We start from the raw sequence: 72,089 nt of genomic DNA on the forward strand, positions 1-72,089 counted from the left end.
ATTTTTCTCTGCGGCTTCTCAGCTTCTCAGGAGAAAATCTTGGGCAAAGAGATTTTTCAGAAAGTATGACAGTGACACTCTTCCTTGAACAAAATAAAGCTACTGAAATCACTGCATCCTGACCTCCTGGTTTGATACAGACCTTCAAAGTTGGAAAAGTCACATGCAAGATATGCAATATTCTTTTGAACTGCACTGCAGACACAAAGAAAAAAAAATATTGAACAGCCTGTAAGAACTTGCTTTGCTGCATTGCCTTTCTGGGAAGCAGAATGTCATCCTGTGGTTGACATTGTACTGACTGGAGAGGGGTAAAATCTGACAAAAGATAGCTGGTCAACGACTCCCAGGGAAGAAATTTCATTTTTCATAAAGATCCAAGAGAGTGGGGAAAATCAGGCACTGTGCAGCAGCACAGGAACAACAAAGAGCAGCAGAGCAGAAGGTCCTGGGGGGCATCTGTGTGTACAACACTACTATCCCAGAACTGAAATATTTGTGTGATGGTTTAGCCTGTTTCTTCTTAATTGTGCCTGACAATAATGCAGTAGTTCCCCTGGTTTCCAAGACAGGACTCTGAGCAACCAGAATGAGGTGAAGATGTCCCAGTTCATTGCAGGGGGTTGGACTAGGTGGTCTTTAAAGCTCCTTTCCAACACAAACTATTCAATTTTTATTTTTTTTCAGGATTCATTCAAGTATCTTAAATGGGGTCTTCCATATTTTCCATCACTATCCCACAAAAGGCAGTACCTTCCAATCTTGAAAGCTATCACTGACTTAGCTTAACTTAGGTTGCCTCTGGCACAGAACAGGTGATTTCTGTGAACTGAAGCCTCTCTGACAGATGAATGCCCAAAGTGATCCTTTCATTTTTTCTCTGTAGGAGATTTTTGAACTCTTAATGATTATCACATCTCAGATGCATCTCATAGAGGCTAAATTAAAAGCTAAAATCTCTCCTGATGGCCATAGTTAAAGTTCACACCTTTCAATATATCATTTTGTTAGACATGCAAGAAGTGTCTTTATTTCAGCCATGACTTATCACTGCTATTTCAACGTAAAATTTACAAAAACAAAAAACAAAGATTACTTTGTTGCTCAAAATAAGTCTTTCCACCTTCAGTGGCCTATAGGTTGCACAAAGCAGTCATCATTTTATAGCCATCATACTTTATCCTTGTTTCTCCTAAAGTGTTGTACTTGTGCAAATATCCCTTTCTAGAGCTGTGAGGTCCTGGATGGGTTATAATATCCTTGAGTGGAATTGTCTTTTTTAACTTCCAGGTCATTTCAAAAGGCTACTATATTCTATCTATTTTTCAGGCCTCAACCCATAGTGTATCAACAGGGAAACTTGCAATTCCTTATGGACATCATGTCAGTTTGGTCCCAACAGAGAGAATATCCCACAATGTGGGAAAATATCCCACAAATCTTCACTTCTGTAGATTATAATATGATGGGTATGAAACATGCAGGCTCATTAGTACTTTATGAATCCCTATTTTGGTTTTTAGTGTGATCAATTCAACCCACCCTTCCTTCTCTCTTGCATAAAATAACTTCCTTAAAACTTTTACTGGCCTGTGTGACCAAACAGAAATTGTCATTTTTCTTTATTATTTGTCTCAGTAAAAAGTTTAGAAGTATAAATTTTAAAATAAATCATCCAAATTTTTAATGAGACATTTTATGATATCCTAACATATTCTACTTTCAGAAGTTTGTTTTACATTTTCAGATTTATTTTTATTACAATAATTTAGCATATTTATAGTCTCATTACTGTGCTTATTGTAACATGCAACTTGCCTATATTTCCAATCTTTTATTATTTTCCATTAAAAAGACACTAACAATACAGAGACACAATTCAAAGTTCGTTAAAGTTTGCAGTAGATTGATTCAACCCCAAGTCCAAATACTTTCTTGCTATTATTACTCAATTCATGAAGGCTCTATTCTCAGTGTGAATAAATCTAACATCATTTCCCATCTCTTTTTATTATTCTTTCTTCATCATTTCTTACTTATTTCCTCTTGATGTAAAAAGAAAATGTGGCTCTTTCTCCATCTCTGTGCTGGAAGCAGATTTTACCTTGCTCAAGGTAAGCCACAGTCTTTAGCTCCCCATCTTTCCTCCTGCCTGCAACATTTCCTGCAAAGTGTGCACATAGAGAAACCAAAGAGTTCAGTGAGTCTCACAGAACTTAATTGCAATGTTTTCATGTGACTTTGAAGTCAAGTATTATATATGCACATTTTCCCATAACTCCTTCAAAATTGTCATTAGCTATATTCCAAGTAACCTTTTACTAAGTTTGAAAAAGGAAAATAACACTTTGAGCAATTGCAACTTTAATTGCGATTTAATTCAAAGATTAAATCTCTGTGCTTTTTAATTTCTTTCTCAGTATGCTACAAGAGTACATAAATTCTGAAAAGGAACAACTCTGTGTAGGAAAAGTGGCTGACAAGTGCAGTCACACTCTTCTTCTATGTACAGTAACCAAGAAATAATGTCAGTAATTAAAAATCAGCTTTTGGAGAACACAGAGAAGATCATATGTTTGACAAATGTAGTTAAGTTTCAGCAAAACAGCCCAGTTTGATATACAGAATCTTTATTTTTCTTAATCACTTTTATTCACACTGAAGCCCATAATATATAGTTATCCTTTATAAGATGGAATACAAATATAAAATTTGTCTTTTTGAGTACTTTTCCTTCTGGAAGAGATAAAAGCAGGGATAGAAGGCTCTTAACTACCTGAACAGCATTATTGCCATTTGATGATTAATACAAGAGATATGGCTCAAAGAACCATTAAATTCACACTTAGAACAAAGAAATTGCCAGCAAAAGGGTCAAAGTCCGGACTGGATCTCAGGATTCAAGACCTGTATGACTTTAGGCAAAGTGAGATCTCCTGTGGTTTTCTATTGTCTCCATTTTCCAACTGGCAAGCTTGGATTTGTCATGCAGCTTTTTGCTGTCCCGTCTGTTAGCCTGATTTACTGAGGTTATTTTTTAAAAGATAGATTCAGAGTGTTCTTGAAGTGGACACAGGCTGTGACATGGACAAATCTCACCTCATACAAGGATGCAAGTCTCACTTTTTTTCTTTTTTTTTCACCTTTTTTCACTCCCCCTTTGTCACACCTTGGCTTTCAGAGGAAAGAAGTGTGGCTACATGAAGCCAAACATTATATAGTGCAGCCATGTTATTTTATTTATATGGCCAAATCTCATTTTTCTTTTATTTTATATAGCCAAATTCCCATGAATATGATGGGAATTTGTGGGGCATTTTGGTCCCCCACTTCTATTGCAAACAGCCTGAAAAGATACAATGACCTCTGTACTGATACAGCTTGGGAAATCTGTTGATGAAAAAGTGTCAAACTTCTACTCTGGTTTGGATGAAACATGCATTCCTTGGTCCCACATACAACCACTGAATGCACAGATCTATGCTCTTCATGTTGTAAGTTATTTGTTCTTGGATTTTTTTGTCCAGCTGAAATTGCAACTGATTAAAACCTCGACATCCCTAGAAAACAATTTGCAGTCCTATTTCATAGCCATGAGTAGACAAGAAATCCAGAGTTTCTTCCTCTCCAGTGAGCTCCCCTGGACAGAGGAATGAGAGCATTAGTCTGTGCTTGTCTGTGCATTCCTCTGTGCGCTCATACACAAAAAATGAAGAGCCACATCACCCGTTACTAATAGACTGCCAAAGCTCAAAACAGAGCACAGCCCAGCACTGAACAGGGGCTCAAAAAGCCCAGAGCAGCTTTCATAAGGGGGAAGGAGAGGAAACTGAGGGAAAAAAAACCAATCCTAGGAAGCTGATACAACATAAAGAGATCTATATTAACAGTATTCAATTTTCTTGATTTGGGCTATTGCTAAGATGTTGTTTCAGAGCTATGGAATACAGCATAGAAGACAGAGCCTTTCTTCAGCCATGTCCCTATGATGGAGAAAAGAGGAGCTAAATTACTCAGTCCAGGAGGGAATAAACAAACTGTTACTGATGGATCCCAGTAGTGAGAGGAAAGCTGATGGAAAGTAGCTCATGCATGTTTTCCAACTGACTGTAATTTCTACAGACACAAATTTTCATCTTCTTTTCCATTTAAAATGCATAAAATTGGATGTATGCATTTTACATGTATGTTTGCCTATATATATTTGATGAAACAACCTAAATTCCTTTCCATACTGTGGATTTTTTTTATTTTTAGCATCTTGCAAGAGAGCGCGGTCTGTCTCATCTGGGCCACTGAAGTCTGAGTTGTACTGAACACTTTAGAGAGGGAGAAAGGAGAAAAAGGCATAAAGCAGTGACAGGAGAGACCCCCAAAAGAAGTGAGGGGCAGCCTGCAAGAGAGAACAAACCTGTTCAACTTGAGTCACCTGCCAGCCACTGCCAGAAGATTTGGTGCTGCTCCTTCACCTGCCAATCTCACAGAAAACCAACCCAATAAAAGAGAAATTTCTCATTTTCCAGCAGCTGCAGCAAGGCAAGCCTGGACTCTCACCCTGTGACCAAGCTGCTGCTACACCCCCCACAAAGGAAAGAACAAAAGCATTTATTGAAAGTGCAAAAAAAAAAAAAGAAGTGGAACCTATCATTTTGGCAACAAACTATGTGAGAGTTGGCATTGCACAGCACCCTGAGACAGGCACTTCCTAGCAAAGCAGAGGAGGCTGCAGGAGTTTCTGCAGTGTCCTCTTGATGGGCAAGGGGAAACAAACAGACCCGCAAGGATCAGAGTGGTCAAGAAGGAGATTTATTGTAGTTCATCCTCTTCAGCTGTAAAAATGTCCTAAAACAACTGTGATGCCCTAATTGATTAATTTACATTCTAAATAAAACAGTGATTTAGCAACTGAAGGCCTTTGGTGCTCTTTCCTTGTTAAAAAAAACAGAGTTTGGGGACGAAATTCCCACCTTTCTCTGCACATGATTCCAGATCTAGTGGGGAAAACTTTCAGCAGGGCTTTCAGAGAGGAAACGAATCTGTCAGTAACAGAAGATGTCCACAGTTTTCCAGTTAAGATTTTCCAGTTAAATTACTGGCCACTGTGTATTGTGCAGTCCCTTCTTCCAAATAAGATCTAAACAAAAAAGAAATGTCCTTGCTGCTTAGACTGCTTTTGGGTTGAATATTCCAGTTTAAATTGCCTGTTGAGATAAGGGCTTTTTGCAGCTGCAGGAAATAAATTAGTATCAACAGCATGTCTAGGGATCAATTAATTTTCATCAATGTCAAAAAAAAAAAGTAAAACTTGAACAAGATCAGCCAGACTGGATTCAGATTGTGGAGAGACTTACAGATTCATTTTAAAAAATCTCAAGTGTGTTGCCAAAACCAAATGAAACAGATTCAGTGGAGGCCAAGACAGTATCCATCCATGCTGTATCTGCATTACTGACAGTGGCTTCACATCAGGGATGTATTTGGAAGCATTACTTCAGATTTTCAGGAAGCACTTTATCCCATTCTGTCATTTGGAATGATGGCCTGGAGTTGCCAAAGGGGAGTGAAATAGAGTGTCTGCTGGCACAGAGAAGGAAATTCCTAGTTACAGTCTTCATGAATCTAAAAATGAATCAGGATACTACAGGGAGCACAATGGGTCTGCACATATTCCTATAATTTATCTAAAAGATTCCACAAACTGGCAAAAAAAGCAGCAGCATCCAAATCTCCTGCTAACATGACAATGATAGCTGACTTCAGGAGAAGCAACACATAGCAAGGAACAATTGACTGGCACAGAGAACTTCCACTGTCCACATTTAACACCTGGATCAACAGATGGCAGGTGCTGTGATCCAGATAAGTATACATGAATTTATTATGCAACAGGGGAGCAAAGGGGAGGCAGGAGAGTGTTTGAGTATATTGATCAAGCCACAGCTAGAGAATGTTTGTAAGAACCCCCCCTCAAGGTTTCATCTCATTTTGCAGATGGCTGGAAGGCCCTAAGTGCCAAACTCTCTGTGTGGGTGATGCTGTCAAGTTTGGTTCATGAACACAAGTGAAACACTTTGCAGTCTTTGGAACAAAGCAAGCAATTTCATCCATTGCTTCCTCTCTACAGGTTAGAAATCTGTTTCTAACAAATATTTTGGTTTACTCCTCTAGACCATCACAATTTTAAACTGTGTTTACACACTTGACCTTCATCATCAAAGCTGATGTGTATTCTAAAGCCCCATGGACATTGTGCAAGACCACCAAAACTACAGCAGTGGTTTGATGGCCAACTGCAAATCTCAAATCTCCTACAGCTGTGTCAGGCAAAATATTTAAAAGCAATCTCAAGCAAAGTCTACACATTAGCACTAATCCAGGTCAAGATCAGGACAGTTAACCACAGGGACAAACTAAGAAAAAATCCCTTTCAGAGAGTCTGCCAGGACTGGAAATACCATCATAATAGTAGAATTTAATTACTCCTATGTACATTTAAATGTCACTCTGGTATTTTTAGACACTCTGCAGGAATGTTTCATGGATAAGCTAGTCAGGCAACTTAAGGGGGAGCATCTGATTTTGTCTCCCTTCCCAGTGGCATTTTTGGCTCATGTCACAATGTTACTATCAAGGACTATCTCTGTAATAACCACTAAAATGTGTTTATATTCAACATTCTTCAAGGAATGTGAAGGTCAAAAAAAAAAAAATCCTCTGCATTAGTGTTTGACTTCAAAATGTCTGTTTAGAAGCAGCCAGAAATGCTAACTGAACATAAAGGAATTATTAGGTACAGAATAGAAAGAAAACAAGGAAAGAAAGGAAATAATGACTATATCACTGTGTAAGTCCAAGGTGTCTCAGCACCTTAAATGCTGTGTGCAGTTCTGGCATCCCATCTTAAAAATTGTAGAGTTGAGCAAGAAAAATGAAGGTTGATAAAGGTGACCTACAATCTGAAACAATTTGCAGAGAAAGGGAGATGAAAAGGTTAGAGGACTTTTCAGCCTGGAAAACCAATTTCAGAGGAACATAACAGTGAACTGTATAATCAGTAGAATAGACAGGATGAATAAGAAACTCTAATTCCTTTCTTTTTTTTTTTTTTTTTTGTCATAATACCAAAAATAGATTACATCAAATGAAATTATCATCCAGCATTTTGGAGCAACACAAAAGGGAATGTATCTCCCCATACTCTCTAATTAAGCTGTATAACCTATCACAGAGGGGCAATAGTCATGCAAAAAGGCATCATTCAAACGAATGGGGGAAAATCATTAAAGACAACTAAACACAAAGGTACTGCCTCTGGCTGGAGACACCCCTGAGCTGCACATTTCTGTAAGCTGCAGAAGGATGCTCAGGGAGTACTGTTCCACCTTTGCGCTGGTTTTATACCAGACATCCACTGCTGGCCACCATGACAGCATGGTAGGCTAGTAGGGTAGCCATGGCTCTTGTGCACTCCCTAAACCCTGCTGGAAATGCCTAGGGTATTAACTTTTTCCTTGTATTATACCCACCACTCATTGTGCTAACAGCAAAACCTAGAAAGAGTTATAAACCTTAAAAAGTTTAGGAAACCAGGCAAGTTTTTACTGCAAACCTGTTTGCATTTATTTTGAGCCAGGATCAGATTGGACTGTGCTTTTCCTGACCTCACTAACAAAAAATGTGCCCATAAAATGAGGATCAACCTGATTGATCCAAAAAAAAACCCCACCCCCAAAAAAAACTCCCTAAACTGCTGGGAAGTCATTGTGTCATGGAGCAGCTCCTGACAGCAGTCCTTGCTGGCCTTACACACAGATTGCTTATAAGCTCTTCTGATTGCTTATAAAGTCTTCTGGCAAGCTGGAGCCCAACTGAGGTTTTCCTTCCCCAGGAACAGAGGCCAGGCAGCTTTGTGCCTGCTTTGTGCAGTTAGGAATTCCACAATGAACAGGCAAGTACACTTCAGTGCCCTTCCAGCTTCACCTCCTGTAAGTTTTAGTGCATTCTGTCATTCTCTCGTGGTGACTGGGGAGGATGGATGCATTACCTGGTATTATGCAGATGAGTGTCTTTTATAACAAATCTTTCATGTGTGCATCCTCAGGTCGTGGATCAACAAAATGATACAGAAATAGTCTCCCATCACGCATTAAATATATTAAAAGCAGATTAGGAAGATATCTGTTATTTTTAGATACAGTTAATCCTGTTTTACAGCAGAAAATGAGCAGATATTCTCAAGCCCCCTTAGCACTTATTTCTATAACTTTGCTAAATATAAAAGGAAAATAAATTAGGATATTTTAACGAAAATACAAATTTTCATTTTGCCTGAAGGACAGCTGTTGACAGTTCTTATTTTTTAAAAAATGTAGTTTTATCTCAAAGTTTTATGATCTTTTTGATGGAGGAAATATGGCCAAGGGAAACTCTTTTACTAACACTAGGGAAATAAAAGTGTTTTAAAATGTTACTCTAATACTTTCCTCAATAACCCCATCTCATACATTTCAAAATTATGAGCCAAAAAATAAGAGATGGTTTTCAGTCTCTGAGATACCACATTTCTTCAGGAAAAACATTTAATTCCTCCATCCCTGCCTTGTATATAAAGATGAGACACCAGCCATTTGGATGGTATTGTTTCCTTGTAGCACAAGGGGAAGCCAAAACACTCTCACACATGCAGCACCCAATGAAAGAGGGCCTTGATAAAATTCAGAGCCTCTAGGTGCTACTGCATTCAATAACAGCTCAAATAAACACAAATAAACCCCAGTGTCCTCGCTTTCAGAATATTTATACCTCCACCTACATATGCAGCACATTCTTTTACCAAAATGCTAATGCCTGGCAAAGTATCCCCACCTGAGACAACAGAATAAGAGTGTTACCCAAAGCAGTGATTGCAGCTTCCTGGAATTAGCCCCACTCCATCCCTTTCATTCCAAGCCCTGCAGACAGTCAGGATTGCTGCTCTTTATAGCACAGGATCTGATAGCACCATTTGAATGTGTCTTCCCACATCTTTCCTGGCTGTCTTCCCAGCTCCCAGATGACTCAAGGACTGACAGATGCAGGGCATAAGCTTTGTTCCAAAAACTGCTTATGTGCATCTCTGAGGCAGAAAAAGGAGAATGAAAAAGAAAACACATTCTTTTAAATATTACACTTGATTGTTAAAGTGAGAGTCTTAAAATGATGGGATGAAACAGAGCACAGGGATTTGGAAAGGAAAGAAATGAGGGCAAGAGAACAAGTCTTAGGCACAGGCAATTGCCTGAGTCAGCAGGACAACAGTCCAACACACGGACAGGGCCATGCTGTTACTTTATTGATGCTTAAATGCACCATTACCAGCTTTGCCCGTATTTTCCTGCTGCTCAGTTTTGTCTGCTTTGCCAGCAAGCCTTGAGCCTGCTGTGATAAACTGGGCAAGAAGAGCACAGCCAGGGGAAAGTTACCCACAAGATATTGACTGGCTGGGACAGAAGGGGCTTTGCCACCTTCCCCCAGAACTTGTGCTGAGCACCCCACTGTGACGGTGTTCCCAGGGGTCTCAGGTTGAGGGAAGAGTTGAGGATCTGACTCCATGTTTCAGAAGGCTTGATTTATTATTTTATGATATATATTACATTAAAACTATGCTAAAAGAAGAGAAGAAAGCATTTCCTCAGAAGGCTAGCTAAGAATAGAATAGAAGGAATGATAACAAAGGCTTGTGTCTTGGACTCTCTGTCTGAGCCAGCTGGGCTGTGATTGGCCATTAACCAGAAACAACCACATGATGCCATTCACAGATCCACCTGCTACATTCCACAGCAGCAGATAACCATTGGTTACATTTTGTTCCTGAGGCCTCTCAGCTTCTCAGGAGGAAAAATCCTAAGGAAAGGATTTTTCATAAAAGATGTCTGTGACACCCCGCCTCCAGACCACAGCATGCAGGTGGTCCTGCCACACAAAAAGGATCAGCTGGGAGACAAAATTTAGATTAATGCTGTCTCCTCCAGTTTTAATCTCTGGAAAATATCTTCCCAATGGGGCTGTGCAGCCAGACTGTCCCCTACCCACAGTGCAGAGGAGCCTGCTATCAACTAAAACATTCCCCATCTATCTGGGGAAGCTCCACAGGGATTATTCACAGTTAGGCATGTTAAAAACTTCGTCTCAGCTCCCTCTGTTCCTGCTGCCTCCTTCACTGTGACAAAACCCTTTTACAGCATCACAGAGGACAGATGTCACTGTACATGAGGGCAGTCACCCTTTCTCTTGGAGACTGCAATCTAACCCCACGACTTGTGCTGGGCACAGCCTTCAAAAACATCCAGCCCTTGCTGGGCTGAAAGCAGCCTTCAAAAACATTCAGCCCTTGCTGGGCTGAAAGCAGCCCAGCAAAGCTCTCCAGCAGATCTCTGGCAGCGCCACCCCATTGCCATCAGATCTGTCACTCTGTGGCAGTGACACCACACAAAGCTGCTCCTCAGACTGTGGCTCAGGCAGAGGTTTTACCTGGGAGCTACACCTGCCTCCCTGCTCCAGGTGGGATAGACACCAACACCCCCAGCTGCAGGGAGAAACAAATCGAGGCCTGAGTGATGAAATGAACTTTGTTAAAGAGGGCAGGATGCAGGCAAGTCCTGTCCTACTGCACAATAAAAAAGAGAAGCCTGAGGAGCCACTGTTATCTGCAGTCCTTGGCTCTCTTGAGACATAAAGCAAAGCTCATGGCCATGCAGCAGTTTTGGTATTGCTCAAGTCACTTAGTCAGCTCTGGGCTATGGCCTGGGATTTCAAAACCAGCAGTTCCACACCCACCTCATGGAACTGAGCGAAGGTGTGTGACGTCTCAATGAGAATAATTTTCATAATGTGTGTGTGACTGTGCTTTCCCTTTCCTCAGGCAATTTGCTGCTCCTTTGAACTCTGTCTAGGTCAGGGAGAGAGCCTTGTGAGAGACAACTGCTCACTTTGAAAATTTAAAGAGGTTTATTAAACCTTAACAAAAATACAACAAAGGGAAAAAGTTGCAGTGCTGAGAACTGCCCCTCACACACACCACATGGCCAGTTCCACTTCAAGATGGATGCTCAGTCTTTTATACCCCTGGGGGTTGCATCAGCCAGCCCTGGCCCCTCCCAAAGTCTGTCTGTCAGCTCCTCTTTGCCATTGATCAGTGGAGATGCTTGCTTGTAACTGGGTTGGAGCTCAGGTGTTGCCGTGCTGCCCCCCTAAGCACCCCCAAGCTTTTCCATTCCCCACTGCCCCATGCCAGGGACACCTGTGCAGCCTCTTTGTACCTGTCCTGGACAGCCCAGGCTGTCTGATGGCAACAGTACAGGGGGGAAAGGAACTGTGGGGAGAACAGAGGACATCTAAACTGCAATAACATAACTGTACATCACTAAAGCTTTTCTTAATATTCACACAATAGTGATCTTTTAATTGTGAGAGCCAATCATCTCATTTTCCATCTATATCAGCCTCAGTCACAGCCCATTTATTGCAAAATCTCATTGCAATAAATGGGCTGTGATTTCTTGCAATATCTCTTTCAATTATTGCAATATCTCTTACAAGCAGAGAACTTCTATCACACTCATTTTATCAATGTAAAAATAGCACTTTTCCTCTAGGTGTCTCAGAAAAAAAATATATATATATATATATTTACTTTAAATTATCCTCCAGGACCAAATAGATCATATTCTTCTTTTCTGTTTCCAAAAACGATGCTAGAGTGAAAAAGAAAAAGAATGTTACTGGAAGAAGATCCAAACAAAACTGCAACAAAATGCGGTTTTAAAGCGCGCAGTTAACTCTTTCCAAGCGCTCTCTGCCGGGGGCTGGCGCCGGGCGGCTCGGCCGTGCCGTTCCAGAGAGGGGACACGCGGTGGCACTGTGGCCTCTCGCTCCTCCGAGCGCTTCTCCCGGCCGGGAGGAGCGGGTCCCTTCCCTTTCCCTCGGCGGGATCACCAAATCCAACCAGAGGGAGGAGGACACGGGTAGGGAAAAAATCCTGCTCTTCCTGACTAGCCGGTACTTATGTTAAAAATGGGTTAGAAACCGTTGTAAAATATTTGATAATTGTTAAACAAGTTAGTTTGGTGGTTACATTGTAAAAGGGGTTTAAAGGGTAGTTATAAGAAATACAATGTACCATAACACACCTCAGTAAAGTGCAGCAGTCCCCGAGCCAGCCTGGACAGAGCTGTAATGGGCCAATCCAGCGCCTTAAACCTTCGTGCAAATGAAGGATCCAAAAAGAAACCAATCCAAAGGGACAAAAACCAGGATAAAAAGGGGCTTCTGGCCCACTGAATGTGTGCTGCTCCATCGGGGCCATCGCTGCTGAGCAGCCCCAGCGCCGGCGCTGCAGCATCCTCAGCAGGAGCGCTCCTGCTCAGCCCAGGCCCCTTGCTTTAGGCCTTTCTTTTCTTACAATAAATACTGAAATCACTTTAGTACCGGGAGCCTGCTCTCGTTTTTAACACTTTGATACAACACCTTCAGCCACGGGATCCAAAATAAAAACCGGGGTAAAACCAAACCTTGAGTGAATGGCAATCTCTTTTCTCTGCGGTCCTACACATTATTCCTGGGTGTATTTAAGATGCTGTTTCACATTTAAATGAACACATCAGTGTTCATACACACACCCGTTTTTCCTGCAGCTGAAAATCAGCTGTTTCCAGGGCACAAACCTGGCTGCTTCCATAAGTCCTAACAGAGAGAGGGGGGGGGACTGGGAAGGAAAAAAGAGTGAAAGCACAAATCACCACAACTTTCATATAAATATCACTTGTGGGAAACTTCTGATGGAGAAATGTTTTTGGTTTAGGCCAAGAACATCTGGTAAGAATAAGAAATATGTCCTATAAAAAAAATTAGGTTTCCTAATCTGCTTGACTGCATCAGACACTGGGCTGAAAGCAAATGTTTTATATGGTGTTTCACATCCCTCAATCAGCACTTGCATTGTAATTAATTCTCTTTTTCAAAAATCTAATGAGCAAACATGTATCACAAGTTGCAATCTTTTAGGGATAGTCCCAGCTATGTTGTTTTCTGCCTGCAGATGACACTGCTAAAGTATTTCACTCTCAAAAGACTTGGGGTTTTTATTTTTAATTCAGTTGAGATGGGATATTAATCCAAAATGAATCCACTTCAAGGAATTGATGGGGCAATCAGTTACATGATATTTGTTTATTTCCTTCAGCTAAGAAAAAACCTTAATTCATTTCTATTTCAGATCTTGGCTAAGCATTTTCTGAATTGCTGTGCAGGCAAAATTCTTTCTTTCTCCTCTCTCTCCCTGCCCCCAACTTTCCAGTCAGCACTCCTAGTTACAAGGAGAGAAATCTATCTCAGAAATATAATTAAAGATTTTAAAGCCTAGAGCAAACTGCTATTTCTTTTGCCACAGATCTCACAAGCACAAATAAATGCACATACTTGCTAAATAAAGTTAATAACAATTCAACAGAGGTGATGCCACCGTGCCAAGAGCTTGTAAACCTCTCTGTGGTGTCAGCAGCATCTGAGGGCACCCTCTGCAAGTTTTTTTCTAAATATTAAATCCATTTCAGGTGCATTAGTTTGTGTTAAAGCAAATTTGTTTTGACTATAAAAACTATCTAGAATTCATGTTTGTGCTGGAGTTCAGGAATGGAGAAGAGGGCAGGGAAAAGGAGGAGGGGAGGAAATGTTTCACATTTTTTAGACTATTTCTAATCTCCTCACTCATACTGCCTGAGAATGAAGTATCTATTGTTTACTGGAAATGCTTTTGTGACTGTCTGCATGTCAGCAAAAGGGTCTAACATAGCTTCTGACATAGTTTACATTCCTTTCTAGCTGTGATGTGTCTTCCCCATTGTTTTTCCTACCCTATCCTCTCCATTCTTTCTTTTTTCCACCCTTGCACTTTTCTGTTACAATTATTTCCTGTCCATCCCAATTCTGCCCATATTCATCAGGAGTGTATGATTGACTGATGACATGAACACAGCTTTATTAACAGGTCAGGGTGCAAGTTAGTCCTGTCCTACTGCACAACAAAAAGAGCTGTATGCCTGAGAAACCACTGTTATCTGTCATTCTGCCACATACCTCCAATTTCCCCCTCTCCACAAATTCCTGCTCCTCTTTCCCAGCTGGTTCCCCCCTCCACCCCACCATCTCCAACCTTTCTGCTCCAATATATAATTTTCCCCCGTTTATAAGGAAAGGAGCGTGTCACTCATTTATTTTCCCTCAACCAGTGAAACTATTCTCATGTATCACTAGCAGGACCTCTCCTGTGGGTGCCACATTAGAACAAAGGGGAGTGACTTTAATTCAGAGAAGGGCCAGAGCCCCCTCCTCCTTTTAATGAAAAAACAGAAGAGAGACAAAGAGTAAAAATCAGGGGTAAAAGGATTCTGGACTCAGAAGTGCAGAGCCAGTTCTTCCTCCCCATCCTGATTTTTGTGAGAAGGTTCCCAGTTTCTTATGTTGCAGTGAACCCTAAGTCAAAGATCACCCCAGCTCCTCCCCAGCCATGTGTACCCCCCCTGCTGTCTGAAATTTGGCTAAAAAAAAAGCTTCAACAGCTCATTTTGAGTCCCTTGTCTCTAAAATAGCAATACATGAAGTTAAAAGCCACATTAGTTATACCTACATCTAGTTTGCTGGAATTTGAGAGTTTTTTTAATTGTGCAACTCTGGATCGCCCAGTTCTTTTTCTAAAACCTGAATTTTCCTTTCCCCAAAGCACCGTACGTTCCCTTGTTCCTCCTCCTTTGAACCCACCGTTGGGTAGAGTGTTTGAACATAAACCCAAGCTATGTCCTGAGATGGTGTGAGAATTTCAGCCTTCCCCCAGCAGTACTTCAGAGGGACAAACCCCCGCTCGCTCACGACAGCAGGGGCAGAGCCAGCCGGGGTTTTTCCGAGCTTTAATTGAGCAATTCCCTCATCACCTCTTTACAACCAAACGGAGAGAAGGCGGCTGTAACTCACCTCTCTGCAATCCCTTAGGGCAGCCTGGAAAAAACCCAGACAGCAGGAAAACCTCCCAAACCAGCAGCCCTACAACCACTCCCGCCTGAAAGTTTGGTCTGCGCAGCACGGAGCACCGCGCGTACAGCATCTTCTACTTCCAGGCTGAAACTTAGGTACACAATGTGTAAAGGCACAAGAACATAGAATTCCCTCATATATACCGTGATGCAAAGCATCTGTGAGGGACGGCACGCGAGGAGAGCAGATATTTATGCGTTTAAAATGGGTCCGTGTGTTTGTTCACAGGGGGTGCATGTGCCATGGGGAGCCGGTGTCCCGGCGGGTGTGACACAAAGACACACAAAAACAGAAACACAAACACACACACACAAACACACACACAAACACATGCTCACACAAACACACAAACAGAAACACACACACAAACAGAAACATACACACGCAAACACACACAAACAAATTCACACACAAACACACACTAACACAAACACACTCACACAAGCAAAAACAGAAACACACACACAAACACACACACAAAGAGAAACACACACACGCAAACACACACACAAACACAAATTCACACAAACACTCACACACACACTCACACACCCGTACACAAACGCAAACACACACAAATAGAAACACTCACACACACACACAGAAACACACACTCACACACAAACACACACACAAATACAAACACACACTCACACAAACACACAAACAGAAACACGTGCGCACACACACGCAAACACAAACACACACACAAATAGAAACACACACATTCACACACTCACACAAACACACACACTCACACAAACACACACACACGCTCACACACACACACACACACGCACGATCGCGGCCCCAGCCGCTCCGGGACTGCCCCGGCGGGAGGACGGGGACAGGCGGCGCTTCCCGGAGGCGGCGGCCGCTCCCCGCTGGCGAGGGCCGGGCTGGGCTGTGCCGGGGAGCGCTGTGCCGGGCTGGGCTGGGCTGTGCCGGGCTGGGCTGGGCTGTGCCGGGCTGGGCTGGGCTGGGCTGGGCTGGGCTGTGCCGGGGAGCGCTGTGCCGGCCTGGGCTGGGCTGTGCCGGGGAGCGCTGTGCCGGGGAGCGCTGTGACGGGCTGGGCTGGGCTGTGCCGGGCTGGGCTCTGCCGGGCTGGGCTGGGCTGCGGCCAGGCTGGGCTGTGCTGTGCCGGGCAGCCCCGCCGGACCCTTTCCCCCCGTGGGCAGGTCAGGGGAGCGGAATAGCGGCGCGGGGCCGAGCGGGGCAGGGCAGAACCGGTCCCCGCGGGCCGGGGCGGGGCGGGCAGGGGGCCGTGCCTGGCACCTGTGCGGCGGGCGGGGCGCGGCTCGGCCCCGGCGCTGGGGAAGCGGCGGAGGCGCAACAGGTCCGCGGAGCCGAGCGGAGCCGAGCCCATGGCCCGAGCAGGGCCCGAGCAGGGCTACATCCGCACCGTGCTGGGCCAGCAGATCCTGGGCGAGCTGGACAGCTCCAGCCTGGCGCTGCCCTCCGAGGAGCGGCTGAAGCTGTCGGGAGATCGCGCCGGGGAGGAGAAAGCGCTGCGGATCCAGCGGCAGGTCCAGCAGACGCTGGCCAGGAAGAGCCGGGGCTCGCTGTACAATGGTGAGTGCCCGCCCGGGACGGGAGGGATCCGGGACACGGCTCCGGGATGGGACCCGCCTGGCCCCGGGGCTGCCCGGCCCTGGGGCGTGCGGATTGCTCCGGCAGGAAATCAAAATCGTGGCTCTGTCGCCTCTGCTTTTACTCTTTTCCCACCGCAGGAGTTTCTCCCTCCCAACCTCCGCCGTACTCGATGTGTGCCGGGGCCGCTGCAGGCTCTCCGCTGCCCGAGACGGGAACCGAGTTGAAATTCTGTGCTGAAATTCTCCTGATCCAACAGCCGCTTCATGTGCTTATTTTAGTGCCTTTAGCTTTACCCACCGCTCCTTTTTGGGAAGTAAAATGGGAAGAATCGTAGGAAAAGTTTTGCCTTGTTTAACCGTGAAATTAAAAAAAAAAAAAAAAAAAAAAAAGTTTGGAAAAGTAACTCTAGGAAAGGCATGAATGGGGAGCAGAGAACGATAACGCTATCAGACATTATTTACCCAGCTCTTTGACATGCGTGCTGCAAATTGACGTCAATCATCCCTCCCTTCCCAGATCTTGTGGCCAGGAGGCCAAACCCGTCAGGAAACCCGCGGCCACACCTTGTACCTACCCCAAGCAGAGCCCGATCGCAGCCCCAGGCACCCACAGGGTGACTGCCAGCTGCTGAGGTTAAAGGCAAGGTACTCGAGAGGTTTAGTCTTAACTATTCCTCAAAACTTTATATGCCATGGAACTTTAATTCTGTTTTTGAATGGGAAGGTATGACTGACTCACAGGCTACATGCCCTGTTGCTCCATTGTCCTTAAAGAAGTTGTCACCTTTCATTTGCTAAAAGCTGTGAGACAAAAGTCTTTATAACCATGCTTCACTCATCTATCTTAAGAGTCAGGCAGACGAATATTTTCTTGTTCTTTGTCTGGCCTCTATTTTTAAAAACAACTCATGGCAAAAATGGGCATATTCTGCTTGTAGAAATCAGTTGTACAAGTCAAAAAAATGGATGTGCAATGTGCAAATAAACATGCAAGTCCTTAGCTTGGCTGCTGTAATTTAAATATGGATTCTAAACACTTTTAGGGTAGCTTAATTTCTTTTTCTCTCAGCAGAGAGCCTGCAAAAAGCTTTTTAAGAGTAGTTTATAAATGTTACGGTGTAGTGAACCTGAGCTCATGCCTCTAAACCATGGATAAAACACTATGAAAACAGAGTTCCCCTGCTCTCAAGTCATCCTGGCTTCTCTGGAGTACTTTAACAGACCTGATGTATCTGGGGGATAGTTATCTTGGTTTGCTTTGTTTTTCTAAAGGTCAAGTATTTGATGCCCTTGCATTTCTGAGACAGCAAAGCTTTTAAACTTCAGGATAAGGGGTGGAAAATGGCATGTCTGTAACATGTCATGTTCATGCAAAAAAATGAACTTTTCTTCTTTCAAACTTATTTTTACAGGCAAGTTGCTGTACAGTTTTTAGTCCCACTGTAAAACTCAGAAAAAAGTAATGAAAACTGAAATGCATTCCATTAATTTATACATATGTATAGTACATGTCTATCTGCCTAGATCTTAAATATATGTAATGTGAATAATAGCCAGTCTTGTATTTAACATGTTGGCTTTCCTGAAAAATACACATAAACTTGCACGTGTGTCCCAATGTGCTTTCTAGACATACTTGCTCAAAAATTGACCATGCTTTCAGAAACATTAGAATTCTGATGTGTAGGGAACTTTTTAAAAATATGCCCCTTTTTACATGCAAAATCATCCCTTTCTGTGAATTACAGCCCTTTCCTGGCTACATTCATCAAGGCTCTTAAATTGTTTGCAGTTTCAGGGAGGATTACACAGGTTCAGAGGGAGCAGGAGCAGCCCCCTGTGACATAACTGTCCTGTCTGCAGGAGTATTTCAGACTCTGCTCAACAAGGCACTTGGTGCATACCGAGCCACAGTGTTCACATGCATGCCTAAAATTAGCCAAGCACATAACCACTGGGTGTGAAAAATCAGTGGTAGGAAAAGTTCTTGCCCAGTGTTAGCAGTGCACACCCATTTTCTACTGACTGTACTCTGACTATACTCTACTGAAACTTTGAAGCCACAAGAAGCAATTTGTCAGCCAGCATAATTTCTCCCTAGAGTTTCAAATTAGAGGTGTCTGCGTAGCCTTCAGCGCTACTTTTATATGGAACTATTTTATTCCTCCTACCCCCATACTGTTTGTTGTGTCATGCCCTTTCCCCCCTTTTGGTAGGTGTGTTTCTTTCTGATAATAGAAATTCAGTAATCTCCAGATTTGAGGATTCCACCTGCTGCCAAAGGAATGAAGTTACATATGTGCTCAACTCTTTTCAAGATGTTCTCAAGCATTGTTAATAGCTTTTCAAGCAGTTCAACAGCAGCTGCAGCTTGTCCAGTTTACCCACTGTTGAGCCTTTATAAATTAAATCACTGCACTTAAAAGTTTTGAACAACTAAAGCAGTCATATCAAATTTCTGGATGCTATTTAGGAATGGAAGTACAATGGTAGGTAGTTCCACCTCATCAAAGTGGCATTTGGAATCAGAGATTTTAATGACTGGTGTTTTGTTGTCCAGGCTGATTTTATTTCATGTACATTTTAGGAATCTTTTAAACTTCATTCTGTTGATGAGTCCACTTGCCTCTGCTCTTGTTCCTTTTAGATTTTGATTGGCTCTTTAAGGCATCCTTATCAGGATGTAAATCAGGATGCCTTATCTGACTGTAAAAAATGAGGGCAGAATTGAGTAATGTATCACATAAAACCAAATGGCCTGATGAACTGCTGTCTGTGGACTGATTCTTTTTCTAACAAGTTTTATAAACACAGCGTGTTTATTAAAAAACAAAACAAACAAAAAAATAAAAGCAGAATTCAATCTTACGTGATTTCCAAATAAACAGCATCAGATATAAGATGATGGAAATCAGAGACTTATTTATTCCTCACATTTAATAATTTCTAAAATTCCTAGCATTTTCTTGTTAGAGTTGCTTTTAGGGACTCGGGGCACTTTTCTGTCCTTAGCTTTCTATTTTGCAGAATGCTGGCATGTTAACTGTTCCATAGTAAGTTTCTGTTTCTGTCTGTCTGGGATAAGGAAGTAGAAAAAATATCTGGGTTGACTTTCTATTTTTGTTGGTGTTGTTACATTCCTCTGCTTTCTGAGGCAGAAGAAATTTTTTTCTTGTGTAAATGTCTTCCAACCAAATGTTAGAAGAACTCCTCTGGGACCAGGCACGTGCTGGCAGAGTGATGAAGGAGCACAATCAAAAGGAAGGCTCTTTGATCTGGAGATGAAGGGATTCAATGATGGTTTTGATATGCCATCATTAAATGTCATCCTCTCAGTCCATCCTGAGTGCTGAAGTACAAAAAGGGATGGGAGGGTGCCAGTCTGGATGGGAGGAGGTGACCACCCAGGTGCCCTGAGCAGGAGTGGGCAATGAGCACTGGGCAGGGGCGCACTCTGGGGGTGTGACAGTCCCTCAGGTCCTCTTACATTGATGTGTTCAGGTACAGCTACATTGATCACTGCACTGAGAAGTTCAAAGCCAAAATTTGGCTTTCATGGTATCCATTCAAATATGAAGACTCACATCAGAGAGTTCCCCCTGTCTGTGATTTAAGGGGGATTTGATACACCCAGCCCCGTAGTGGAGATAATTGTCTTTTTCATCTTCCAGATATCTTAGAGATGCCTCTTGTCATGGTTGTTTCTGAAAGCAAAGCAAACATTACATTAGAGTGGTCTGTCTGCAGCCATAGGCAGTGATTCAGTGACTGCTGGGGAGGAATTCCCAAAGCCTTGGGACGTGTTGGGCTTGTCACCTCCAGGGGGACAAAGGGAACTTGAGAAGAGCCCCTCTGGAGACAGATGGGATTTCTGCTCTGTCATCTGTACAGCCTGCTCCTGCCTCCTGATACTGGAATTATTTTTTCTGGTCTCAGAATTTTCCTGTAACTGTTGCAGAATCAGGTGACTTCTGCACAGTTTTTATTTTAGGCGTGGAGAAGAGCAGAGGGGTTCAGTTTGCCTCCTCTACTGACCACATCCAAGGTGTTCCTCAGCTGTTTTAGTTCACACTGACAGCAGAGAGGGAGCTGATAAGCAGTTCCACTCAGTTGCCCACACATGGGTGTCTGATGCTGTCTGAGATGCCTGGGTTGTCCAAAATACCCTTATGGGTTGACAGACATGATGCAGGGCCTGCAGCAAACCCATTGTTTCCTGACTGGCTGCTGGAAATCAAGTGTGGTGTCCTATGGCCTCTCAAACAGTGTTTGTCCCTGTGGATGAGTAACTGAATCATGTGCTTATTTCCTGAGGAGAGAGTTTTTGTGAAAGACTGAGAACCACAGTCAGAGAGTACTAGTCCTAACAGAAAATAAGAACATAATATAAATTTTAAAAATAAGAATTCTTGGCTTTTTAAAATCAAACAACAAAACATTGCACTGGGCGTGTAAGGGTTTTGTAGTACAGGGAAAATAAACTGAGGGAAGCCTCGCTGGCAAGCTCTGATCAGGTCACCTATTCTGCATCTCATAACTCTTGGAAAGGCACAGCACTTCAGTTCCCACTTTCTCCTTTACCACACTGACTTCTGGCACAAGAAACTAACCAGCACACAGTAAAAACCATGTCTTTTATGTCTGCCTAATAAATCTACAGGTAAAAGGCCAGTAGAATAATTTACTGATGTGATAAAAGCAAGCAAGACACAACTGCAAAGTGAAATTCCATAGGTTGACAAGTACTGTGTTTGTCTGTGAAAGAGAAAAAATTTACTGAAGGATAATTTCACAGGGTAAAAAAAGGGGACTGCTTGAAAGATAACTGCATGGTACAATTCTTGATTTACTGAGTTTTGTTTTTCTAAGAGGGAACTATTAGATATGTTGTTTATCAGCCAGTTAATGGACAGCCTTGTTATTTTTCACTTGTTCTCTTTTTTGTATTTTTATTTTATTTTAATAAAGACAAGCTTAGAGTTATCTAAAATATGCAAAAATTACTTGCTGAAAGGGCCTTTGTGCCCTAAGTAGGTAACTGAGAATACTTTCTCACTAAGTACAGTAAACAGGAAAAAAAATACAAACTGTAAAGAAACAGAAATTTATGGGAATTTATATTTCATGATTTATTGTATTAAAGTCCTTTAATATGCAGCAATGAAGAAAGTGAATCTTTAAAAAGCCAGCACTTAGCTGAGATGGGCTTTTACTGGGCACCTGAAATAGTACATTGCTGTGGGAATTATATGACACAAATGAGACATCCATATAAATCTGTAGATCTGGGATGTTGGTGCACATTTCTGTGAATTTTTTGCAGTATAAGAGAAGAATTTACTCCTGCCTCTTTCTCATGTGCTCAGGTAACCCTTGGGCTATGGTAACCTTGTAATGTCAGGAAGGAATTATTACAATCCAAATCATGAGCCTGACCAAGCTGCACCATTCCACTCTCATGACACAAAGTTACCGTGAATGTGTCCTAACAAACCACCTCATACATGTTTAAATCTGCCAAAATGAGAGAACTGGAAAGTATGATTATACAAGTAAAATTATTGCAAGTTATGTTTGAATTAGGCCTCAAATTATCCCATTCTGCCATTATATTGTATTGTATTTTACTGTATTGTGGGACACACAAATTTGATCTTCAGCAGTTTGGGCAAGGCAGTGATTGGTTCTTTAGATTTCTTCTCTGTAGTACCTCAGGTAATATTTGCTGTTTTGAAAATTGATGGCCAGCTAACTTCTTTATTGACCACTGTTACCTGTTCAGCCTAGTAGGGCCATTTATGACTGATTTGAGGTCTGCTTCCAACTTCTATTTCAGCTCTTTAAACCCATGTTAACTACATTCCTATGTGCAGATTCTTGTAGTAGCATCTCATAAATAATTATTTCATTAATATCTGTTGCTTTCAAAAGTTTCATTAATAGAAGCATTCACTCCTTGAAAATGAAGAGAGTGAAAAAAAGGAACAGTCCAAAGGTTTTGTGGGCCTGTTTGGGGTTTTACTGGAAGAAATAACCACGATGTGCTGCTCTGCTTTCAGAGCTGGGTCATGGAAAAAAAGAGAGCAGATAACCAGATAAGATGTGCATCTTTGATATTATTTGTAGGATTAGTGAACCTTTCAGGTGCAGATTAGAAGTGCCACTGGACAGCCCAGCTTTACAGCACCATGAGCCACAGAGTTTGTTCACAGACTCTTTGTGCTGCTTGGGTGGAGCACTGAGACCAGTGAAGCATTATTTGCTCCCATACTCTGTCATTAAATTGGCACCTGAGGGAGAGGAAACAGCAGCAGCTGAGGCAGACAGCTGTGAAATAGAGAGTCTATTCTCAGTGTGTGCTGTTTGTTTACAACTGTACGTGGTGAAATCTGCATCTCTAGTGTGCACAGTAACAGATACAGACATCAACCTGTGTTTCTCAGCTCCAATCTACAGCTGCAATATTTTCATCTCTTGTGTACATAGTCAGCCAGGGTAAACCATGCATTTATATATTTATTTGCATGTACATTCACAGTGGTTACAGTGAAAAATAAGTGTTCTTAGTTCAGTGATACTGTTTTTCAGCACTTAATCAGCTTGTTATCTGGGATATTTAAAGTATCAGCTTGCTTTGCTAAAACATTTTTCATAGCTGCAGGAGTCACTGGACTCCTAAAAGCTAAAAATAACTCTTAAGCAAAGTACATAGGGAATTGAAAAAAAAATGGCTTGTATCCTTGGGAAAATGCAAATATCCCTCCACGATTTCCCTGTTCAATTTTACATAAATGTCAGTGCTGACTGCTGCCAGTATTATGTATCACCCTTTATCAGAATGCCATGTTTTGGTAAGATCTTACTAATATTAGTTTTTGGTTCCAGGCAGCCTGCACCGTGCATCCAGTGTACCAGAGCGTGTCTACAACATGGGGCATCACTGAGAATGATTCTGCACCAAGGTCTCCCTACAGCTTCTCATATTACCAGGCAAACCAGGTGAGGCAAGGAAGACAATGAGTAGAAATGAAAATAGTATCACACATATAGTTTAATCGTTTTGTTGCCACAAATAATAGCATTTAGGTGGTGTTATGAGGTTTGTTTGCTTGTTGTTTTTTTTTTCTTAAAACCTGATTTTTAGAAAATGAGGGTTTTACAATGAAATCTCTTAATGTTCTCCCTTCCTTCCAATGACTTCAGTAGCCAGATTCAAGCCAATCATACAGATGGGCTGTTTGCAGTCCTGTTGGGTTTGTGAGAACTGGCATCAGGGTAGAAAATGAAAAATCATATTTACACTCCACTGAGGCAAAGGCCGTGACAAGTCAGATTTTCATCCCTCCCACCAGACAGCAGCTCAGTCAGCACATCTGTACCTCAGGGTGGCCAGAGGCCAGGCTGCCCAGGCAAACAGAATTGAGCATCCAAAATCAAAGGAAAACAGATTGCTTTAGTTTCACAAATACTTAAGTTTTCACAATGTGGTTCTTTATAATTTTAAACACTCCTGTTGTTACCTGTTTTATCATTATAAGAATTCCAGCAGTAGAGTCCTTGCAATACAATGGTGTTTCTAAACCATCTAATCATAAATTCTCTTGTTATTTTGACCAGGTTTTCTTGGGGTCATGGCCTGAACACTGAGATAAATAATTGGTTTTCTGCAGGGTTTTTGACACAGCTCATAATTGGCTTTGGACCTATTTGAAGGAGTGACTGGGAAATTAACACAGCTCAATAGCAATGCTCCTGCACAATCAGTTTAGTAAACTGAAAGCATTTTGGCTTGAGAACAGAAACATTTATTTGGTAAATAACTGTGTATGAAGGGGGCAATTCTTTCCTAATTTTAGACTACTTGAGAATGGCATTTTGTCATTAAAAACAATAGCCCAGCTTTTGACCAGGCAGTGAAGCAGCTCTGGCTCTTTACAGGGAGAGACAGAAGCATTTACTTAAACACATTTCATTCTCTGTCCTCCCATCCTCTATTCTCATCTGTCCTGCAGTCCATAATATTTGACCTGAATTCATTCCTTCCAGAAGACAGCAACAAGAGGAAAGCTGGAGGTGACATAGGAATCACAAGAAAAAAATACAGTTTACCAGGCAGGGGGTGGGGAGAAAAGAGAAAAAAGTATAAAAGCTGGGAAAAGCCACAAGATCTAGTACTTCACAAAAAATGTTAATTATCCCCAAACAACAGATAAAGATATCCTTGATAACTTCTGTAGAATAAACAGATATATCCAATGATATTTTCCTGAGCCTGCTAGTTTCTATAACCTTTACTCCTTTTGTGAGTCATCTGTCACCCTCAGGATCTCCTCAACAGTGAAATAAAGGGAATTCAGTCTGGCATCCATCTGCTAAGCACTGTTTTTTCAATTAAAAGCTTGTGTAAACTTCTCAGTTTACCTTAAAAAATGCCTTTAATATTTCTAAGCTTTAACACAATGTGGAGATATGGAGCTTTCTTTTATGGTTGTATGCCCCTATGCTTACTGATTTTTTAAAAATTGGTCTATGACTCCTCTATTTCAAGGCCAAATAGTTGATTTAGTTCAGGAAGGTTTTGAATGGAGAATGCAAGAAAAAAGGATAAGAATCAAGAAGCCTCAAATGGTACCTAAAAGTAAGAATCTTGAAGATACGTTCTACAAAGAAAGGTTGATGGCCATGGATTTGTTTAGTTTAGAAAAGAGAAAATTGTAAAGCCAGATTATGATCTAATACAGTCTTTCCCCATTAGGTATAGGAAGAAAAAATAATCTAAAATTGCAACTGTAGAATTAAGGAAGTTGTTGAGATGGTGAAATGGTAATTTTAATTTTCTTGGAATGTTATACAGTCTCCTTAATTTTTTTAGAGGCTAAACAATGAGAGAAGGGACTATCTCTTTTTACTAGATCCCACCACAAATGAACACAAGTGCTATATAACTTTATATTAATAAGGTAATTACCAATATCAAAACACTTCAGTATAAATTTTTTTTATCTGATTAATTAATTTTCTTCTGTCTATTAGAGAGCCTTGAATTTAGCTTTAGTAGCAGATGTTGGTGTTAATCCCCAAGGAGTTTCAACAGAAGAATCTCCATTAATAATCAATCTGTTCATTACCTGGCTTAATTATGCAACTGGTTTGAGTTCATGACAAAAGACAGGATGCTTAGCCTTTGCCTCCTGATGTTTAGACTATACTTCTTCCTGCCTCCATGAGGGAGGTACCAAGAAGTGTGGCAGAATCCCATTTGATGCACAATTTTGGCAAGGTTAACATATTTTTTTGCGATTCTGAGAGCAGACGGTAGAATTTTTGCCTTTGATTTGGTTTCTCTTGGTTTGGTTTCTCTTGGTTTGGTTTCTCTTGGTTTGGTTTCTCTGCTGCTAATCCCAAATGCTGTGACCTTACTGTGGCTCCTGTTGTTTCGTGCCCCCTGGAGCAGGTCGCCTCCCCATCCTCTTACACCAACGGCTGGGGGACAAGGATTGCCTACAGGACGATGGAGGAGAGAGCTCAAAGGCAGCCTCTGAAGAGACTGGAGGTGTCACCCCAAAGAAATCCGGACAGGTTGGCCTACATACCCCAGGATTTTCACTACGATGGAGGGATCACAGCTGGGCTGTCCCTGAGGCACGGAGGAGATGGCCTGAGGTGCAGCGGGACCGTGCCGCCGCGGTACGCCCGCTCCGAGATCGTCGGCTACAGCCTCCATGACTCCGTGCACAGGGGCCGCTCCTTCAGGAGGCGCTCCCGCCTGGGGGCTGCCAGCGATGCTCTCCTCGATGGTGCCTACCCCAGCCCTGCTGTCCCTCTGCACCACCAGCCTGGCAACAGCCGCAGCATGAGCAACCTCCTGGAGAAGGAGAACTACCTGGCCTCGGAGAGCGCCGTGGGACAAGTGAGGTCCCCGGCCGCGTCCCGCTTGTCTCAGAACAGGCACTCCGTGAGGTCCAGCTTCTACCAAACCTCCTTCAGAAACACCCAGAGCAGGAGGGGGGTTTCCCAGCCAGCTTCCATAGGCAGTGTCACTGCAGAAACGGATGGGAAGAGGATGCCAGTGACAGCTGCCGTGGCCGCAGCAGGGAGGAATGGGTTCCTGCAGAGCGAGCAAGCGACCCTCAATGGATCTCAGCTGGGGTAAGCACAGTGCAGGACCTGCTTTGGCTCTGGCCTCTCACAGCTGACAAGAACGTGCTTGTTAGAAAGGAAACTGATAGCCTTTGGTTCAGCAGCCAGCATCATGCATGAAATATCAGTGCAGAGCAGGCAGAAAGTAGATTGGCTTTTAAAAAGCCATATCCAGCGCAACGGAGGAAAGGGGAGAAAAAATGTATGTGTATGTACAGTGCAAGGTGTACACCTCCTGCTGAAGTTTGGGACCCCCTTTTGCCAAGAGTTAACTTTATCAGGAGACATGAAACAGTCACTGAGTAATTTACAACCTAAATCACAATACACAATTAGCAAATTTTGTGCTCACAAGAGCCTGTACAATATCAGCACTGGTTCTCATGGGAACAGGTCAGAAAAGTACCAGTGGGACATTTTGGCAATTGACAATTTCCAGTTAAAAATCCTCCATGGTTTCAAGGACACCTCTTAGTTTTTATAAACTTTATCAGGAGACATAAAACAGTCACTGAGTAACTTACAATCTAAGTCACAGTACACAAAATTGTATTGGCAAATTTTGTGCTCACAAGAAGCCGTACGATATCAGCACTGGTTCTCACGGGAACAGGTTAGAAAAATACCAGTGGGACAGTTTTTGGCAGACTGACAATTTCCAGTTAAAAATCCTGCATGGTTTCAAGGACACCTCTTAGTTTTTATAAACTTCACGTAAAACATAAGCAGAAATTTTTCTTAGCTCTGTAGCACCATCCTTTCCTAGAAAAAATGCAAACTGCTCTGAATCCCAAGACCCCACAGCTTCCTACCACCATGAGATCCTACATTCTCTGAGGGAGTTATCTTAATTTGAAACTCTATTAGCTCCATGCCAAAAAAGTCCCAAATCTGCCCCCACTTCATAAAAATTGTTTAAAATACTGGAAAGGGTTTTTTGGGTTTTTTCCCAAAATTACTTCCCCCACCAAATATTCCTTTCCAGAGAAGATTTCAGAATGTTTAAAATCTCTTCCATTTTCAAAAGAGAAATTTTATTATTTCTAAATTTCCTCTCAGGAGTGAATATCTTTACATTTTAGAATAATTCTGAATGTTTCCAGAGCTGTTACATTTCAGTGGACAGAACAAGCCACTTGAGAAGGTTGCATATTTATTCTGGTTTTTGCTGCTGTTTCAGAATTCAAATAAAGATCCTAAAATTTCTGTTTAAGTTAATCATAGTGTCATTTACAACACTGTTATTAAGAAATGTTATTCCCACAACTGTGTAGCTCTTAAGTTCATTTTTCTGAAGACTTATCTTTCTTCTTTTTCTGAGTTTCTTGCTTTGTGAGAAAAGGCATCACCTGATATCACTGCCATGTGCAGATCAGGTATATTTTGTTGTCAAGTACATGCTGTGTGTAGGATTATATTTGCAAACATATATTTTATGCTCACTCCTGCTCTCGACAGAAGTTTTCATCTCTGAGTGATGCAGGACTTAGGAGATCTGACATTACTTATGTTGACTTATAAGAATTCAGAAGAACCAGCTGAGAGCTCACAACAGCTAAAGATTTTGGAGGAGTAATGCTGAAAATAGGTATCTGGCTTTGTTTTTCAGTAGGGAGGACTTTGTTTTTCAGTAAGACAATTTACAAACATGAATCCCATTGATTTTATAATCTGCTTAACTTTTGGCACATTCTAAAATGCACTTCTGAGCCACAACCAACAATTTTTATCTTGAATTACATGTAGGAGCAATTTTGGCTTTTCTTTTGCAGGTGCAAACAGTGGAGTCTGGTTGGCTATCTGTACAAACATCAAAAATATTTTAACACCTTCAGATGTAAAAATCAGTCTTGAATCGTTGTACAAGAGGCTTTAATGTGACCATGTTAACTCAAATGGAAGATTTGTGATCTGCTGGAAATCTTTTGATGTCATAATTCCTTAAGGGCCAGTTTTTAGGTTCAGCATTTGCCAGAAGTTCTCTCAGTTAAAAGAATTTGTAGACACTCCTAGTTTTCTTGCTATTTCTCATTCTCTTATTTGAAGGTTGCATTTATCTGACATATTGCTGCCTTACTTGTTATTCCCTTAGTAATGTAAATAGGAGAAAAAAGATAAGCTTGTTTTTGGAGTAATTTAATTTTTCCAGAAATCTATACTTCTTTTTTTTTTAATTCAGGCCACAGTTTAAGTCTTTCCAAGTGAATTAAGAGAATGTAAAATAGTTGTGTAAGTTTAAATCTGTATACAGCATTTGAAACCTATCACAAATGCATTTTCAAACTTCCTGTAAAAGAATTAGCTCATGCTATGAAAGCAAAGTAGAAAAAATCAAAGTACAGAGATGCTATCTCTGTATCTTCTGGTGAAGTGAATCAGTTAAGAGCATCCTCATGATTAAGAGCTTAGAAAAGAGAGAGGCTCAACCTGAAGCTGTCTGAGAAATGGCTGCTTGCAGAATCTGACCTCTAAATGTGCTGAAAGCTGCCACAAAATGTATTTGTCTCGAAACTGGTATACTTTGGCAATTAAGCTGAAGTCAGAATCTTTCAAATCATTGTTCTGTTGAACAACCTCTGCTTGGCTGACCATTTGTTTGGTGTCTCTTCATGTGTCAGTCAGCCACAGAGCTAATTAAGTTTGCCTGTAATACTTTGAGGGTGGAAATGGAATCTTTGCATCAAATTCTATTTTGACAAGAGTTAGGGTGCTGCAGCTTTATGAATACCACTGAGGGTCAGAGATGGTATTGCATCCCTTACTGCTGCCAGATAAAATGTTAGGGAATGTTATTTTTGTCCAGTGGAGAGCAATCCAAGTATGGCACTGCACAACAGGAGAGAAATCCTCTGGCTGCTGCATGAAGGGGTAACTGTGACTGGGGAGCTGCATTGTGTTTGCAGGCACCCCCGTGGCAGGGAGGAATGATGCATCTGACTCATTGCTCTCAGAAGGGTAATTTAGTATTTTATGACACTACATTATATTAAAGAATACTATACTATACTAAGGAATACAGAAAAGATCCTTACTGAATGCTAAAATAATGAAAACTTGTGACTCTTTCCAGAGTCCTGACACAGCTTGGCACTGATTGGTCAAAGAGTCAAAACAGCTCACGCCAGAAATCCAATGAAACTGTCCCCATGTGGGTAAACAATCTCCAAACACATTCCACACGAGCAAAACACAGGAGAAGCAAATGAAATAATTATTGTTTTCCTTTTCTCTGAGGCTTCTCAGCTTCCCAAGAGAAAATTCCTGGGCGAAGGGATTTTTCAGAGAATGTGAATGCCACAGAGCTACTGTCAGTCTCAGGGCAGAGCTGTACCCCAGCACCTAGAAATGCACTGTCTGCGTGTCCATGCGTCCATCTCAGCCTGGCAGTGGCTCCTGGTGGACTTTTACTCCCCTGGGACACCCCTGGCATCCTGAGGTTGAGTTCCGACATAAATTCTCTGGTGTGTCCTGAGGGATAAGCTCATGCTTGACCTTGGAAAGCCCATGGTGCTATTCCAGTTCAGCTGCTGGTCAGTGAAATGCCACCATTTAGTACATCAGAGATGTCTGCTGCTCACAGAAGGTGACTGAATTTGGCCACAACGCTCCAAAATTATTGCTGTGTCCAACAGGTAGACATGGTTGGTCACATGGGCAGGTTTATAACATGGTCTCAAAACCTTTGCTGATTTAAGACACAGATAACTAAAACCAAAGTTTGAAAAGCCTGTTTTTCAGTTCCACTACAAAGTAAAAAGAAGGAATATCATCTGGCTAATTTTCCATATTCCACTTTCTTGAGCATTTTAAATTATTATTTAATATTTCTGCTTAGTTTAAAGAAAAATTTTAAAGTTTCAATTCCAGTTAATCTACTTCTCAGGTGCTAATTTTAATGTAAAAGGCAATTGAGTTAAAATGTCTAACTACAGATTCATTTACTGAGATGATTATGAAATAAACCATTCTGATTCTGGTAGCTCTGCAGTAGGGAGTAATTGCCAATTACTGCTTGCTTTGCTGTGGGTCACAGACTGCCCTCTCATCCCTTTCTGGCTGGTGGCACATCTGCTACTACTACAAAATGTTCTGGATTTAAAAAAAAATATATATTCTTGTCAACTTTTCTCTCCCCATTTTTTTTATCTGGGTGCAGCATATTTGAAACCAAAAGTAAATAAAATGTCTGGGGAGCATAACCACCTGTCCCAGAGCTAATGCACCTGATTGTGCCATTAATTGTTTCATGTTCCATTTACTGGGGAAAAATATGTGTTCGGTGACCTCTCTTTGCATTTTTTTATATGGTTGTCTAACACAATCAATCATTTAAGCAAACATGTTGGAAGGGAGGTGGTAGCACATATTTTGAATATTCCCTACATTGGCTTTCTACCAATCTCTACAATACTCAGTTTAATGAGTGGTATTCTTATTTTTCCCACCTGAAAAATAGCTTTGCCCATCTATTTCAAACAAGAACAACTTCCTTTTTTGAAAAAATGAGGTTCTGAATCCTGCATAGATGTAGTCTGGGAACTAAGACACTGATGAAAGGCATAAGGACAAATATAAAAAAACAATCCTCTCACTTGAGGAGAACATCAAATTATCTTCACAGCCAGTAATAGTCACTCTGGCATGGTTATGGCCTTCTTTTGATCCTCATCCACTTCTTCATCCTTCCTTTCATTCTTCATTCATCCACTGGATGGAAACACTGATACAAACATCTACTGATATTTCCATTTTGTTATTAGAACTTAAAGCATGACTTGCTTTCTCCAGAACCACACTTCTATTTATGGCTTTCTCTTCCCCCTGAATGTCAGTATCTCTTAAAGCCATTATGATATTTTCTGCTACTGGAAAGGAAAAAAAATTTCTAAGAAAAGCTAGAGTGACATGAAAAACACAAAAATCCTAGTTTTACAAGACTGGTAATTTTTCTGCAGTCTTTCTTCACTATATCTCTCTGTCTGTACTTTCAAGGAGCCCAGAAGTGGAGATGACCCTGGAGCGTGCAGTGAGCATTCTGAAGAGTGAAAACACACAGTCCACCCCCAGGATCCTTGCTGCAGTGACTTTCATTCAGCATGAGTGCTTCCAAAAAGCAGATGCCAGGAGAAAAGTAAGTCAATATTCTTTTGCCAGTTACAATCAGGCAGAGAAAATCAGATTCTATACTGTTCTGTACTTTATTCTATTCTATTCTATTCTATTCTATACTTATGGCACTGTGTGTCAACGTGAAAATAAGGAAGGCAGTCTGAGTAACCATATAGGATTCTGATGGTAGATATTTTCTCTAAAATGCATTGATATGTTTTGCTGCAGATTCTTTTGAACCTACTCATTGTACACCCACTCATTTTCCCCTTTTTCAGCCAAACAAACTTAATGCTTTCAGCCTTTATAAATAATGGAATCTGAACTTTTTGTCAGTATAGTTGTTCCTGTCTCCCATTTTTGACTTGCATGCAGAAATATCCCAAAAAACAAAATTCTGAGTACAGTGCAAACTTATCCAAGCTTCAGGGTTTGTTAGGACTGCACAAATGTGTTTAAAAAGTACATGGATTAGCAGAAATGTTAAGGGTTCACTGGAACTGTGCATATGCATTAGTACATTGTTTAGATTTACCAGATTTTCAAGATTTGAAATTTTCTCCTACAAGAAACTTGTTAAGTCTCTTAGAAGTTTTTTGAAAGGGTCTATTAAAAATATTCTCCCTTTTCTTTAAATGTCACTAGTGAACACAAATATGTCTCTCCTGCTGAACAGTTCTGTACAATAAAGTGTGATTGTTTATTTTAACCATTAATAGACATTATTACACTGTTTTGGTTAGTAGTATGCTCAGTAATACCAGCCTTACTTCCATAATTATGTGCATGCAGTCCAGTTCAGTGACAGCCAAATGTGTCTCTGTCCTTTTTACTTGCTTTAGGGTACATCAGAGTCAGTTTTGGGAGAAAATAACAGTACAGGTGTCAACCTTAACTTCAAACTGAGGACAGAGCCTCAGAATTGAATGTTTGAAAGTGGATTCTTACACAGACCTCTCTCAGGCAGCTTCCCAGAAAAACAATGGCTCAGTAGTGTTCAGGTTGGAGCAGTCAGCCTGAAGCTGCCTTACATTTTCCTATCTATCCCACATATCCTGTAATGAGCTTTTCTGTTTGGTGCCCATCAGATTTGTTCACATTGGCATGGTCTTGTGTCCCCTCTTTAGCCTTTCAGCCTGCATTCTTTGTCTATTGTTCCCTGATACGTGAGAGTTTGTGGGTCTAGTGGTTTTTCTGTTTCTGTGAACTTCTCAGCATTTTGGTGAATTTTGTCTACTAATGAAAATTTAGAAGGACCAGTCAATAGCTGTTGTAAATTCTCGGCAAATTAGGTTGAAATAGCACTCCTTTTACAAGAGCTATAAATGCCTTAAAATTATTGACAGAAAGTCTGCAGAAATATTTTTAAAAACCAAACAACCACAGTGTTGGTGTCAAAAGGGCTGATGTACTGCAATGAAATGGGTTGATGTGCCTTCAGCATGCTCTGTGCACCACTGCCCTCGCCACAGATATTCCTGTATTCCACTCTGCTGGCATTTAGGTGATTGCTGAGAGATTGCACGAGGAATCAGCTCAGCAGAGCAGGATAAAGAAACTGTGCCTTCTGTACAGGTGGATCAGAGGAGAGGCTGCCAGGCTGTGTAGTTTACTCCATGAATGACAAAAGGCTTTGTTGCGTTCCATTTCTTCGTGTTGCCAACACCCGCTGGTTCTACTGAATTCTTTTTATCATTAAACTCTGGGCTGTTTAAGACACTTGTATCAGATTTCTGAGTCTTTCATGTGCTGTTGGTTCTGCACAAGGGTGAGTTTGTCCACAAAACCATATGGCATTTTGAGATGCTGGAGGAGACCCTTGGCAATGGTACATTAATGTAAGGTACTTTCCATGGTAAATTCATTCCTGAGTCAGCTCAGGCTTGCTTGTGTCATATCACAGTTTGTATGGGATTCTTCATTCACCACAACAAACTATTTGTTTCCATACAGCTACTGTAACATAACATCCTTTAAGTCCTTCATTCATTTGGGGCCAAAAGCTCGTTTTCTGAAGATTTAAACACTGAAAAGTAGTCTGTTCTTAATGTGGGTAGTTTGGTAGATAGCTGGCTAACAATGCTTAATGCTCTACATTTGGATGCTTACTTTTACTATTCTTCCACTGTGTGGCATAGTTAAGAAGTATTAAGTATAATGTATTGGTTTTTAATACACTTTCAATACATGCATTGGGAAGAACACTGTCTTTTCATCAGGCTGGTTGCGGAGAAAAAAAAAAACAAACAAAAACCTGTTTATAAATGTTCCAGAATTAAATCTCAAATACTCATTTCACCAACATGGAAGCTAAAGAGCAGAGTGATTAAATGTCTTGTCAGAGAGTACAAATCTGTGTCAAAGCTAGAAGAGATTTAGTAGCATTCTCTGATATTAATTATGAAAACAGGTTGCCTCTTCTAGTTGTGGATTTTAAGTATTAGTCATACAAAAGCCCAGAGGTTAATAGTCATGTCCAAATGATTAATGATCTGTGCTTCAAGTCTCTCAAATAGGAGCAAATGAGAGGAGTCCCTATAACTATTTAAACGTTTGCTGGGGCAGGGGGAAAGGGGAGTTTGTAATTTACAGCATCTGACTATCTCTGCTGTGCTCTGTTTTCCTCACAGGTTTTCTCACTTGGTGGTATCCCCAAGCTTTTGCAGCTCCTTGAGGTTCAGAATGAGGACATTCAGCGGGCGGCATGTGGTGCTCTGAGGAACTTGGTGTTTGAGGACAATGACAACAAGCTGGAAGTGTCGGAGCAGAAGGGGATCCCGCTGCTGCTCCGCCTGCTCCGGCACACCAGGGACATAGAGACCAAGAAGCAAATCACAGGTAGTGTTTGCTCTGCAGCCGAGCGTGAAGTGCTTCAAGCGGTGCAAAAGCTTTCAGGGAGAGGTACAGGATTGTTTAGTGACTAAATACAAAAACATTGTCACCTACTCTAAGCAATTCCCGGAGGGTAAAATTCCAAGGTCATTACTCAAGACCAGTCTTTCAGTCAGTAACAAGAGATTGGGAACTGCAGCTTCCTCTCTTACAGCTTCTTCAGAGATGAAGTGAGTGTGCTTGCAGGAAGCTTTAATTCCTTGATATTCCAGGAAAGAAAGTCAGGCTCCCTAGGGCTGCTGGGGACCATAATAAATGCCTGCTACTTACACAGCAGCTCAGCTTTAATTTTTTGACTCTGTGCTGACAGCACTTACTGGAAGTTGAACACCCAGAGCTGTCCTGTGCCCCGGACAGAAAGTGCTTGTTCTGTTCCCCACAAGCCCCACTGCCCCAGATTCCTGCTTCATCCCTGCAGTCCCTAGTGTGTCTCTTGGAATTCCACTGCTTGTGACCCACATTCTTTCTAATTAACATGCAAAGGAAGAGCAGGCTTATATTTTATAAATGGAAAACATGAATAAATGAATGGGGCTTTATTTCAAGCGAGCTTTAAAGACACCAGCAACAAAATCCATTAAGAGAACAGTGCGTGAAAAGCTACTGAAATTGCCAAACAGCCCTGTCCTGAAGCAAAGACATGTTGAGACTTTCTGCAATTCTGCATTCTTTAAAGTATTTTAAATACTCCACCCCCTAAGCTTGAGAACAAAGCTTTGTATTGTTGGCTCTTTTTTAGCTCAGCTCTGCAGCGTTTTTTTTTTAGCTGCAGCTCTGCAACGTTAAAATGTTTTGAAGTTTTTCACACTCATCAGTTGCAGAACTGGGTCACATAGTAATTTACTGTACAGTGCCTTAACTCTCAGTGCTGTCACAGACCAGTGAGGGAAGCAGTGACAGTGGTGGCAGAGTGGCCAGAAAGCCAGTGCTCTTTCCTTGCTAGCAGTTCCATAATTTCTGACAAAAATATTGAATGTGCCTGATAATTCACATGTATATTGTGAATATTACTGTCTTCCCCTTCACCAGTGTGGAAATGGATAAAGGAACATTTTCTTTCAGCAATTACTGCTGTCACTGAATGTGAATATTTACTCACAAAACAAAGAAGACACCAAAAAATATTTATGCCAAGCAGTATGATGTACTTTGTGTAAAGCAAAATATTATGATGTGCTTTCATGCCTATCAGTTGCAAAGGACAACTTTAAAAATACACCAAGAGAGAAATGTTTCTTACTTTGCTCAAGACCAAATGTGCAGCCAGGAGGAAATGCACTGGGTACCTTAGTGAAAATGCCACCAGGACATACTTTTTGCCATTGCTTGAACAGTTCTTCCAGCCCCTTAGCAAGCTGCAAGGAGCCTACAAGAGCAAAGGGCAGACTGGATGAATAATTTTACCTCTTGCATTGCCTTTGACTTCATACAGGACTAGTGGAATATCATATCTATGCATGCAATCTCTCTAAAATGTGCACTTCCAGGAAAAGGTTAATGTGAAAGATTTGGTCTTACACCAGTCAGCACCAGAAGTCCATTTGTCTTTCCTCATCCTGCTTTGACTATAAATTAGGGACTTCCAAATGTATGGCATCATATTCAGCTAAATGTCTTTGCCTATAAAAGATTTGTAAAATCATCTTGGTACCTGATAATACCTCATTGAACTGTAGTGAAAAACTCCTGGCCAAGGATTGAAAGCATGCAATAGATAATAAAGATGTCTAAGCTCAGCAGAGGGAAGTTTTTTGTTTCTACTGCTGTGTGGGAAGCATGGTACCAAAGCACTCCACCTGACAAAAGTATATGAAATAAGGAAGTTTTAGGAGAGAAGGAAATCAAAACTCTGAGATGGCAGTTTTCTGATACTGTACTTCATTACCTGTCAGAAATACAGTCCTGGTGCACTTGGGATAAGTCAATCTCAGCCTTAGAAGCTTATCTTTAAAGGTCACTGGTTTATGAGGACCATCAGTGTTCATACAGACAAGCACTTGCCTAACATTAATCCATATTTTATCATAAGTTCTCAAGGAATACTTTGATGGCCTGGGTTTTCTTCAGGACCCAGGCTTAGGAACACAGAGTGAGCCACTGTGCCTTGCATTGTGCTGTGAAAAGACTGAGAGCATCCCAAGTGTGTGGAGATAAATGCTGATTACAGCATGTGCCTCACAGTCTGTGAGCACACAAAAACCACCAAACCAAAGCAGCTTTGTGCTGATGACAGGGGTTTGAAAGCTGCTGTGGGCCAGCCTGCCCAATGCCCCCCTAATGCAGAAAAGAGCTGCCCAGTTCCTCTGCAGGTTTCTGTGCTCATATGATCTCTTCACAAGGGGAATCAGACCTGCCCAAGATCACTGAATTTGACTGAATTTGGGAGCTTCACAAAAGCATTGATACAGATAAAGTAAAGAGAGACTCTGTCCTTTCTTTGGCACACAAGCTACTTAGAAAACTCTTAGAAAAGGAGTGAGGTTCCTCCTAAATTGTAGGAGAGGATTTCATGTGCAGGACCTAAGACAGGATTGGAGTTGTGTAGTATTTGGAGAGCATACTGAGGAACAGAAAATAAAATGGCTGTGGCATGAAAGAACCAAAAGATTTTAGCTTTTAAAGGTAAGCCAGATGATCCTCCAGGGAGCAGCTAACCTCCTGATCCTGTTATCATGCAGCATAAATATAGGAAATGAAAGAAAATTTTTCCTGCGGGGAAGATTACAGCATGAGCAGAACTGTCATTAAAAGAAATGTAAATCTAAAAGCAGACCCCACCCATTTTTCCAAATAACCATCTAAGGGAAAACTGTGCTCCTCAGAACATAGCAAAGGTGCAAGGAAACAATCCGCTCCTAAAGACATTTCCTAATGTGCACAAATTCATCCACACCCAGAATACCACTGAGAGAATCCTTCTGAGCCCAGGGAGACAGTGCCTGTGGGTAAAGGTAGGGTTTTTGTTGGAAAATTTACAGTGAGAGCACTATCTCAATTCTCTTCTGACAATTCTAAGTATCTGCCTGTAATTCCAAATGTATATTTTTCTTTTTAAACGTATATTCTGTCCTTGTGCCATTCCTTGCATTTGTGCCCTTCTGTCTTAACTTGCTTAGCTTAGCAATGCCCTTTGGACTGCTTGTCTGTTTTCCTGTAAGCCTTACCTATCTTCAGAAATGCACATTCTTCCTTTCATCCCCTGATTCAGAGGCTGAAGAGCTGATCCCAGAAGAAGGAATGGGCTGCTGCTGGCTGGCTTTTGTTTTCATTTTACTGTTGCTCACAATAACTGAAATTAAATTCAAAGTGTAAGGAGATACAAAAGAAACATTTTTGTTGTTCTTGTTGTGAGCTGATGAAAGGAACATTCACTAATACTCTGCCAGTGTGTGGAGGAGGAGGTCTGTGAAACTTAGCGCAGCAAGCTGGAGGAACAATGAATGTCTTTGTGGTGAAAAGCAGAAATACGTGTTGTTTTCCAAGGGAAGAGGACTTGAAAAAGGAATTGTTGTCTGTTGGAATAGAACATAATGGAATCTGTTAAGTTCAACAAGTTTATATTTGAAATTAGTCTTGGAGATTGTGAGTGGACAAGGTTTGTAGCATTGCTGAATGGTTTGTTTAGTGACTAATGCCTGGACAGTAGCAGCCAACCAGTGTTAACAGCTTTCCCTCTTAGGAGAAATTTTGCTATCAAGTGTTAGAGAAACTTGGTAAGGGGCATTTCCCGTCTACCACCTCCCATCTACCCCTTTTGTGAGTTTGTTTTCCCTTAGCTTGTGCTGCTTTGCTATAGAGAAGGTGATTGCAGCAGATGGACAATGCAGAGCCATGGAAAGCTGCACTTCTTGGCTGGGCATTAGACTGACTGTGTAGAGGTTTTACTTTATTCACACAGGTAACTGTGCCCCCTTTTTTTGCCCTGTTTCCATGTCCCTGGATCAGGGCTGGTGAGCATGTACCAATCCCTTCTGCTTCTCTCCAGATGATCAGTGCCAGGCAGGCTCTTCACTCATTAACACCAAGGGGTGTGAGATTAAGTCTTTCAAAGTGCAGAGGAGTATTTTTGCCTCTCTGATTTCCTTGTGGCTGTTACAGGTTTGCTGTGGAACCTGTCCTCCAATGACCAGCTGAAGCACCTGTTGGTCAGAGAAGCCCTGCAGACCCTGACTGAAGCTGTCCTCATCCCCCACTCAGGCTGGCCAGACAGAGATTACCCAAAATCAAGTGTTCTGCCTGACCCTGATATCTTCTACAATGCCACAGGATGCCTGAGGTGAGCACTCTGTCTACAACTGCCCAAAGCAATGGTGATGACAAAACAGCTCTGCTCAGTTATTTTTGGATAAATACACAGAGTCCATCTCAAGCCACAATCACCTCTCATGCAAACAGATGACTCAGAAAGGGGACATGGTACCTACAAGCACATAAATATCTTCTGTTTCCAGCTGCTACCAAAGATGCTTACTTGAAGATATCATAATCTGTGCCTAAACTGATTAGAAAGTGATTCAACTTAAATTATGGGACAGCCATTTTTTAAACCAGAGTAAGCCCTGTGCAGCCTTTTGCACAAGTTCAAGCAAGTTGCAGCCATGGGGTGGAGGAATAGATTTATAGCTGTGTATTTAGTACTGCAATCTGCTAATAGACTGTGGGCACAGTAGCAGTTACTACAGAGAAACACCCAAGGCCTCAGTGAACACACCTCTAAATGGCTGAAGTATAAAAATCACATCTTCAATAAAAATATCTTCAACAGCCTATAAACTGGGGGCCCTTTGTGAGTTCAAAGTCATTGCACATTAAGTAAGTTTACACATTTTAAAAATGCACAAAAGGACACAGTTTGAACTGCCTAAGGAGTAATGTACAACTGCAAAGGCATGACCTGAGGTTTAAACTCCTTCTAGGAGAGTACAAGGAATGAAGTTTGGAATTTGGAGGCTGGAAAGGTGCCCATTTTGCCTCAGACATACCTGCTATGCTGACATGTCCTATAGCACAGTATTTGTATGTGTATGGCACTGATTTTTCCTCTGCAACAGCTCTGTACCTGACTTGTGTGGTTTCAGAAGACAAATGAATTTTAAGCTATACAAAATACTCAACAGCAATACACCTTTTTCTGCAGGAACTCCTGTCAGCCCACTAACTGCTAATTAACTTCATCTCTAAGTAATAATTAACTTTTATTTACTCTGATGACTCAAAACCAAATACAAATAAATACTGACCACCCATAATAAAACCTCTCTAGCTAAGTCTTAGTGCTGCTGTCTAGGAAATGAAGGAAGTTGACTTTTTTAATATTAATTAGCCCAAGCTGCATTTGTGCAGAAACCAGTCTGGCTGCTCCTCTCTTCGTGTTTGGACTCTGGAACTGTCTCTTCCCTATGAGGCAGCTGATGGTGGCAGAGATAATCTCAGGTTTAGCTGGTGTTGCTCTTCCTGAGCTTGTTTCAGCAGATTGACAGGACTTGTTCTGTGACAAATAAGGTGTAACAGTACCTGGATTCTTTTAAATGAAAGTGGATTCCTGGGTTAACCTTACTCTGGACACAAAGTCAGTGCTTGGGGCTGCTCCAGAATTGCTGTGAGCTTTCCAGCCTTAGTTAAAAGTCTCTAAAACTGCCCTTATGTAGGTGCTTAAGGATACATTACCTATTTTAAAAATATGACATCCACATTCTAATCCTTCTCATTTTTAAGAGCTTCAACACTGAAAATTAGAAATAGAAAAAAAAAGGGCTTGAAAACTCCCAGGTAAAGATGATCTGCAGGATTGCCACATCCTTTCTAGCACAGAATAGTTTTAGTGAGGCTTACCTATTTGTACAGACTAAATAGCTGAAATCTTTAAGATTAATCACTTTGCATCTCTTCTCTGGAAACTGACTCACCTCCCATATTAGGTCACTAGAAGTATTCCTTCCCTATGTATTAGAAAACACAAAATCTCTGCATCAGTAAAAAGAAGAGCACACCATGGAGTAATGAAAGCGTGCACTGAGGGAATGATGTTACTTATGAATATGTTAAAAGACTCCACTTATTTGCCAGAATATAAATCTGTAATTAGTCTTCCCTTTTGTGATGCTAACGTGTGTGTTGGGTGTGTTGGTAGAGTCTATAGCCTGCAGCTCCTATTAGAGGGTAAAAACACTGCTTTGAAGTGCAATACATTATGCACAGTACTGTATTTAGTTACAGGAGAATGCCAGAACTTCTTTTCAAAAATTCCCTTAAAACTGTTGACTGAAAAGGACAAGCACAGCCCAAACCAACCCTAGCACCTGGTGGGGGTATGTGCACTGCACCACACCATTACCAGATTATAAATCAAAGCTTCCTTCATCCTTTGTGAGAAAACAGCAGCAGGAGAAGTGAATCCATGTCTAGCAGATAATATTGCAGGTACTTCAAGCACTGGAATGAGAGCATGACCAGACCAGTCCCCAGCTCCTGCCAGAAGCAGTGGGGTCCTGAATCTCTGTGTCACTGATAAGGAAGTCTGACCTTAGAAGGATTTGTTAATCCCATTCTCTAGGTCTGCATTTTGTCTTAGGACACTGGGAGAAGCAAAACCTTACAGAAACCACAGGTCACGAGCTTTATGTAGTAAAAAGAAGCTGTGTAAACCACGGAATTCTGAATTGGCAGTGAAAATAAGTAATAGTGTTCTTTGGTTGTGAAATATGAGAAAATGCACTCTGCTTGGACCCACAGAGTAAGCTAAATCAGCAGACTTCACTGCCTGCCTGACAATAAGCTGAACAAGTAAAACTGGTGTATTAAGCTATCTGGAGGAGTGTTACAGACAATTGTAGACAAGTCCTGTAGGATTTTAAAGGTAAAGTCTCTTTTTCTTGGCCTGAAAGTCTTACACATAAAAGTTCTGCTTCTAGTTCCAATGCAAAGGATAAAAATCTTACTTCCCCATACTCCTGAGTCTGAGAGGATAAGATCCCAGCAGCATGTAGAATGCATAGTTTTGAATATTATCTATATACATAAGTGAACCTCTGGCTTGGTTTTTCCTCTGAAAGGAAGGTTAGTAGAAGGCTGCTGGATCACACCTTGAAAGCTGATAATGAACTGGTTCCATTTTTATCTTGAAACACCTTTTCCCAGAACTTCTGCAATGCTGAACTTTCCCAAATTTATTCACAGTTATCACATTCTCCCCTGCAAAACATTTAATTTAAGTGCTGAAGCTGCTGTACTTCACTACAGAGCCTTCCTTTTTATCTGCCCTGTAACTGAAGCATCCTCTGCCCCTATGTATTCCAGTTTTTCAAAACTTTCTAGACAACTATTTCCAGGACAGTCAGCTAACCTCTCTCTTCTCACCCAGGAAAACAAAAGTCATCCTTCCTTTTTCATTATTATTTTTCACAGTTTGTCTGTCCCAGCCCCTGTCTGAGCCCCCTGTGAATTACACAAGGACAGTGGAGAGCTGTGTTTGGAGGGAATTGTGTCACTGCAACCCAGAGGCTGCAGAAACATCTGCTTCTATTTACTCTGGAGAGAAGTGAAGCCAAAGCTCTCCCCATGTGTTGAAAAGCTTGGACTCACAGTGGCAGTTTCTAAGAGAGAAAGTAAAACAAGTGACTGATGATAATAAGTCTTTGAACCAAGGCCTCTTGCATAGCATTGCCATTCCTTTAGGTTTATTTCCATCCATTCTTATCTCCTCTTGCCTCCTCTTCAGTTTATCTGCTCCCCCAATTCCTGAAAGGAATTTTGTTACTTCCAACAAGCAGTTGGAAGCCTGGCACATCTAGTTACCAAGTGGATACCTTTACCTTCTTGGTGAATTCTTGAACTGTGCAAGGTATGAAGGGAAAAGAATTTCCAAAAATGCTGTCTGGAAATTGAATTAAATTCCTATTACCAGTTTTAGCAGGATGAGTCCCAGGAGCAAAATCCTTCTTCTTATCAGTTACATGGACCATTCAGAGCAGTTCAAGAACCTTCTCCAACAGTCAGTGCATGACTCAGTGTTGGCTTAGAGGGAGTATCCCTTTCATTTGCTGCCATTTATCAGCTAATTGAACATTTATTATCATCATTCTGTTTACTTCAAAGTCACCCTTGGTTTAACTGTGTCGAATGTCTTTGTATCTACCTCACAACTCGGGATCAAAATAACATTTCCCAACAGGAAATTAGCTGATCCTCACCCCAGGACTGTGGGCAAAGAGCTATTTTATATCTGATTACAGTTGCACCATGCATGTGTGCAGGAGGGGATGGAAGCAGAAATGCAAGATGAGATAAATGAGGCGTGCACACAGATCAGCAAGTGTCACAGTTTGGGCACGTCACCAGGATTACCACAGCCAAGCATGCCCAAAGTCAGGCATTTTTCATAAATGGGTGCTGCCAAATTGTAAGGTCTGAGTCATTTAGATGAGAGCATCCCCACAAGTGGCAATCTCCCCAAGGCTGTGTTCTCCTCAATTTTACAAGCACTGAGTATTTCAGGGCCTCCTGGAACTCCACTACAATCAAATCCAGCTCCCGAGCTCAGAGGGTGGCATTTCAATTGTCAGGAACCTCAAATCTTAGGAAACCAAGATGAAGTCAGTTTTTAAATTCTCTAAGCAAAATGTCTCCTTTGTTTCAATATATATATATTTAAATTAACATTTCTGTGACACTTCTTAGAAATTTTTTTTTTTTTTTACAAACTGGATGATATTTATATCTCCTGGAATTTCTCAAGCTTCAGTCAGCAAACAAATTTAAGCTGTCAGCTGAGGTTTTGCCTGAAATGCTCTTGTCTGACCCTGTTTTGAGTAAGGTGGGTACAGCAGTGTTTGGAGGGGTGGGAGAGCAGGAGCTCTTCCCTTCCCAGTCCATGATGTCACCCTAAGGACACAGGGAAAGGGGGAGAAAGGAGGAGCCACCTGTGTACAGGTGTGCACAGGGACACTCCTGTGCTGATGAGCATCAGCTTCTTAATGAAACAGAGCCCAGGAATTCATTTCCCTTGCAGAAAAGGACAGTGCCCCTAATTCAGGCTCTTCTCTGCCTCCTGAGCTAGAAAAGCTCTTTGCTCTGCTCCTGCTGACAGCAAAGCCAGGGCATGGGCTCTCCTTGCACAGGCATTCAGCAGGAGCAGTTGTGAAAAATTTGGGGGATTTTAGAATATGTGGGACAAAACCAAACACTGCATCAGCTGAAGTGTCTTTGGCAAGGGAAATTCCACACTTATCTTTAACAGTATTTTTAGTCTGTGTGCCCCAGAAACTATTTTTGCTATGCACCAGGAGGGCTGTACACTTCTGTCAGCATAAGCATAGGAAAGGGTGACATGCCTTGACTGTGACACATATAGGTGAAATTAAATTCCAAAGGGATTTATATGGCAGGCCATGTTGTGGGATCTGAATATTGAGTCTGTGATACATAATTCCATGAGAGAATAAATGAACTCATAAATAGGGACATCATTAACATCATGACCTAAAGTAAAATTAAATGACCTAAAATGACCTAAAGTAAAATTAATGTAATTACAGTATGTAATTACATGTAAAAAATTACAGCAAAATATTACATGTAAAAAATGTAATATTACAGGTATGTAACCTGAACATGTACTTCCCAGAGGAAAAAAAAAATTAGTAGAAGTAAAATGACAGTGTATAAAATGCTACATTCATTTTACAGTCATAAGCCACAGGAAAGCTTAAACCTTACTAGCTTTGTCATTAATAAAATTGTAAACATTGTAATTTTTAATGGGCAAAGCATGGAAAATAAGCAACCTGAAACTATCTAAAGAAACACATCCCTCTGTGTTTTGATGGATGCTAAGATTGGCATGGGCTAATATTTAATGTTATTTCAAACAAAGAAGCTTGAATGTGCAGTCCTTTGTCCAGCAGAGCTGCAGGAAAAAAAAAAAAAAAAAAAAAGACCTGGATTTACAGTTCTGGTATTCCATAATTCAGACTTTGCTGAGTTGTAAAAATAATTATACCTCAAAAGTGCAAGTGTTGTTTCTTCCATCAGTAGCTTGTTTAGAGCCGCCAAGCAGCTTCAAGCAGAAAGTGTGCGTTTGGTGTGTCAAGAGTTTTTAAATCAGTTTTGTAATTCATTTGTGAGTTGTACTTGGTTTACTACAAAGCCCAGCAAATGTTACTTGAAAGGCAGGCAAAGGGTGGGTCTGTGCATGTGGATGTGGAGATGCTGCTGAAACTCTCAGACCATGTGCCTGTAGATGGGTCATCTTGGATCAAGAACCAGCTCAGTGTAAGTAAATTAATTCTAAAGGACATCTGTGTGTGTGGAAATTTTTACAGGCATCTCTCCTCTGATATTTTCACCATCCTAGATATTAAAATTATAACTGAAAATGCAATATCGAAAACAAGTCCAAGTTTTGGTTTGGTTTTTTTTTTTTTTTGACTGCTTAAAAAGGATTGACTCAACTTTGAGATGAAAATTTGAGCCAGATCTTACCTTACCCATCCAACAACAGTGGTTTGTTTCCCTGGAGTATTTATTTTTGTCTGGGAGTGAAGGTTTTATCTAGAGGAGGCTCAGATTGTCTTACACCTCTGAAGAAAAGACACAGTCAACCTGAACTTCAGTATCTTTAAGTTCTGGCTGGAAAAGTTTGTGAGAGGAGCACAAGAAAATACCTTTGACTAAATCTCTTCTCTCCAACATTGTCTTTCCTGCACAGAAACATGAGCTCTGCTGGCCCAGAAGGAAGGAAGAAGATGAGAGAATGTGAGGGCTTGATTGATTCTCTTGTGTATTATATCCAAGGAGCTATTGCAGACCATGAGCCCAATGACAAGGTACTCTTTGAGATGAAATGTGTTTTCCTAGAGGAAATTGCCAAGTGAACATTTTTCTGTTGTTGTTTAGAAACCAATGTTCAGAAACAGCTGTGATGCAATTGCAAAACTTCTTTCCAAGGCTTTTAAAACTGCCACCAAAGGTGAAAGTCCAGTAAGAATCTTTTTGAAGTATTTTTATCCTGCAATCAAAAAGAATAGTATAACTCAGCGCTGGGAAAACATTTTCAGAATATCTAGAGAGAAAGGTAGAAACTTCTGGGGTTTGTTGGGTGGGTTTTTTTGGTTGTTTTTTGTTTGGTTGTTTGTTTGTTTCTGTTTGGTTTTGGGTTTTGTTTTGGTGTTTTTTTTTAAGTGAGATAAAATCACAGCTTTCAGAAGTGCTGGAACACAAAAGAGTCAGATGTTGCCTTTTTGGTTGTCTCAAGGTGCTAGCTAGCTAGAAGCTTAAAAAATCAATCTGCTTACTCTCCTATATATTTAATGCTACATAACCCTTAGGAAATGAAGAACCCAAATCCCTTTGGGTGGCAGTGTGATTAAGGATCTTGCATCATTTAGAACAGAAGTAATTTTCCTAGGTTTTCTTAGAAAAAAAAAACTGCACTTTTTTTTCCTTGCTGCCTAAGCCTAAGGCAGTAACTGCAAGGACATGGACACCTCCAGGTGCCAGTTTCTCTCACTCTTCCTCCCTCCAGCGAGTGCAGGTGAACCCTGGACACAGATTCTGGGAGCAGAGGCTTGTCTTTCAGCTGGGTGAAGTTGGGTGAGAAGAGCAGCTGTCACTGACATTAGCTGCAGCCTGTAGGGCACCTCTGGTGGGCCTGCCATAGCTTGTGCTGTGTAGTGGTAATTACTGCACATTTATAGCTCTCTTCTAGGATTAGTTACTTGAGCTTGCCCATCTCCCTGTATCCAGTGCCATTAGCTTCAGGGAGAATCCTGCACATTACACGTGTGCCAGTAGCTCCCTGCTGCATTTTGTCTTAAAACCACTCATTCCTTTTTGGCTTTCAAAAGGGGAGCAACTGGTAACAAAAGCTCTTTGCCACTGGACTCATCACTCAGAAATTGTAGACCTGACCTTAGCCACGTTCAGGAAGGAATGTCTTATTTAAAAAAAGCATTCCACCACAGAAAAATGCTTCCTCCTTGGGGAAGATGAAAAGCTTTCCTCTTGCTGATGCTGTGGTGAGGTGTGTACATGATCATCTTTGCTCCTAAGCCCTTAAACATTTCTTGGCACATTTCTGTGTCGAGCAGCACTCGCCCAAACAATTCCCAGGCAGAGCTGAGGAATTCTGATGTCCCAGGACCATTTCCAACAGGCAGGCACCCCACTCCCAGTGCAGCCCCGAGTGCCAGCTGCCTGCTGGGCTCAGGAACATCCCAGGGCATGTTTCATTTCTCAGTGTAAGGCACTCTGGTGGATCACTGCCCTGAAGCCTGGCTCTTCCATGAGGCATTAGAAACTCTGCAGTCAGTTACTGAAGATCCACAAATCTCCTCCCATGTCTGTACATGTCCCTTCAACACTTGCCAAAGCTTTCAATTTTTCTTCTTTTGTTATTTTAGGCCACAGAGAACTGTGTGTGCATTCTACACAATCTTTCCTACCAGCTAGAGCTAGAGCTCCCTGAGAGCTATGCCCAGAGCATATATGTGCAAAGAAGAAACATTTCTAACAATGATAAAACACCAGGCTGTTTTGGAACACGGAGCAGAAAAGTAAAAGAGGTAAAGTACACGAGTAGTTACATCTCATTTGGTTAATAACTTGTAGCAAACTCTGAACAATAAGGCTGTAATCTAATAAACAGTCTGTTATTGATGTATCTGGTAGGGTGACACTTCCTTGCCCCAAAAATGCAAATTTCTTGATAGTCCTTCTTGATACAAATTCTCTCATTTAGCTTCTGCTGATTGCAATGGCATAACAAATGCTTTATTAGCTGAGGAATACTCACTGGATGGACTGGCCACTATCATTAAATACTGAAATTTTGCACATTATTATTTGAACTCAGAACTTGACAGTCTCCAAATAACCTGGTCACGCAGAGTTACAAAGTGGCTAGTACAGCTCGTGGTGCATTAAGCTACGGAGATCACTGTTTCTAAAGGCTTGATCTGTTGGCATGTTTAGAAGCAGCAGGACACCCCGCTTCCTGAGGAAAAGAGCAATCCCAAAGGTGTTGAGTCGCTCTGGCATTCTACGCTGATTAGGATATACCTCTCCTTAATAGCAAAGAGTACCAGAAACTACACCCAAGAAGCATCCCTGGGAGCTCTCCAGAACCTCACAGCTGGCACTGGACCAGTAAGTCAGCTTTTTTCTTTTTCTTTTCATTTAGTTCTTGATGTGAATGTGTAGAGTGCATCTGAGCTTAAATAAGCACTGACAAGTCACTGGCTCACTGACACGGCGAAGGAAAATGAAGAACATTGAAGGGAAAGTCATAACCAGCAGTGCAGCTTTTCCTTGCTTGGCAGATATGGGGTCTACTTCTTCTCCTTCTGTGTACAGCTCCACGTGTGGAGTTTGCTAATTCATCACACTATGAGGGATGAGCAGATGTTAAAAGCCCTAAAAATGTAATTATTGTGGAAGACAGTCCTGTGAGAGAGGAGTGCTCTGACACACCAGCAGATCACTTTTGTGTTGAAGAAACTAATGGTATCTGTCTGAGAGAGCACCTGGAAGAAAGAAGGCTTGCAACTTCTTTTTTATCACCTCCCTTTCTTGTTGCAACTCATTTGTAACTGGCTTAAAACTATTTGAAATATGCTTAAACTGGTGCAGAGAGCTGGCTGTGTGTGGCTTTTTTGAGGCTCTGCACTGGTGGCAATGACTCAAAATGCCTCTCCACAGATGCCATTGGCAGTGGCCCAGCACTGTTGTGCAAAGGGCAAATGGGCTCCTGAGTGTCCACAGCCATGCTGCACATCAGCCACCCTGCAACTCATTTGTAACTGGCTTAAAACTGTTTGAAATATGCTTAAACTGGTGCAGAGAGCTGCCTGTGTGTGTGGTTTTTTTGAGACTCTGCACTGGTGGCAGTGTCACCAAGTGTCCTTTCCACAGATGCCATTGGCAGTGGCCCACACTGTTGTGCAAAGGGCCAACAGGCTCCTGAGCACCCGCGCCGTGCTGCACGTCAGCCACCCTGCAACTCATATGTAACTCTGGTCTAAAACTATTTGAAATATGCTTAAACTGGTGCAGAGAGCTGGGTTTTTCTGAGGCTCTGCACTGGTTGCAATGAAACTGAAGTGCCTCTCCACAGTTGCCATTGGCAGTGGCCCAGACTGTTGTGCAAAAGGCAAGCAAGCTCCCGAGCATCCGCGCCATGCTGCACATCAGCCACCCTGCAACTCATATGTAACTGGCTTAAAACTGTCTGAAATATGCTTAACCTGGTGCAGAGAGCTGCCTTTTTTGAGGCTCTGCACTGGTGGCAATGACTCAAAGTGCCTCTCCATAGATGCCATTGGCAGTGGCCCGCACTGTTGTTCCAAAGGCAAGCGAGCTCCCGAGCATCCGTGCCATGCTGCACGTCAGCCACCCTGCAACTCATATGTAACTGGCTTAAAACTGTTTGAAATGTGCTTAAACTGGTGCAGAGATCTGGGTTTTTCTGAGGCTCTGCACTGGTGGCAATGAAACAGAAGTGCCTCTCCACAGTTGACATTGGCAGTGGCCCAGACTGTTGTGCAAAGGCAAGCGAGCTCCCGAGCATCCATGCCATGCTGCACATCAGCCACCCTGCAACTCATATGTAACTGGCTTAAAACTGTCTGAAATATGCTTAAACTGGTGCAGAGATCTGGCTTTTTTGAGGCTCTGCACTGGTGGCAATGACTCAAAGTGCCTCTCCACAGATGCCATTGGCAGTGGCCCGCACTGTTGTGCAAAGGGCCAACGGGCTCCCGAGCATCCGCGCCATGCTGCACGTCAGCCACCCCGCCGTGAAGAAGACAGCGGTCTCCCTGCTCAGGAACCTGTCTCGAAACCCCTCCCTGCAAAATGACATAGGTGAGCAAAAACTCAGAGCTTGCTCTGCTCTCTTCACATCAAAGTTTCCTGCTTTGAAAGAAAGAAATGCTTGAAAAACCCCTGATCTGTGAGTTTTGTAGATTTTTCACCAGATACTTGCAGTCACTGTATACAGGGCTTAAAATTAAGAGTTTTGCCTAAACAAGCTTTTCACTCTATTGGGTATTCCTCTTCAGATACTTCCACAAGTGTTACTTTCAAAAATACATAATTGAAGTAAATTCTACACAGATTTGGAGAGGGAGTTTTTCTTCTGCTCAAAATAGGGTAAAGGAAGGTGATTGCTAAGTTTTGTGCTGCCACAGCTGCATAATGCTTCGCAAGAAATCACAGAGCATCTCTAATTCTTCTAGCAAAGATCAGACTCCCTCTTATTAGACACAAGGCTTTAAAAGTTTGCAGCCCACACAGTTTTCCTGCTATTTTTTTTAATAATGGAAGCTATAAGATGCTATAGAAAAATAGTTAATTCTTTTAAATTATCTCATTTCTAAATAAAGCCATTTCTATTCTGAGTATTCTCATTTCAATCTATTGTGTATTTAAGACTTTCTCCCACTGACAGGATAAAATGTGTTCATATAATTTGTTGTTCTTTTTCATTTTCCCACCAAGGGAGAAAGGGGAAATTCCAGGTATAAAGATAGCTCATGGGACAGATTACCCTCCAGATCTGCAGAACAGTTTCTTGGGCCTTGTTTGAGCCTTAAAGAGCATTCCCTATTAATGAAAATCTTATAACATGTTGTTGGGCTGATTTCAAAGGGATAATCCATATGGTGTTAGCAATTACAGGTGGTGAATCCCCCTGAAAGAGAAGAAATTAAACTGATAAAAAGTTGTGACGTCATCAGGAAAAAATAATTTATGAGAATATGGGAAAGACAGAATAGCACAAAGCTTTGGGGGCAGGTGCTTCATCTTGCACATTCACAGTTGTTCTTTTTTTACTCATAATGGAGAGGACTGGGGGAATTTCAGGTGAACCTTTTCTCTATTAAAAGATGTTCTTTTTGATTGACTGAATGCATGTGTGAATTCAGGTCAAATTCCAAAAAGAAAAACTTTGGCCAAAGGAAAGCATTTGAGAGGGCACCCTGTTTTCTCTATTATAAGGGTCTAAATTTATCAAACAAAATGAACCTACATTTATCAAATTTATCAAGCAAAATGAACCTCCATATCAAATGGAGATAAATTTAATATAAAATATCTCTAGCAGGGAAGTGGCAGCCTGCAGCTGGCACATGCCTGGCTGTGGTATTTTCTGGGATCTCACCGTGGCAGTAAGGAAATTAATCTGACTCCATGTTCTTAGAAGGCCAATTTATTATTTTATGCACTTATATTATATTAAAGGATGCTATACTAAAACTACACTAAAGAACAGAGAAAGGATACAGAAGGCTTAACAAGATACTAATGAAAATCTTGTGACTGCTTCGAGTCCCAACACAGCTGGATGTGATTGGTCATTAAGTAAAAACAATTCACATGTTGTGTAAACAATCTCCAACCACATTCCGAAGCAGCAAAACACAGGAGCAGCAAAACACAGGAGAAGCAATCAGATAATTATTGTTTTCATTTTTCTCTGAGGCTTCTCAGCTTCCCAGGAGAAGAAATCCTGGCAAAGGGATTTTTCCAGAAAATATGACAGTGACACTTGGTGAGTTCAGTCCAGCACATGAGCTAATAATGGACTGTGTATGAGGCCAGGTACAGGCTGCCCATTGTAGTGTGGGTGCAGCTTCACCTGAATTTTGGGGATGTAATGCAGGTAGGAAGCGCCATGAGTGTGTGTGTGGTGGGAGCACAGAGCTCCCTGCTGAGGGAGAATGGGAGGAATAATGTAAATCTGCTCCTGTTAGTAATGGAATTGCTTGTCTCTCTCCCACCCTGCAGCCAGAGAAGTCCTGCCTGACCTGGTGTCAGCCCTGCCCGAGTGTGTGCCAGGCAGTGAGGTTGCCTGTGAAACCACAGCATCCATCTGCTACACCCTGTTCAACCTGACCCAGGGCAGCTCGCACAACGCCCGGCTGCTGCTCAGCGCCCACGGCCTGCCCAAGGTCATTGCCATCAGCATCAACGACAGGTGAGGGCTCCATAATCCCTAAGGTCATTGCCATCAGCATCAACTACAGGTAAGGGCTCCACAAGGTCATCGCCACCAGCATCAACGACAGGTGAGGGCTCCATAATCCCTAAGGTCATTGCCATCAGCATCAACGACAGGTGAGGGCTCCATAATCCCCAAGGTCATTGCCATCGGCATCAACTACAGGTAAGGGCTCCACAAGGTCATTGCCATCAGCATCAATGACAGGTAAGAGCTCCACAAGCCTCAAGGTCATTGCCATCAGCATCAAGGACAGGTAAGAGCTCCACAAGGTCATTGCCATCAGCATCAACAATAGGTAAGGGCTCCACAAGCCTCAGGGTCATTGCCACCAGCATCAGTGACCTGATGGTTCCACAAGGTCATTGCCATCAGCATCAACGATAGGTAAGGGCTCCACAAGCCTCACTCTATCCCCAGGAAAAAAGAAACTGCAACCTCTGCCACTCTGGGGAAGAAAAGCTTCATCTCAAGGTACAGGGCAGCCCAAACAAGGGATGTGAATAGAATTGCACTGATTGGGAAATACAGAAAGATGTCTTAGGACAACTCTCCCATCCATAGCTAAAGTCACCAGGTTCTGGCATTTTAAATGGTCCTCATTTAAAGCATTAAAATAACTATATAATATTAAAGCATTTAATATTATATAAATTAATATAATTAAATTTATATAATTTAGGCATATAAAATAACTAATAATATTAAAGCATTTTAAAAAACTCCTCAGAATATAACTGCACCACATTATCTGTATTCTGATATATATGTAGTGACTGATCAGCAGATCTCATCTGTACCCAAAATGTCTTTCCTGTCCATTGTTATACAGCCCTGATAAACTTTAGCAATAAAGTGCAGGGATACATTTTATAGAACCTATAGATCTGCACTTAAAAATAACATATTGGCATTTTAGAGAACAGATTCAAAATTTAATCGTTCTTTAATATGTAAACAAATGCAATCAACATTTACTCCAAAGACAATTAATGTTTTAAAAATATGAGTAACTATTCCATTTGCCTTGCTCTCTCTTGGCAAAATGAAAAGGAAATCAATCTCAGTAAAAGAGGCCTCATGAGGACCTGAATAGTTTAAATCCTGTCTAACTAACAAGAGATTTTTACCTACTGGAAAGATTTTTTCAGATGGTTGTTGTGCTGAGGTTATTTTCCTCAGCTGAAATTGCACAATATGATAGCTGCTGTAAGGTGTAGGCTACAGAGCACTTGATTTCTCCCTAAATCTGAAGAATGAGGGGAGCAGGGAGGCATGTTTCATTTGTTTCAGTAATAAGGACAGCCTGAAAGATGCTACAATTCCTAAAGGGTGGCAAACCAGCACTTAGGAGTAAAGAGAGATTAAAAAAATGCTATGAGGTTATGTTTGCTGAGGTCTGTACACGCACCATGATTATGATGTGGGAATTTCAATATGTTTTATCATTCTTTTTGCAAAATGGCAGCAATATGTTCAGCAAAGCCAGCAGAGCTGCTTCAGTCCTCCTCTACTCCCTGTGGTTACACACCGATCTCCACAGTGCCTACAAAAAGGTAAGCACAAAGAAAAATAATCTGTTCCTTCAGGCCTAGAACACTTTCATTTGTCCTCTGGGGCCCTTAGCACTCCTGCACATTTAAGAATCGACCTATGATAGGATTCAAGTGGTCCCTGAATTTGGTTTTCTTATTTACTTGTGCATAAGTAATGCATGGCCTTCATTTTTGCTCCTCTGTGTTCATGTTCTCTCCCTCTGTGGTTTTATACCCACTGACAGAGCTTGTGAAAAGCTTTGCTGCTCCTGCCAGGAGTGTCAGGTGGTGGGAAGTGATGCAGAGTGGAGGTGATGCCCATGCACACTGGCTGAACCAGCCTGGCACAGAGGAACCACGGTGGCAGCAAAGCCAAGGGCAGGGCAGGCAGCTCCCTGCCCTAAAAGCAGAGCAGCTCTGTTCTCCTCGTTGTTTGCACAGCCTGCTAGCCCAGGTTATAGTCACACAAAACCTAGGGCCTGGGAAAGGTGTTGGCAAACATTTACTGCCATAGTCAGGTCAAACAAAAAATGGCCAGCATGAGTCTGCCACAAACCAGTTGGGTTTTTTAAAGCTCTCTCTCTGCTTTTTCAACCCTCAGCTGAGTCAACTTCCACCTATCAACCTTCACCCTGCATCTCAAACTGATTCTAATCCTTGTGTGTTTGCTGTTCAGAATTTGTCACTTCAAATTCCCTATAACCTAAAACTGTCCCAAGTTCTCAAGCAAGCTGATAGCATTTGTTATTCAGCTGTTTCTCTTTGTATTTTGTTGTTGTTGTTGTTGTTGTTGTTGAAAATTGCTACAAGAAACTTTCTTAGCATAAACTTTAACAGTGTTGCATCACACCTAGCAGGAATGGCCCCACAAGCCAGAAATCTGTGTTCCAGAATAAGGCTATTGTGCCATATAAATTCCTAACTAGTTGTCTCTGGTTTTTTACAACTGCATTCCTGAATTTACCATACAATAAATTTACCATACTATCAGCAATATCCCTGATGGCATGAATTTTATGAATTTACTGATAGTTTAGGAAAGTCTATAGGACACATTTGTCAGAGTTGATTTTCCAAAATGCTGATTATTTGCTCTTCCTATGCAAATCAGGTCCCCTAGAGACAGCAGGTATGGCATTGAAAACTTCAGAACCACCTAATGTCCAGACATTTTTGAAACTTTAGTCTAATAAGCCACAGAAATCACTTTATCGAACGAAATTGATAAAATCCTGAGTCATTTTGGCATTGCCCTGAGTCATTTTGGCATTGCCCTGTGTTCCTTGTTCTGACAGGGTTAATCTCAGCTAGGTTAATCTCAGCTAGGTTGATCTCAGCCTGGTTAATCTTAGCTATTAGTCAAAAGTTAGGAGTCTGTAGAGCTGAGGTGGAAGAACAGGCTCCTGGTACAGTCAGTGGAGGGAGGTCAGCAATTCCAATTATCCTCTCATCTATCCTGGACTAAACGAGCCTGTTCAGTCTCTGTGACTGCTCAGGACTCTGCCTAGACCCCTGCCATGGCTCCTTATCTAGCTTTCAGGCAGCTGGAGCCACCCTTCCCTTGCAGAATCAGCACTGAAGATAATGAACTGTTCTGTTTCTTCCATTCCAAAGGCTGACTTCAAGAAGGCAGATTTCATCAACAGCAGGACCACAAAAGCCTACAATTCACTGAAAGATTGAGTCAGAGCACAACACCAGGAAAAGAGATCCTACAGCAGCCAGTGTAACCATCTTCACAGGGCTGGTGTCACCACCGTGATCCACAAAGTATCTCAGAGAAAAAAAAGGAGCTGATTTGCTATAAGGACTAGAGTGGCCAGAGTGGCTTTTTTGAGTTTTTAATCCTCATCACCTCGTTGTCACTGACAACATCAATACCAGTATATCAACATCGATACAAATGTCAGTACAAGAATAACCAAAGATGGATTCTCCAGGATGTCTGAGGTGAAGTTTCATCCAGGTTTACCACGAGTCAGAGCTCCAGATGACTGCCTTTGTTCTATACAGAGGAGTTTGAAATGCTGGCGGGCAGCAAATTCTTTTCAGACTGTTTTATACCAAAAGTTTTCTACAGTGGGTAAGCATCAAGTGCACTGCTCAGAATTTAGTCGTTTTTCACTCTTTTGTTTCTTCACACAGCTGAATAAGAATCTCCAGACTCTATGAGTATGCACAAGAAGCTGTTTCACTACATGAATTATAAAAGCACCAATGAAGTTAAAATTACTATTTTTGTACTGCTTGTTTTCATGGGCTCACTGATTCTTAAGCCTCTTTCCTTTGAGATTTCATCAGCAACAGCAGCAAAACTGATTTTACATAGATCTTACCATCCCTTGCTCCTCTCATCCTCCCTCACATGGCTGTTGCATTTTACAACTGTGTCCAGAAAGGATTTTAACTAGAACCACTAAGTTTAAGGCACTGTGTTTCAGACACTTTGGGCTGAAATCAAGCTCATCATTCTTTGCTAGTTGGTGGAGAAATTATTTGTGGGTGTTTCAGTGATTGTTTTAAGAAAATTGCAATTTCAAAACAATTCTATTGATTATATATAATAAAGGGAGTGGAGTCTTGCCTTTATTTTTGAAGTAACAGACACACACAAGGGGCTGGGCTCTGTGCTGGTTAAGGAATTCATGATCCTGCTTCATATTCTCTTACTTGAAATGATCATCCTCCCTACAGCAATTACATGCAATGTGATAACTTTGGGACTATGCCTGCACAAGTGGGAATAGGTAATAGGAGGGAAAAAAATTCCTGAGGACCTGAAGGCTCAGGTTTTCATTACATGATGCTCAAGATGGTAAAGAAGCACTTAAAAAAAACCCCATCTGCTACATTTAGTAAGTCAGATTTTTCTCAAAAAAAAACCACAAACCCAGGGGTTAGACTGTCCATTAAACCAGCAGGAAATTCTTATATAAATAAGAATTTATTTCTGCTGAGTTATCAGCAGATGTGATCTGGCATTGCTCTTCTGAAATCAGGGGAGATGAGCTACCTTTATGGCAATGGGTATTTTCTCATGTGTATTTTCAAGCCCTGCTGCTCCAAGAGAGCCCATCCAGTGCCCTCACTGCTGAACTTGTCCAGAAGGAGATGCAAAATCCTTGGAGTAGGGACCTCGCAGGGGAGGTCACCAGCCCTCTTCATTTCAACACTCCTGGCTAAAGGTCTGGCTCCTACCAGACATTTAGAACCAGTGGGTTGTACCACTGCACCGTGTCCAAACATATTTCTGGATATCTTGGAGCTCAATTCTGCTGGCAGATGCCCACAGCTCTCCAAGAGTCCCAGAAAGTCCCACACGTGCACACAGGACAGACAGAATGTGCCCTGGGGAGGGAAGCAAACAACGCTGCTTTCCTGTCACTGATCCTTTTCAGAGGGCTCTTAGTCCTCCACATTTGCTCTGAATAACTCAAATCAAATGCACTCCAGTAGGAGGTTTTAAAAATACTATTATTTTTTTGTAGGATGTCATATTCAAAATACTGCAGGTCCAAAAACAACACGGGGAAAGGGAACTTACAGCACCACATGTTGAGGGAATTGTTTTTATAACTTTTTCAAATATGATAGAAAACAGACAATTAAAATCCAACTTTCTCTTCTAGCTTGTTAACCCAAGTAACTCTGCTTGTGCCATGAAAGAATGAATACCAGCAAACCTGGACAAGTCTCCTTTTATGGCCGAAAAGAAGTGGTAGGCAAAATTAATACAGAAAGAGTAAACCTGAATACACAGTAGCATAGGAATGAAGAATTGCAGTCTAAAAGATCAAGAAGGGAGCTTTTAGAAATGCTCCCTTTAGTCTTATTAAACTCACATGCTACTTAAGAAACAAAACAAGCAATGGTGTTGGGTACTTTTAAATACATGTGTACCTCTCAATAAGATGTCCTTAAAAAAGAAAGGCAGCAGTTTTGGGTTGTTTCCATTGATGCAGTGATTTTAAAGGTCTTTTTCAACCAAAATGAATCTATGATAGTGCCCCTTTAAAATCAAAGCAGTGTTCAAAAGTCACAAAGAATTATCTCAGTCCTGGCAGCAACACGCGAAACATGAGACACGCCTTATTACAACTGATCTCCCACTTGTATGCAATCAAAAACATTTCAGCAGGGCTCCAAAGAAAACAAAGCAGAGAAATAATAAAGTGCTCTCTCTAATGCAAAAAGTCTGTCTTTGGTCTTTTTGTTATTAGTGAACCTACTTGGCTGGGATGCAGCAAATGTATTTTTAAGCCTTAGCCCTTCCTTCAAAAGGGCAAACTCATTTTTCAATAAAATCTAGGTATGGAGACTTAGACTTTCCTGTAACAGCACATTATTACTGAAGGCAAGCTGTGTAATGCTCCTGTTGGCATCAGAGGCCTCCTGAAAATAATTCCTTTGTCCAGTTTTGCTGACCTGTCAAACCACCCACAATCTGCTGTTTTCACCTCTCTTTAACTGGTATTTTCCAGTAAACTTCACCATGGGCCACTGGAGATCTCAAAAATAATTAAGTCAGCCTCACCATAGTCTTGGACCCGAAGAACATTCCCACTTGCTCTGTTCCTGAGAGGAGATTGGAAACCTGGCATTTAAACATGCTGAGCAGTGCCCAAAGAGTTTTTGGCTGAAAAAGGAACTTACCCCAGGTCCTCTTTGTCTTGTGTCCTAACCACAACCCAGTACAACCACCTTTCACAGAACTGTTTTAGTAGAAACTCTTAAATAGTACAGATAATTTTGGAGTAGATTATAGACATTACCAGAGAATTAATCATTCCTTTCCTCATTTCATCCTTCCACCTTATTTTCTACTATCACTGCTCCTAAACATAAGTACTTTTTCTTTTCCCTCCTTTCCTAAATAGAATTAATGTAAAATAATTCTAGAATTATGTAAAATAATTATTTTTTAGAATTATGTAAATTATTTTCTAGAACTATGTAAAAATAATTCTAGAATTATGTAAAATAATTGCATTCTATTGTGCATGGGCACAGGGGTTTGGGTTACTTGTCTTTTTTGTGGGGTTTTTCTTTGGAGAAAGTACATGCTATCTATTGAGAGAGGTTCAACCTCCCCTTGTGGGCCCATAAAAGAACTGAAATGAGCTGGCAGCACCAAAAGCCCCAGCCCTCCCTGGCTCCTGTTTAGCCTGGCAATCCCTGCTCCAGAGGCAGCCCATGGAAGCTGGGGGCAGTCAGGCTGCCTGTTTGGTTGGATTTTTGCTTGTTACCGTGCTCAGCCCTTAGGTTCCAGCCTGACAGGAGCATCAGCATTTTCCCAGCTTTAGTTTTCAGGGCCAAAAAGCCCAAGAGTGTCTCTTCACAACCCTCCTGGGGGATGCCTCAGGAGCTGGCCTGATGAGCAGTCACACACTGAATCATGCTCAGACCATGCAAAGTGCTGAGAACTGCTGCTTCCCAAACTATTCCAGCTCCAGCAGCTGCTCCTCCATTCCTTTACTCAAAGTGCTGCTGACTAAAACCTCAGTTTACATTCCTGACTCATGCTCCAGACCCACCCCATGGGGAAGATAACACGACCTTAAGGCACCATCTGATAGGAGACAGAGATCTGGAAACAGCAATCAGACCAGAGGAAATGCATATTTGAGCTCAGCATCACAGCACACCAAGGACAAGCCCTGAGACATCAGATACTGGTGCAACCATCAGAGTTATGCCTGGAGTATTGGTGTAGATGTTGCACAGCCCACTGGAAACCCAGCAGAGAGATTTGCTCAAATACACAAAAAACAAAAAGGCTTCAGTGCAGACACTGTACACAGATCAGGGGTTTGCCTTTCTCTGCTTACTTTGAATATATGAATAGGTTTGCATATGAAGGGGAAATAAACTAATTTTGTCTTATTTCACGTGTTCAGAGCCAAAACCATCCTAAAATACACATTAGAGGCATTCTAGGCTTATCAGAAATTAGAATTTGCCCACATCCTTCCTTCAGCTGTATCTTCCAGTCCCAATGTGACTGTAAATAATTCAAGTTAATAATTATAAATAATTATAATTATTTATATAAATATAAAGTATTTATAATTATAAATAATAATAAATTATAAATAATAATTCAACTTAACATTTCTTTAACAATTTTCCAATTATTCAAGCTAAGCTCCCATTCTCTTATTAGTATCTTGTTATTCTTAGTCCTTTCTCAGACCAGCCTAAACGTGCATAGATGCAGAAAAGAGGAAGCAGGTATGTTCTTAGCAGCTACAATTTAGAGCCAATACTGCAAATACCCCCATGGTATCAGTGTTTTGCTAATTTGTAATCAGCTATAGGACCATGAGTCAAACTATCACCACTCACACCTTGAAAGGAGCTGGGTCCCCAAAATCCCCTCCCTGCCCTTATTTACCCCTCTACTAACTTGGCTGTACTTAAACATCTGTAACAATAACTCTCCTCCTGCAACTCCAGTAAGAGACTTAAGGTCTTCCCCAGTTCTAGAGAAATTTAAAGGCATTTTTGGCCCTCAAAAATACATCCTTACTGTGTTTTCACCAGAAAGGGAAATAGCCATGTCTGAGCCACAGAAAAATAATAGTGATAGGCGAAGAAGGATAAAATCTTTCAAAAAGTGCAGAAACTTTCTGAAGCCCATGAAGGCCATAAGAAAATGGGTTCCAGGCTGTGTTTGGCTTGGAATAACAACAAAACAAAGCAGTAATGTTGTAGTATCAGTGTTGAACTCTGCCAGGAAAGCACACTGTGCCTTAGGATACATGGGCACACTTGAGTTTCAACTCAAAACTCTGGACATTGGGCTTAGCCCCTTTACAAACTGTGAATGAGTTTAAACCCTGCACAATTCCTAAAGACTGGAGAAGCTCAGCAACCTTTGCATTGCAGTTGTAACACAGCAGCACACAGGATGCTGCAGTGAGAGCCAGGGAGGTATTATGTCTTTATAAAAATTAAAATAGGGATTCTTAAGAAGTTTTTTCTTTCCAGATGCTGGGAAAAAGAAGTGCTCTACACATATGATACACATAGCCTTGAAATACTATTTTCATAAGAGGATAATATTTGTTATTTTAAAAGTATATGGACAAAAGGTAAGAGTTTTTAACATAAAAGGAGGCTGGGATGAGAAACTCAGGTCTGATGATATAAATACCTGGTGATAAAAAGGAGAATCTATAAATCAATATTTGCACCAGCATTGCAGTGGGGTTTTGTGTTTTGCTTTGTTTTAGTGGTATACTACTGCTTGACCTGAAATTACTTAAAACCTGAAAGTCAAAAACTGGTGCCCTGTATAGCAACAATATTCTTGCAGAAGTGCTATTGGAGAAGATTTGGCACAGTTAAAATGACACAAAGAGATGGAGGGAAGATTGTCTTTTGGGGTGAAAGACTGGAGCAGAGGTCTCTGAAAGAATTCCTCCTGAGCACACAGCATGAATTACCCATCCTCCAAGGACAGATTACCTGATCATATCAGTTATTTTCTGCTGTTTTGCAGAGAGGTGGACAAATTCACCATTACCTCAGGGTTGTAATTAAGTTATTGTGAGGGTTATTAGGGATAATAAATAGGCCACAATAAATTCTACAGTATATAATATGCTCAGCTATAAAAGAAGAGCTATTTAGTTTGTCTGATAATGGCACTTTGTAAAACCTGTGTTTTATAAAGCAACTTCATGTTCTTCACATCCACTGTAGTGGCTACAGATATAGATTTGTTAAATAGGCATTGAAAAAAAGAGAGAGAGAGAGAGAAAAGCCATGAAAGTGAGCAAACAGCAGTGAGCTGATTGCCAACAGGAAAGAAAACCAAGGTAATGAAGGTGTAGCCCTGGACAGGGCTGATCCCTGATCTCTCACCTGTTCAAACCAACCACCTGTGGTAGATGCATATTTTGCTCTGTCACTGTTTCCACTCCTGCAGTCAGGCAGTAAGACCTTGGCTAGAAACTTCTTTTTCTCAGTAGACACAAAGAAAAATAAAATTAAAAACCAGTGTAACATCTCAAGCCTGAAAAATATTTTACCACAATTCTAGTAAAACATGAAATTCTTGTTAAATGTTCATGACCCTGTGGTTTGGGCTAGAAGACACCCTCCTGACTGCTAACAGCATCACCAAAAGGACAGGAAATAGCCCAGAGTTTACACTGGCTTATGCTGCTGTCCTTTAAGCAGAGTCCCCTTTTTGGAAGGGGACAGTTTAATTTTTACATGCATGCCATTTAACAATTGCTTTTTCAGGGTAAGGAAGAGGAAAAGAAGAGGGGAGATTCTGTGAAGATCTTGCCAACATTCTTTCTGGGCTGTAACAATAACTCTCCTCCTAAACTAAGAAAAATATGATTCTTGCCCAGCCTCTTCCAAGACAAATCAATTCCTGTTTTTTCAGGATGCCCTGTGTACAGCAGGCATGCTGAAATGTGCAGGCATTCTATAAAGTACAAACTGGTTTTGTTCTGCCTTGGGAGACAACCTCTGAAGGTGACAAAGCTGAGAGCAGAAATAATCCAGCAGTCCCCTCTCTTCTCCTGCACCAAAATCCAGAAATAATCCAGCAGTCCCCTCTCTGCTCCCACACCAAAGTCAGTTCCATCTCCTGTACATCCAGCAGTGAGGCCAGAGTAACACTTTGTTTACCTCCATAAAACCCAAAACCTCAGACACAGGAAATTCCCCGCAGGGTTGAGGGAAAGGAAGATCTCAAAACAAAGGATGTTTCAGGTGTGGCTTGAGGATTTTCTTTCCAAAACAAAGTCATATACATCACTTTGGGTCCTTCATTTCAACAGTAGCTGTGCTGATAGAGTGGTGGCTCCCAGGACTACAAGGGATTCATCAGGAGATTCAGCCTTGCTCACTGAAACATCATTCACATGGAAGGAAAGTTCTGAAGGGACAAGAGAGACGTGCCTGGCAACTCAATATTTCCTACTCTGTGCACAGTGGTTACAGCTCCAGTTGCTCCCTTTAGTACAATCTCTTTAGTGTTTTGAAACTTCTTGTCATAAAGGTTTTGTGCTCAGTTATTATTCATCATTCCCTAAAGAGCTTTGATGGGAAGCATCTTCAGTAACATTATTATTCCAGTTGTTGGAGTCCTCTAATTGCCCATGTGTATTTCTCAGAAACTGTGGCCCAATGGTTGGTGGAAACAGCCCAGCTCCAGCATTTCTGAGTAAACTGGTATTTGACAGCCCTGCATGCTCATGTTTCCTCCTGACAACAGGTCACTCACCTGCACTGGCTGTTACCCATGGCTGAATTTAGCAGACTATTCCCAGACTGCATCATTTGCCATCTGCTCCTTCCTGCCATGACTTTTTCAAACATGTGTGTCGCTGTCATGTTTTATAAAAAATCCCTTTGCCAGGATTTTTTCTCCTGAGAAGCTGGGAAGCTTCAGCTTCTCCATGTTTTGCTACTTTGGAATGTGATTTGGACAATTGTTTACCCAGCATGTGAATTGTTTTTAACTAATGGCCAATCACAGCCAGTTGTGTCGGACTCTCTGAGTCTGTCAAAAGATTTCATTATTCATTCCTTGCTAGCCTTCTGATGAAATCCTTTATCTCTATTTCTTTTAGTATAATTTTAGTATAGCTAATATAATATAATATAATATAATATATAATATAATATAATATAATAGGATAGGATATATCAGCCTTCTGAAACATGGAGTCAAGATTCTCACCTCTTCCCTCATCCTGGGGACCCACAAATATTTGCCACACCTGTGTATCTCTGACCCTTGTAGTTTGCAGATAAGGAGACAGATAAGCTTTCTCACACCTGTGCTGGGCAGTGCTTTGCATTTATCTGGTTACTGTGTGCACTATAAAGTCTGTTTGGAGTATTTTTTTTGAAGTCTGCTGATATGAGACATCTGTCCCCATAAACAGCTCTTTACTCTAATGGCTTTTGATGGTGAGGAGGACGAACAAGATGGATATTTTCTGTGAAAGCTGAGCTTGTAGTTTGGTATAAACAATGATGTGGTAAAACTTCAAGTTGTAAAAAAAATAAAATTAAATCACCACACCTTGGATTTTCAAACTCTGTTAAAGGATTTCCATGACTGAAGCTATAACTCATATTCTTCCCCAGAAATAAAGCAGCATAGCATTTAGACTGTTTAAAAATTCTTCACGCTCATTGGACTGGACTTTTTAAGCAACCTACAAATACTTGCATCTAAACCCCAGAGATTACAGAACCAAATTTATTCCACTATAGTGAAGCAACAGGGCAACAGCACCATGCTGAGGTGTGGGAGATTCAGATTGGGCATCAGGAAAAAACTTCTTGCCAGCACAGTGACACCATGGTAGAAACAGCAATCCAGAGAGGTCAGAGGTGCTCCATTCCTACCACTTTGGAAGACTTGGCAAGAAAAAAAAGCAGCCTGGCAACTCAATAATTCCTATTCTGTGCACAGTGCAAGTGGTTACAGCTCCAGTTGCTCCCCTTTAGTACAATTTCTTTATGGTTTTGAAACTTCTTGTCATAAAGTGAAACCAGTTTATGCTTATGGGGATAGAAAAAAAAAATCTTTGAGGTAACTTTAACTGGAGACTAGAAAATATTTCCCCCTCGAAGGCAAACTCATCCCCTGGTTGGGAATCCAAACTCCAACTGGCCCTGCCCAGCTACATGAAGCAGAGAGAACAACATTAGTTCCAGCTAACATTAGCATTTACTGGGACTGGCCAACTGACCAGAACAAGATGTTTGCTTCATCCCTTTCTCATTCTCCAGCACAAAGCAGAGAAATTTTTCACAAGTTTTGACTACTTCTATACTTCTATGTTGTTGCTATGTACTTCTATGTTCTAATCAAGCCATCAGTTCTGCCTCCAAAAAATTTCATATAAACCATACCTGAAAGGAAAAATACAAGTTTGAGAGAAAAACCAGTTGTTTACAGACTTCTTGAAGTGTGTCTTAAAATCACCACTCTAAGAGAGCTCCCCCATATCTGTTCTCAGAATCTGCTGTACTTTTGATTTTCCATAATGGTGACAGCTTCCTTCACCATACTGTTTATCCTTTTATGCTCTCCTTTCAGCAGAGCTCTCACATTACAGCTGGAAGAGTCACCATCAGCCAGAGCAGGCCAGCCCTGGAAATTCCTTTAATCAGCTCCCTGCTCAGGAGTTCACATGTGAGCCCCCACATAAAGCAGCAGTCACACCCCCCTTCAGAGATAACTTAAAGGATGTTGGGTCTTGCCCAGCTGGTGAGTGAGCAGCCCACTCAGCTGTGAAAAAGCTCTCAGGCACAAGGAGGAAACTTGACCTTGTTCTTGGGCTGTTTCCACCAGCTATAATCTAGATAAATTCAAATCTTGGTCCACCAGTGCAAATATTTGCATAATGTGGAATTCATTCTTCTCATTAAAGTTGCCATGTTAGTTTTAATGAGCATTTTAAGTAGTAAATATTAGAAGTTATCATTAAAGTCTCCAATTACAGATTTATTTTGTTATATGGGTCTCCATTCTTTATTTTTTCTTTTCTTTTCTTAAAGAGAGACTAAAATTAGGGGTAAAGGGGAGAAGAATAAAAAAGTACTGTTTGAAATTTTGGAGCTTCTTTTGTAATAAATATGATAACTTAGAAATAGGTTTTATACTGCTGACTTTATTTTTTTCCAAGAGCCTGAGTTAGAGGTCCTGGTTCACCTGGGAACCCAGATAAAAGCAAGCAATGTGTTCAAGTGCCCAGGGAGACTGAGAGCAAAATTTTAAACCTATTTAGAGCATATTTTTAAACCTTGTTCCTACTTAAGTAAGGAGAATGGAGAAAGACCTGGGACACACCAGTGGAGAGGGTAAAGTTTGTACTGTATCTGTCATTTAGTAAATGCTGAACAAAGAGAAAGGAAAAGACATCATAACTTAGGAGGGAAGAGCCCAAAACTGCATGAAAGAACTTCATACTGAAATAATTTATTTGTTATGCCTCCAAGGCAGAATGCTGCAGCAATCTGCTGTTCTAGCAGTAGCAATAAAGCTGGAGATGTTTTTTCCACAAGATAAATCCTGTGTTTCCTCCTTAGCTGATGTAAAAATTAAGGGTTATCTGCTAAAATCCCCAGGTCTCAGCAACTCCGCTGTATTGACCAGCCTCAGTTGAAGTTCTTTAAAAACACATCAACTAATCATCAGTAATTCCTAATAGAGGAGTTGGTCCTGTCCTTACAAACCTGAGATGCAAGCTGCCCTGAGAGCCCAGGCACTGGGACCAGGTACAAGGCACTGAGTGAATTCAGTGGTTCAGGAACCATCAAAAACCTTGTCATAAGAGAAAACTTAAGCCTGGATTCTTCCTTTCAAGATGTTTGAAGCCTTAAGAAACCATCACAAGTTGCATATAAAAATTGGAGTTTTTATTCCTAAAGCATGCAAGAACTTTAAGAAAAAAAGCATATAATAATGCCACTTATGTACAGAACTCTCCTTTAATATTGCACATCTGAGCCTCTGCTTACAAAGAACAAAAGTAAAAGGAAATGACAGCCTGAGCAGAGTGCCTAAACTTCATTCTCTCTCTAAGTGCTATGGTTCAGAATGTACTGCAGGAAAAGAACAAGTTTTACCTGTTCTTGAGGAGTTTACTGCATTCCCACACCCAAAGCTATTCTGTTGATTGTTGCTCACCTGTCAGATCAATGAAAGCCTCTGGGCATCAGTGAAATCTCCTAGGGACAGGGTGCCCTTCAAAACAAGCAGTTTGCTCTGGCATCAGCTACAAGAGCTGAGTTAACTTCACCTTGTCCACCTCAAACACATAGGGGCAGCTCCATTCCTCCAAATATCCACCTCAGATCATTTCCCAGGGACAATCCAAGCCACTTCCTCAGCAAAGCATTGAGGTGGTAGTTTGCTGTTTGTTAATGCTTTGAAAAATCTTATTAAAAGGACCATTTTTTGCCCCAAGGGGAGGGAAATTTCTGTGTTTTCCAGGAGCCCACAAGTATGTGAAATGATGATGTGCTGCCCTTTGAAGATGGCAACCAGAAGATGACCAGGCACTAGTCTGGATTTTGGAAACATTGATCATATCTATATCTATATCAATAGCTATAAACATAAATATATATACATATATGTAAATATATAAATATATTAATTATAAGATATAAATATATATAAATATAAAATTAAATATTTTATATATATATAGTGACATGAATTGAGAGCACCTGTTTCAGATAAGTGTTTTATTTTTATTTTGCTGCTTCCTGGTAAATTGCTTTTGATAGCTGTTGAACAAACTTGATATCAGAAAGCAGGAATGCTCTGAGCAGAAGCAGCAGCATTCACAAGCATTCAGACTGCAATCTGCACAGCAGGTTCAGGAGGTGGTTGAGTGTTACTTCACCTTCAAGATTAAATAACTAAAAATATATTTTTTTTAATTTATTGTTTCTGACAGACAAATGTAGATTAAATATATTCGGCAACTCCCACACATATTTATTTTAGGAGCTTCCTCACGCAAATATGATCCCTCAAGGGCATTCTTTTGCCAAGAGAGAGTTCATATCATCTAGGTTGTTTCTGGAAAGGTGTGGAATCTATTCAAGCACACCAAATTCCAATGTCTCTCTCAATACACCTGTGTGTTTGAGTGTATCTGTACCAATTTGTGTGCAAGGATTATGATAAGAATGTCCTTGAGAATGAGGGGGTAAAAAAAAAGCTAAGTATTGGAGGTTAAGAAGGGCAAACAGCAAAATTACATTTTTTAGTCCATCCTCTCATGTTTCAAGCAGATGTTCTGCATTGGAACAGAGAGAAAGGGTCTGATCTTCAAATTAAATTACAATCTCAATGACAGTCTAATGTCTGTGTCCAGAAGAAGTCACATTACTTCAAAAGTGACTCAGCCTGCACTGGCAACAGCAATTTTTGACCCAGTCTCAGTGCTCACAAATTCTTCATCTGGCTGAAATGCTCAGATCCCTCAGATGTCAGCTGCACATTGGCAACAGAGTGTAGCTCTAAAAATTAGTGCACCTTTTTTCCTCTTCTCAGAAGTATTAAAAACCACACAGGATAATTACAACAGTTCTGCAACCCAGGCAGAACGCTGAACCTGCCTGAGCCATTCTCTCACTTGAAAGTGACACACCAATTACAAGTTTCATTTGGCTGGGAGCTTTAATTTACCACATTTCAGCATTCTGCTGAAGCTGTAGCTTTGTTTCCCCCTGCACAGGCCCAGCCCATGCCAGGAGAGAGCCAGATGCAGAGATAAAGCTGAGCAGAATTTATTTGGCAACTCCTCCCCACAATCCTGGAAGGAGGTATTTGGGTGCCAAGTTTAGACAGAAGCTTCTGCTGCATTTTGGCTGTTGCCTCCAAAGCACGTCTGCAGCGCATTTGGGACCACAAAGTGAGGCCCCATGCCAAGAGCTAACTGTAGGAAAGTGAGAAAGTGGCATATTAACAATATTAATTTTAAATGCACTCTGCATGGACAAGAGGAGCAATGACTGATCTATCAGCTGTCTCTGCAAATTCACCCTGCACCTAAAAGAATACAGAAAATGCAGAAAAGCAACTGTTTGTTCCTCATATTGCAAAGGAGAATCAGAAGGGCAAATAGCTCAGGTAAACTAGAACAGCTGGTTTTTCTAGCCCAGTTCAGGCAGAAACAATTCCTTCGTATTTCAGAGTACCCTTCTCATAATGTTAATAATAAAAGCACAGTCTTCCAAAACACTTCTGCCAGAATCAGAAAAAAATACAAGAACACATGGCCCAGGAAGGTCTGCCTGCCAGGGAGGACAGGACCCAACAGCTCTTTTAAGAGCTCTTTTTAAGATCTCCTGTTTGAAGATCCTGACTACAAACTGTCAGCTCATACTCAGAATTTATTAAGGCTTCTGCGAATGTAGTTCCTTTAATGACACTACTAAAATCATCTTCTAAGCATTCAAGAAAAATACATTTCCAGCTTGGCCAGAATGGAAGAAGACAGCTTAATTAGAACAACCAGATTTTCAGACAGAGCATAACATTTGGTATTTCAGCTCTGTAGTTTTATAGCTCTGCAGAAATTACCTTGCAGAAGCTGAGATCTGCTCAGATTTCTCCTTAAGTTAATATGCTTTGCTTTCACAGGGAGTGCTCACCTCGTGTTTGTGCTAATAAAATTATTCCTCATTATTTGCCTGTGTTGTATGTTCTCTTCCATTTCTAAACTACAAAGACCAAGAGAAAAAATTATTCCAGCAAGGCCTGCAGCATGTCCAGCTAAGAAACCATCAAGAGAAGTTAGAAGTGTGCTAATTTCAGTGGCTGAACTGCTTTCTTGTTAATCTTGAACAGCATCAGAATTGACCAAATCAGAAGCATGAGACCATTTCCAGCTTCTCCCATAGGCTCAGTGCTCTAAGAGGATGAAAAATCCTACCTGAATGATCTCACTTGGTAAAGGAGATGGATGGAACAAGACAGATTGGATGGAAAATAAATTAGTCACTAATCTAATAAAATATATATTGCAGCTGTCAGGGTTTGGTAGAACACATTCTAGAATGTGTAAACTGCCATAATCTCTGGAAATAACAAGTTATCTCTAGCAGAAGGTTCCAAAGGGCCACAGGATGGTAAGAACAGGACTCACCATTAGAGAGGGTAAAAAGCAGGTCAGTAATTTAGAGATCAGTCAAACCAACTTGACCTCTGGGATGATATATTAATCTCCATTCCAACAATAAATAAGGTCAGTCTGAAAGTGCCTCATTCATTGCCTGCTGAAGATTTACTAGGTGTCACCCAGATTTGAAAAATGCTTCTCCTGTTGAAATTCAGCAATGGTACACAAGTACATTTCCTGGTTCACCCTCACCACTGAATCTTCTCACAAACTCAGCAAAAGACTCCCAGCAAGCAGAAAGATGGCCTGTGATTTAAGGTGAGATTTAATTGACTTTGAACTGAACTGAACTGAAAGAGAAAAAAAATGAATGAAACCAAAGAGTGATAGCCTCAAGGTGTTATGAACCACCAGCTAATTGCACTTGGAATGCCTTTGTAAAGAACACCTTTCCAGCCTGATACCCTTAATGACTCGTTTTCAACTAGTTGCTGATGGCCAGTACTTGCAATAGCGAGGTTAATCAACACATGATCATTCAGCTGCTTTGTGGAGCACTTAGAAGCTCAAATCTTGCAGGTTTGTGGAGCACTTAGAAGCTCAAACCTTGCTAGAACCTATTTACTGTGGAAAGTAAAGGCAGGCAGCCATCACAGCTGCCTTCATCATACAGGACACAGAAACCTTATTGTTCAATCTGGATGTCACTGCTGGCCCAGAGTGTGGTTTTGTATTAGTTTAAACCAACTTAAATGGTTGCTTTTCCCCCCTCATGACTATACTTTCCCTCTGCCTACCCTTCCATCAATTCTGGCATTTATTTGACCCCTCTTTGTGTATTTTCCACCTTGGCTGAGGCTCCTTTGAGGCTGTAGCTCCCCAGCCAGTTCACCTGGGTACCAGGTGTGTGTGTGGCATTCACTGGGGCAGGCACACACAGCCAGGGACAGCTGAGGCTCTGCCTGCAGACACCCCTGCACATTTTTCTTGGGCATGTCACCAGCCTTGGCTGTGACTCTGACACTCATAACCTGATGGGCACCTGACTCTTCAGAGGAGAGAGACTCTTGCTGCCACCCTCAGCAGCAATCAAGACCACAAGGACAGTAACTGGATCTCTTAGATAGCCCTCTTTCTTGCTATTATTTCATGCAATGGATTGATATCAAGTGCCTTCTGGTCAAGTGGAGTCCCATGGCAGGTCTCCAGGCAGTCAGATCACTGTGATCCACACCTTCAGGTCAGGGCTTTCAAGGAGTGATAGAGTGAGCCAGATCCCCTACACCTGGTGTTACTGATCAGAAGAGAAGCACTCCAGGAAGAAAAGGCTCCAGTGTTGGCATGCTTGCCCATCACACCAGGCTGTCGTGCTCTGTTCATGCAGAGAGCCAGCAGAGTGGGACTCAACATTTTATGTTAGTCTGGACAGGGCTTCTCCCTTCCTGACTCCCTGAGCACAAGAGTCAACCTTTTCAAGTCTTCTCTTGCTCAAAGCCATTTGACTCAGGGCCCAGACCTGCACCTCCTCCCGAGTCAGATGAGAAAAACCAGAAGCTTTGTTGCTCACACTGCTTCATGATCATGGATGATGTAAATTGCCCCCAAAGCAATTAATTTTGGGAAGCATCCTCTTGCCCACTGAGTCAGGAACACAACCACTAAACAAGACATAAAGATACACATCACAGCCCATTATTTCACTAATCTCAGAAGAGCTGCAGTAGCATGTCTTACTTGTGAGTCACAAACCCACATTGTTTGGATGCTACCTGGTAACTTAAAGCCTTGAAATGCTGTCCCGGGTTTCTCTTCTGGATCAGCTCAGGACTTGCATCCTGGAAAATTGCAGCCTCAAATCTCCAAGGGGGTTCAGCATCTCAACCACTGATAGTTCCAAGTCAGAGCAGTCAGCCCACAAGAGATTTAGAAGATTTAGGGAAGGTGCTGACTGACTGTAATGAGGCTTGGGCAAAGTGGAGGTGCCCAGGTAAAAAGCTGACCTTGTAAAGGAGGGGCCTCATTAGCAACTGACAGGACACACTTGGAGAGTTTCTGTGGAGAAACATGAAACAACATATGAATCATTAACAAAAGGAAGTGTTCTGTGGCAGGCTGCTTTCCCCTCACCTCTACCTGCCAGGCAGGAGAAAAGCTGGAATTCTGCTGCTCAAACTGCCCCTAACTAGTGCTACCACACCTCCCTGCTGCCTCCTCAGTCTTCCTGAACTGTCAGGACCCAGGCCCTCCCTCTGGCTCTCCTGAGCAGCCAAGACCCCTGCCAGGGGTCTCAGAGCCCCTGGCACAGAGCCCAAGATGCCTGTGGTTTTGATTATGACCCGTGGAGCAAGTTGCCAACCTTAGATGAAGATCTGCAAGCCAAAATAAGTAGAATGATAGTGAATTTATCACAAGGTGAAAAAATAGATTTTGGGGTTTTTAGAATGGGGATTCAGGGGGGCAAGATGGAGGGGTCTGGGCTTGTCCAGCCTTTCTTCTTCTTCTTGGCCTCCATCTTCTGCTGTGATGTTGGCACTTACAGATTGGTTTAGAGTAGAAGCTCACTGTCTAACATAGGTGATAGGTATTGGAAAGTAATTGTAAATATTGTACAGGTAGTTTTAGTATAAAGACATAACACCACCCTGGGGGCTGGCAGTGTGCCCTGGACTGTCCTGCTGGATGGACCTCGGCAGGACAGGAGAAAGAATTTTACAGATAAGATACAATAAACAACCTTGAGACCAAGAAATGAAGAGCTCTGACTCCTTCTTCAAGCACTGGGCTGGGAAAAGAGACTTTCTAACGTATCTCGGGGTCATTCTGACCAACTAGAGACCGCAACACTGAACCAGCCTTAGAGGAAGGAAACAGAAAAAGCATCTAAGAGGGAGTGTGCCTCAGCTGTGCAGGTTTCAGCTGCTCCAGATGTGGGATGGGAATAGGGCTGCAGGTCTCCAAGTGCCACCCTCAGGAAGGTGCTCTCCTTGCTCCAAGGCTGCTGAGTGCACAGGAGGTAAAAGCTCAGGGTGGGGTCACAATGTTGACACATTTGGTCTGTGCCATATGTGCTCAGCCAGGAACTGACTGACTGGGTTTCACTCCCTGGCTCCTTTGTCTGCGGCTGTGATTGCTGCAA

At 41.6% G+C, this 72,089-nt stretch overlaps 1 protein-coding gene across 1 annotated transcript; it reads left to right on the forward strand.

Annotated features, from left to right (window-relative positions):
• Nucleotides 1-16,427: 16,427 nt before the first annotated feature.
• Nucleotides 16,428-57,523, forward strand: PKP2 (plakophilin 2). Its single transcript, XM_036400201.1, is given in 14 exon segments — nucleotides 16,428-16,635; nucleotides 23,541-23,587; nucleotides 23,589-23,654; nucleotides 26,110-26,804; nucleotides 31,788-31,926; nucleotides 34,535-34,742; nucleotides 38,895-39,072; nucleotides 45,502-45,619; nucleotides 47,195-47,356; nucleotides 47,766-47,939; nucleotides 49,502-49,655; nucleotides 51,582-51,771; nucleotides 53,264-53,351; nucleotides 54,945-57,523. Coding segments are annotated over 14 exon segments (2,496 nt in total). The 3' UTR covers nucleotides 55,014-57,523.
• The last annotated feature ends 14,566 nt before the right edge of the window (nucleotides 57,524-72,089 follow it).

Source organism: Molothrus ater, chromosome 5, assembly GCF_012460135.2.
Source record: "Molothrus ater isolate BHLD 08-10-18 breed brown headed cowbird chromosome 5, BPBGC_Mater_1.1, whole genome shotgun sequence".
In the NCBI taxonomy this organism is placed as follows: domain Eukaryota; kingdom Metazoa; phylum Chordata; class Aves; order Passeriformes; family Icteridae; genus Molothrus; species Molothrus ater.